Source organism: Aquarana catesbeiana, linkage group LG09 (assembly GCF_042186555.1).
Source record: "Aquarana catesbeiana isolate 2022-GZ linkage group LG09, ASM4218655v1, whole genome shotgun sequence".
Taxonomy (NCBI): domain Eukaryota; kingdom Metazoa; phylum Chordata; class Amphibia; order Anura; family Ranidae; genus Aquarana; species Aquarana catesbeiana.
In genome coordinates, this window is record NC_133332.1 from 37799196 (window position 1) to 37860143 (window position 60948).

A 60948-nucleotide genomic window follows, 5' to 3' on the forward strand; every position below is an offset into this window, starting at 1 on the left:
GTGTGGGGATTGCATTTCAGAGGAGTGGTGGCCTTTTGCAATCAGAGATTCAGAGCAGCAGAGATGAGGGAAGGACATATGCGATTGTAAAGGTGGAGGGTGAGGGGTGTTTGGATAGTGGAGTCTCTCTCCAATTTTGTAGGCTCTAGTGTGTGTGTGTTTGTATCCTCCACTTTCTCGCCTGCTGCACAGCAAACACGCCTTCCATACTTCTAGCACAATGCTGTCTGTGTGTGTCCACATCAGGGCTGGCGCAGGGATTGGCTACATTACAAGGAGGCGGGGCAAACATGATTGGCCTCTCCAGAACCCTGCGCTGTTCACTACGAATCCTGTCTCAACATCTCACTCACAGCATTTGTGTGAGTGAGATATTGAGTAACAGGATTGATAAAGGCAGCCACAGATAGCACCATGGCCTCGTCCCCAGCCACAGACTTCCGGAGGAGGGTGGAGCAGCGGACATGCGGCAATGATTAGAGAGGCTCAGGTCACAGCTTGGATTCTGAAGATGGCAAGAAGAAGATGTCGCCGCCACCGGACCGATGCCCACTCAGCCTATTACTACATGTTATATATATAAAAAAAAGTTAAACTCACCATGATGCAGAATCAGTGGGAACCCTGAGCTTGTCACTTGCCACCAGATGCAGCATGTCACTGTTGCCTGCCACCAGATGAAGCTTGTCATTTGCCACCATCGCTTGCCACCAGATGAAGCTTGTCACTTTCCACCCCTAGGCTGTTTAGGTTAGTAATATCCAGCGGTCACCAGATTCAAAAGCCCTCCTTCGCTTCTTGGCATTTTGGCTGCTATGGGTAATTGCCCAGACCAGCTAAGTAAAAACCTGCAGAAGCCTTACCTGATATGTAACTATGTATTTGGTTTGCAGCCATCACACATACTGTATAGCGTTTGGAAACAGTTTTTGAGGAGAGAAAATACACTTATTTACTATAATTTAAAAACTTTTATTGAAGTAATGCAGCAACAATTCACAACACTCCTGAAGGGAAGACTGCCCAGACAGGTACTGCATACTCAGTTTCCAACAATGTCAATGGAGTGATGCCCATCTGGACTGACAGCACCTGTAAAGAGGGCAAAATACGTCCTAACCATCTCATGCCCAATCCTAAAGATGTCCAGAGGTGTTGCAAATCTTTTACTTTCCCTGCTAGTCAGGAACCTTTCCCTACTGCTAGTACTGTTTCTAACAGATGGGTTACCTTTCCATACACTACCCACTCGCATAAAGTGTGCCAATCTCAGGAGCCAGGGTTTTAAATAGACTCTGCCACACCTAAGATGGCCACCAGAGGGGTGGCCAGCAACCAATTGGATCACTGCCCCAGTGACTCAGAAAGTCATAGAGCAGGGGTCAGCAACCTGTAGATCGTGATCTACCAGTAGATTGTGGACAGTTGACTGGTAGATCACGGTCTGGGCTTGCTGACCCGCCATTCCAGAACATCAGAGTGCAATGTAGAGGGACTACTTGTAAAGTTGGAGCTGTGGGTAGGGAGCAAGAGTCACATAAGCCAATGCCTACTTTGTAGTGCCAGCTCCTGACACATGCTGAGTGATGCCAACTGCACTCCACATCTTATCCCGGCTCGTGGTCTCCAGAGTGGTGCCAGCAGTAGGAAAGAAGAGATCTTCAGGTCAGTGTGAAGCAATACACCGGGCATAATAGTATAGGACCGCTTTTACACTGAAGTGCTGCGGTTTACCCAAAATGCGGGTGCAGTGCAGTGTATCTGCAGCTTTCCTGCGGGTTTCTGTGCTTAGCCATAGATTTCTATTATATCTGCACTATTGCGATATGGTAGTACGGCAGTTAGAGGTATAAATCGGGTGTGAGAGGGCGACATTGTGCCTGGTGATCTTTGACTTCTCCTATATTGTTCAGGTAGATCTCCATCTCTTTAAGGTTGCCCACCCCTGCCATAGAGGAATCATGTCTATGCGCAGCGGTTGAGCGCCACCTGCAGTGCAGACCGCACCTACAGGCTTTACTCCAGATGTTTTAACCTGGCAAATGTTTATGGCTGTAGAAGATGTTGGCTAGGCATCCATGTGTGGAGGGTTGTTAGAAAACCTTGTCTAATTGCTACAACAAAGATCTCTGGTTGTTTCCTCTTCCTGTCATGTTTTGCTACATTTATGTCAGACAACCAGTGCCTGTATGGTGGGGTTGTATAATCCTTTAAATCAGTGGTCATCAACCCTGTCCTCGGGGCCCACTAACGGGCCAGGTTTGCAAGATAACTTAAATACATCACAGGTGATATCATTTGCTGCTCAGTGATTGTGGTATTCTAGTCTGCATCTCCTCAAGGTAATACATAAAACCTGGCCTGTTAGTGGGCCCTGAGGACAGGGTTGTTGATCACTGCTTTAAATGACTGCAGATAATGCACTTCCCCTTGTGATATCAAATTCAGTGTTTTCTTCCTCTAATGGCTAATTACCGTATTTATCGGCATATAACACGCACTTTTTTCCCCTGAAAATCAGGGGAAAATCGTGGGTGCGTGTTATAGGCCGATCCCCCCCCAATTGTGTGTGATCGGGGCGATCGCAGCAATTGCCGCGATCGCTGCCGACATACACAGTCGTGTGTAAATTCAAATACGGCGCCGAGACTGCAGGGACTCGGCGGAGCGGAGCTACACATAGCCGAGAGTCCTCGGGTTTTCTCGGCGCCGCTTACAGTCCCGCCCATAGGGCGGAACTGGGCGAGACTGTAAGCGGCGCCGAGGAAACCCGAGGACTCTCGGCTATGTGTATCAGCGCTCCGCCGAGTCCCTGCAGTCTCGGCGCCATATTTAAATTTACACAGGGCTGTGTATGACGGTAGGGATTGCGGCGATCCCACAAAGCTGCACGGGGGGGGGCAAGGCTGCACGGGGGGGGCAAAGCTGCACTGGGGCAAAACTGCACTGACAAGGCTGCAATGGACACTGGGGCAAGGCTGCACTGACAAGGTTGCACTGACACTGAAAAGGCTGCACTGACACTGACAAGGCTGCAGATGGACACCGATAACGCTGCATTGATGGGCATTTTAATGTAAGTTTTTCTTCCTTAAACTTTACTCCTAAAAGTTTTTTTCCTTAAAATTCCCTCCTTAACTTGGGTGCGTGTTATACGCCGATAAATACGGGTATATAGTTACATAGTCAGGTTGAAGAAAACACAAGTCCATCTTGTTCAACTAATAGAAAAATATAAACCAACAGAAAACCTCTATATGCACAATCCTATTGATTCAGTTGATACAGAGGAAGGCAAACAACTCAATAAAACATGATTCAATTTGCTCTAGCAAAGGAAAAAACATTCCTTCCCGATCCTCCAGGAGGCAGTCAGATATTCCCTGGGTCAACACTTTCTGGTGTTATTATCTATAAATTGAAGTATCCAGGAAGGCTTCCAGCTCTTTTTTGAAACCATCCACTGATCTGGACAGAACCAGCTCTTGGAGGAGTCTATCCCACATTTTCACAGCTCTTATGCCCTGTACACATGATCAGACATTGATCGGACATTCCGACAACAAAGTCCATGGATTTTTTCCAATGGATGTTGGCTCAAACTTGTCTTGCATACACACGGTCACACAAATCTTGTCGGAAATTCTGAACATCAGGAACGCGGTGACGTATGACGAGCCGAGAAAGGTGAAGTTCAATAGCCTGCGCTGCTCTTCTGCTTGACTCCGAGCATGCGTGGAACTTTGTGCGTCGGAATTGTGTACACATGATCGGAATTTACGACAATGGATTTTGTTGTTGGAAAATTTGAGATCCAGATCTCAAATTTTGTGTGACGAAAATTCCGATGGAGAATGTCCGATGGAGCCTACACACGGTCGGAATTTCCGACAACACTCTCCCCTCGAACATTTTCCCTCGGAATATCCGACCGTGTGTACGGGGCATATCTGTGAAGCCTTTCCGTATTTGGAGAATAAATATCTTTTCTTCCAGATGTAAAGAGTGCTCCTTGTCCTCTGTGATGACTTTAAAGTGAATAACTCAACACCAAGTTCACTATATGGACCACTTATGTATTTATTTATACAAGGTGATCATATCCCGTCATGTACCTGGTCCTGAAGCCGAAGTGCTGAGAGGGCTCTTCTTGCGGCTGAGTGCTCGGTGCCCCTGAAGGTGATAACAGGGGACACGAAGCCCAAAGAAGCAGGGTTTGACAGCTGTGCCACAGATGAGTGATGGTGGTGTGAAGATCTCTCTGCAGGTGGATATCACATGAGGTGTGCAGTAGGACCCTGGAGAGCTGAAGGTGGTGTAGACTGCACACAGCAGGAAACAGGTTGCAATGGTAAGTGCAGCAGACTGATGTAACAGGTGAGTACTGTAGATACAATAGGCACACCTCCCAACTTTTTGAGATTGGAACGAGGGACACCTATTAGCAAAAGTGTGTAGGCATAGGACACACCCCCCTGCCACACCCCCTTAAAAGGAGAATTCTATGAAAAAAAGATTAGTTAAACCCACAAGTGTTTATTTTTTTTAACCACTACTATTCCTTTATATTGGCTTTTGAAATGTATAAATGCAGCAATTTAGAAATTGGATGAAAGGTTTAGCACTGGGAAATACTTTTTGAAAGATAAAAAGTGCATATTAAATTCAATAGCCAGTGCGGCTATTCTGCTTGATTCTGAGTATGCGTGGCACTTTATGCGTCAGATTTGTGTACACACGATCGGAATTTCCGACAACGGATTTTGTTGTCGGAAAATTTTATATCCTGCTCTCAAACTTTGTGTGTCGGAAAATCCGATGGAAAATGTGTGATGGAGCCTACACACGGTCGGAATTTCCGACAACAAGGTCCTATCACACATTTTCCGTCGGCGGGGGGGGGGGGGCATTAGCGGTAAAGTGCCACTAGTTTTAGGGGAGCTTTACCGCTGTCATCGCGGTGCTTTTCGGACGTTAGCGGGCGCCTTTAACCCCTTTTAGTGGTCGAATAAAGGGTTAAAAGCTTCGGCAGCAGTGCCCATTGATTTCAATGGCAGGGGTGGTGGAGGAGCGGTGTTTACTCTTTTTTTTTTTACTACTTTTTTCCTACCCTTTAATCGCACCGCTCCAGTGTGAAAGCACTCAGGCTTTCACACTGGGGTGGATTGAGAGGCGCTTTACAGGTGCTATTTTTAGCGCAAAAACTCCTGAAAAGCGCCCCAGTGTGAAAGGGGTCTTAGAAGCTGTGGGGGACAGCTGCAACATGAGACCAATGCTGCTTTCACATAGGTTTGTATGTGTGTTTGTTACTTTGTAATCCCAGACTTTTCTTTTAAGACCAATGCTGACTTGGCGTACATGGCCATTGCTCAGAATGGGGAATTTTGTGCCTGGAAGCTGTAACGATATCACGTATGGGACATGAAAAGCTGTAGCTAGCTGCCATCTTGTGTGGAAGTAGCCATGAGAGTTTGGCTAACATGTAACCTCACAGAGAACTTTGAACTCTCTCCGTCCCCATCTTAGGAATTCAAAGCTTTTTAAGTTCAACAGAAAAGGTTATCTCAACAGAGAAAACAGAACCAGGTTAAGTCAGTAGAAAAACATTTGTTGTAAGGGCAGTGTTCAGGCCTGTCGTAAAACTGTCACCCTCCCCATTCAGAGACCAAACAGGCCTCGGTCGTAAAGTTTTCTGAATACACCTCAGTAGAATAAGTATGAAATTTCAGCATGTTTCATAACTTCTGACTTAGTAATAGCACAGACATAATCTGGACATATTTGGCTTCCTCAGATAAAATGGAACGTTTCAAGTCCAGACACCCCTATGTCAGGTCATATGGGAAACCCCTGGGACCACTTATTCCTCCAAAGCAGGCTATACGTTATAGATATGGCATGTTTAGACTTGTTTTGAAGGAAATCTCAAGTTGAATAATAATATGGATATTTGGAGTCTGTAAACATCATAGACGCAGATATATGAGTATGTATTACAAAATCTACCTGGGACGTGGTCATGAGTGTAGACACCTCCCAGCAACCAACCCCTAAAACAGGATGACCAGATGATTGGCTACTGGTCGCTGTCAACACCCCCTTTGATTTGACAGAAAAGAGGAGATGCCAAGACAATGGGCAGTTCTCCTTTTACCATCCAAGAAGAAACACCTGCCAAGTCGAGAACCGATTACCTAGCTCATCGATCGAACTCTGATCAACCCTCGGACATTAATTGCAAGTATTCTTCCTTCCCAATTCTACCTTATTGCTTTGTGGCTGTATATTGTCTTTATCTTTTGAAACATCTTTTTTCTGTAAATATTTTATTGGCATCATCTTTGACCTTTTCATAATAAACCCTTATGTTGAAAAGTGTTAACCTTGTCTCTAAAGCTCCTAATGCAAGCTATAAACGAACCTGCCTCTTGAAGGGCGCTACTGTGGTAGAGTAAGACTCTGAGCAGACCTGTCTGTGGTGGCAGTGTGTGTGGCAGACGCTTATTCTAAAATTATAATTGGTATTGCAAAATTACGAGTCTCCCCCGGCTCGGTCTTTCAAACGGGGGTGGTGGCAGTTAAAGGGTTAATTGTGTAATTAGCCCAGTGACAATCACTCTCAGGCTGCTCGCACCTAGATTGTGGTCCCGCAAGCTGGAAAATCTTTGTGCTGGGCGCAGCTGAGAGTGGCATTGTTACATAAGTGACAGCGTGGTGTGAGGTTGGCCGGTCCTTTGTCGCGAGTTAGCGAGGAGGGCAGGGATCTGACACCCGCGTTCGTCACAGAAGCCGTTTTGAATATGACGAATAGCACCCCCAGGCTGCTCCAAAGCGGGTGGCTAGTGGTGTCCTAGCAACTCATGACTGGTCCCTTGCCCCATTCAACTTGCCAGCCTGAAAGCAAATAAAGGGGCAGGGAATCAGGTAATATTATTGTCCAAGTATGGCAATAGCCCTGATTGGACAATGATGTCATCAGCATCCCGTCACTGGTATTTTTTTGGGCTGTCAGCTGGGGAACCTTCCAGCCAATGACTAAAAGGGAGTGAGTCATCCGTTGCTGTGATGCTGTTGGCTGCACAATGTCCTAGCTAACATGGTGCTGAACCTGCACTGAGGACAGTGTTCACTGTATAGACCGTAAAGCCCCAGTGCCTCCTCATTCCATGTGACAGATTCATGTACCTGTTCCCCACAGGTACATGAATCTATTGCCCCATCAACCATAGGCATGTGCACAGGGTGTGCCGTATGTGCCTGGGCACACCATACTCACCCCGTGTGCATACCTCCCAAGTGCCCTGGATTAGGCAGGACCATCCTGAGATTTCAATTAAACCCTGGTGTTCTGCCAATCCATGCTGAATTGCAGAGCTGTTCCTGCACTCAGCTCCTAGCTTCTCTGTCTCCCCTGCAGCTGCATATTTCACAGGCAGCTACAGAAGAAAAATGCTTGTTTGCTCTGGGGAGGGTGGGGGTAGTAAAGGGCCCGCACAGGGAGTAGGGAGGCGAGGCTGTGATTAAGACCCCTTTCACACTGGAGCGGTTTTCAGGCGGTATTGCGCTAAAAATACCGCCTGAAAACCGCTCCTAAACAGCCTCCGCTGTTCAGTGTGAAAGCCCTCGGTGCGCAGGCAGGGCGGTGAGAAAAGTCCTGCAAACTGCTTTTTTGGAGCGGGGAAGGAGCGGTGTATTCACCGCTCCTGCCCATTGAAATCAATGGGACAGCGCGGCTATAGCCGCGCTGTACGAGGGATTTTAACCCTTTTTCGGCCGTCAGCAGGGGGTAAAACCGCACCGCTAGCGGCCGAATACCGCTGCAAGAACGACGGTATAGCAGCGCTAAAAATAGCGCTGTTGTACCGCCGATGCCCCCACCGCCCCAGTGTGAAAGGGGCCTAAGGCCCCTTTCACACTGGGGCGTTTTTCAGGTGTTTTTCAGGTGCTTTAATGTAAAAAAAAAGCGCCTGTAAAGCGCCTGAAAGAAGCCTCATCTGCAATCCCAATGTGAAAGCCCGAGCCCTTTCACACTGCCAGCGCCCGATAAACGCTGGTAAAGCGCCGCTTAAGACCCTTTTCACACTGGGGCGTTTTTCAGGTGTTTTTCGGGCGCTAGCAGTTTGAAAGGGTTCAGGCCATCGGCGCACCCAGCCCGGTGGCAAAAACACAAAAGCGCTGCAAAGAAGCTGCTTGCAGGACTTTTTTTTGACGCCCTGCCAGCGCAGCGCCTCAGTGTGAAAGCACTCGGGCTTTCACATTAGGATTGCAGATGAGGCTTCATTCGGGCCATTTACAGGCACTTTTTTAGCGCTAAAGCGCCTGAAAAATGCCCCAGTGTGAAAGGGGTCCCGGTGTGAAAGCACTCGGGCTTTCACATTGGGATTGCAGATAAGGCTTCTTTCAGGCGCTTTACAGGCACTTTTTTAACGCTAAAGCGCCAGAAAAACGCCTGAAAAATGCCCCAGTGTGAAAGGGGTCTAAGAGTGATTGGCTTTGTACAGGGAGGGGACGGGTGGCAAAGGTTGTGTCTCCCCTACAGTTGTGCTTGTTACAGGTATTTACAGAGGAAGCACTGTTTGCTTATGTCAGGGAGGGGGCATGATCGACTTGTAGATTATATATGATTGTTAAATCTTAGGAAATATTCCTGGGCTGCTGCCTCCCCTGGAGATCCCTGGTAAGAGGGATCTAGATTGTGTAAAGTATGTTTGGTGTTGGGGTAGATGGCGCTGCCCTCTAATTAGATAATAATGTGGTTAGAGATGTATTTATGTCCTACTATAGTTTAACTTGTGATACTGTGATTATTAGTTAGAATTCACTCCCTATTGGGTGATTTTAAAATCCGCTCCCTATTGGGTGATTATATCCAGAGTGATAGTGAACCCTCCAAAGTGGTAAAATTGTATTTAATAATTGTATCAGGTAAACATAGAGTGTAGTAGTATAAGTGCCCTACAGTCAGACGCCTGTGAGCAAAAAATACAAAGTAAATAATTGTGACTGATAGCCTCAGACAATGTGTGTGTTTTTTTTTGATTTGCTGTTTTTATTTTTTGTTTTATCTGCACTTTACTGCATTTAAATGATGCGATTTGGATCGCTTTTAAACAATATGAACTTTTAAATAAATAATCGGAATTACACCATGCGAGTTCGTCTTTCTCTGGTCTTATGAGGACACCAGGAGCTGGCACGCTGGGAAAGCAGCAACGAAGTACTGCTACAAGATCTGGACAGTGGAGCCGGAGACCAGCAGTCTAATGCCCCGTACACACGGTCGGATTTTCCGATGGAAAATGTCCGATCGGAGCATGTTGTCGGAAATTCCGACCGTGTGTGGGCTCCATCGGACATTTTCCATCGGATTTTCCGACACACAAAGTTGGAGAGCAGGAGATAAAATTTTCCGACAACAAAATCCGTTGTCGGAAATTCCGATCGTGTGTACACAAATCCGACGGACAAAGTGCCACGCATGCTCAGAATAAATAAAGAGATGAAAGCTATTGGCCACTGCCCCGTTTATAGTCCCAACGTACGTGTTTTACGTCACCGCGTTTAGAACGATCGGATTTTCCGACAACTTTGTGCGACCGTGTGTAGACAAAACAAGTTTGAGCCAACATCCGTCAGAAAAAATCCTAGGATTTTGTTGTCGGAATGTCCGATCAATGTCCGACCGTGTGTACGCCCTATAAGCGGAGGAGCAACTGCCACACCGAGAGGAAACCAACATAATCACTTTCACCCACTACACCTGCAGGGGTACCTGGATCTGGTGAGTGGGGTATCAAAGGGGGAGCACAAAAGCCACCCTGACCTGTACACTTGAGGATAAAATCTACATAGGACATCGAGGATACTCACATATGTCACTTTTTTGGAAGACCTATGCAGCGTATATACGGTCAGACTTTTTGACCGGACTTGTCGGACGGACTTTCAACTGACTTTTTAACAAACGGACTTGCCTACACACGATCACACCAAAGTCTGACGGATTCGTACGTGATGACTTACACCGGACTAAAATAAGGAAGTTGATAGCCAGTAGCCAAAAGTCCGCTGAAGGTCCGATGGAGCCCACACACAATTGGATTGTCCGTCGGACCAGTCCGCCCGTGTGTACGCGGCTTTAGTGAAAACTACATTTTCCCATTTCCATTTATCGTATGAATATTGGATACTGCTGCTGAACTCATATCTACCCAGTATCAATTTCCCTTGTGATTTTATCCCACGTGTTGACTTTTCCTGTATTAAAAAAAAATATTTTTTTTTGGGGACATATATCATTTCCCCCACGTGGGGACTGTCACACAGAACACAATTATTTACTTTGTATTTTTTGCTCACAGGTGTCTGACTGTAGGGCACTTATACTACTACACTATGGGGGTTATTTACTAAAGGCAAATCCACTTTGCACTACAAGTGCATTTGGAAGTTCAGTCGCTGTAGATCTGAGGGGGAAGATCTGAAATTATGAGAAGCTCTGCTGATCTTATCATCCAATCATCTACAAGCAAAAATGCTGTTTTTATTTTCCTTGTATGTCCTCCTCAGATCTACAGGGACTTCACTTCCAAGTGCACTTGTAGTGCAAAGTAGATTTGCCTTTAGTAAATAACCCCCTATGGTGTTTAACTATTGGGTTGCAGTATTGGATACCATTTAATGCACTTTAGGGTTAATAGCACCCATTGCAGGTGAGACCTGGCCTCAAGTACACCTTATGATGTATAATTAACCCTAGGATATAAATCACTCATTTTAAGGTGACATTAGTTTGGATCACTTTTTTAGGTTATTTATCTCAAATTTGCAAACTCACCCACAGAACAGCAGTTAGGATCGCTTTTCAGGGTATTTATCACAACTACTCTAAGGATCATCCTCCTCATAAGAGCTTATATAGGGAGGTATGACCGAGCAGTAATTACTTATTGTACACGCATCCCCTGTTTACTGACCCCTGGGAAGAGCGACCCAAATGTGATTCGCTCTTCATAGGTGGCATAAAGCAACGGGTTCAACCTGATACAATTATTAAATACAATTTTACCACTTTGGAGGGTTCACTATCACTCTGGATATAATCACCCAATAGGGAGCGGATTTTAATATCACCCAATAGGGAGTGAATTCTAACTAATAATCACAGTATCACAAGTTAAACTATAGTAGGACATAAATACATCTCTACCCACATTATTATATAATTGGAGGGCAGCGCCATCTACCCCAACACCAAACATACTTTACATGATTGACTTGTAGCCCCGCCCCCACTGCCTCTACATGGTGCCTGAAAACCACACTGCATCAATGTGAAAGAGCCCTACTTGGGGAGGGAGGACACAAACCATATTTTAAGGGTACAGGTAGACTTTTGTTTTATTTAACCATGTCCCTTTAAACCCCTCCCACCATAAACAAAATTTGGCCACACCCACCATTTGCCACAGCTTTGGTGTGCACACCCTACCGCAGGAATCTTCAAGCTACGGCCCTCCAGCTGTTGCGGAACTACACGTCCCATGAGGCATTGTAAAACTCTGACATTCACAGACATGACTAGGCATGATGGGAATTGTAGTTCCTGAACAACTGGAGGACCGTAGTTTTAAGACCGTTGCCCTAACGCAATAGGCTGAGCACGTCTACCCTGTTTCCCCTCAAATAAGACCTAGAGTGATTTCGGTGATGGCTGCAATATAAGCCCTACCCCTCAAATAAGCCCTATCCTGTTTCCCCGAAAATAAGCCCTACCCTGAAAATAAGACCTACAAGGACTTTAAGTAGGGCTTATTTGGGGGGTAGGGCTTATATTGCAGCCATCACCGACAATCACGCTAGGTCTTATTTTCAGGGAAACAGGGTATGACACCAACATACACTATATTACCAAAAGTATTGAGACGCTTGCCTTTACACACACAAACATTGATGGCATCCATCCCAGTCTTAGTCCGAAGGGGTCCAATATTGAGTTGGCCCAACCTTTGCAGCTATAACAGCTTCAACTCTTCTGGGAAGGCTGTCTACAAGGTTTAGGAGTGTGTCTATGGGAATGTTTGACCATTCTTCCAGAAGCGCATTTGGGAGGTCAGGCACTGATGTTGGACGAGAAGGCCTGGCTCGCAGTCTTCCCTCTAATTCATCCCAAAGGTGTTCTATCGGGTTGAGGTCAGGACTCTGTGCAGGCCAGTCAAGTTCCTCCACCCCAAACTCGCTCATCGATGTCTATATGGACCTTGCTTTGTGCACTGGTGTGCAGTCATGTTGGAACAGGAAGGGGCCATCCCCAAACTGTTTCCACAAAGTTGGGAGAATAAATTTGTCCAAAATGTCTTGGTATGCTGACGCTTTAAGAGTTCCCTTTACTGGAACTAAAGGGCCAAACCCCTGAAAAACAACCCCACATCATAATCCCCCCCCCCTCCATACCATAATCCCCCCCCTTCCATACCATAGTCCCCCCTCCACCAAATGGTTTGGACCAGGGCACAAAGCAAGGTCCATAATCTAGTAATATAGTGAATGTCACATGGAGGAGTGAGGGAATTTTACAACACTCTTTATGAATTCCACTGTCTAAGTTCGATAATTCTATCCTAGTACGGTGTTTCCTATGTATTGTGTCTTTGTACATTTAGTATTTAATGGCAGACAATTTAATTTTTCAAATCATCTTTATTCTATAATTGATATATAGGTTATACATTCTGTATACCATGAAGTTAGTAATAAAGAAATAAAAACATAACATACTTGGAAGGCTGACATGTATCCATTCCTAAATCTCAGAAGTCTTTCTTGTTATTTATCTGATCAGATTTACAATCACCTTAATCAACTCTCCATCTAAGGACCATTCATGTGAATAGATAATATAACAACTGCAGATGGTTACCAGCATGCTGAAAAATTAGTTTTTCAACCAAGACTATCATATTTTCAGCATTTCATGATTTCTTCAATCTTATTTTTAATACAAATGTCATTTAAATGATCTGCTTGGAATGGAAGTTGTGACCATTATGGTGATGGCTGAGTAAGCGTTTACTTTAGAAAACTTCTGCAAGTGGATCGTACACAAGAATTTATCCTCAGTTCACACTGCTGTAACCCCATTGTTGTGCAATTTCCAGTGCGACTGGCTTGTGACTTTCATGCTACATTAGATTCTATGGGACTTAAAGTCGCATTGACCTGTGACCATAGTACCTGCAAAAGCAATGACTTCCCTTCCTGGCTCTGAAATGTTTTGCCGAGAGCTTCAAAGTAAATCAGCGCTTTTTTATCATTTATTAAAATAAAAAGAAGTTGCATGATAATGACACTAACTGTGGTGATAAGGTATTTTATTTAGCATTTTTTAAAAATTATTTTTAATGCAAGAATGCAATCAATAATAAGTAAACCTGGCTTTAGACGGTTCGAATCTCGCTGGTATGGAATGGCCGCCATTCAAATGAATGCGTTTTCACTTGTCATGCAACTCTGTGTCGCAAGTCGCATTCCATATTGCACCGGTGTGAATCGGGGCTTACGGGCACTATGAAGGCATGCGAATAATGCAACAAAAAAGATGATTGGTCTTTATGATAAAAGTTCTCATTGGCAATTTATTATTTTGGGTAAGCAATCTCAGCCAGGTGTTGTCCCGCCACGCACTTGCAACCTTCAAAAATTTATCAGATTTACTTTCGAATGGATAGAACGGCTATGAACCACTGACTTCTCTCTGACACCTCCTCCCAAATAATGCATGGGGCTTGCTTTTGGAAATGCTAGTTGCCTGGCTGTGTCTGGCTTCAGTATACCTGAGCAAGCCTGCTGTGAATAAGTGTAATGTCATAATGTCATATCTATACTTATTCCAGGTGGCTAAAGCAGCAGGACAGCCAAGGAGCTTACAATCTCAATTGAGAGATTAGCGATGGCAGCCCCCAGACATATTTCTATAGGGTCACTTTAAGTCTATACCTGTACATCTTACTCCTCCTGTATTTTCTACTCCCATCCGGGTCAAAGGATATGCAGAAGGTGACAGATGTCCACAACTGAATCATCCCTATCAACAATACTATAACCCTATACTAAAATCTTATACTATTATCCTATATTATATTCATGATATATATTTTAGCAAAGCAGAAATGCAAACGTTTTTAAAGATTTTTGCATAATAATGATTACATTGCATATATTGATTAGATAGATACTTCAATCATAGTAGGTTGAGATGCACATTAGAAATGATGATAATCTCTCCCTATACCCAAGGCTGGATTTATCATTAAAGTGGAACTTTAGTCTGAAAATTAAGTCCTGCTCCGTTGCAGGTAGAGATATGTAAAACATGTCTTTACTATTTTAAATACACACTCACCCTGCTCTGCACATGCTCAGTTACTCTCTATTTTTAGCCACTGTGCTGATCTGTTGGCAGCAGATTTACTGCTGCTCAGGAGCTCTGGGCTTTAGCAAAATGGCAGCCTCCGGGCAAGAAGAAACAGGAACGCGCTGAGGGATATTTATGCCACTCACAAATTTTGGCAGCATAATTAATCATTTGGAATGTAAGTTTCCTGCTAAATAACATTATTTTTAATCATCAAGTTATTCTGGGCAAATTTCCACTTTAAGTGAAATAAGTAAAATAGGTTTGTGCCTATGGGCGGTACAGACAAACAGAAATTGGCGCAGGAAGTGATGAACAATCCCTGCAGTGGAGACACTGGTGGCAACAAAACGCTTTTGTTCGGTAACCCTGGGAAGGGTTAGATCCTCTGTCAGGTTATTTTTGGGGTCTGTATCTTCTTGTACCAGTGACAGCCATTCCTCTAAATTCTTTTCCAGCTGTTACAGAGACAAGAAGCGGAATGGAAATTTCCCCCAGTGAGGTCACAGACAGCAAAAAGAACGTGACATTAGTATTCATCCTTACCTAGTCCATTGCAATCTTTGGTTAGAATTTTGGATTCATTCATGGAGTCAAGAGTTCTCTGTGATTGGAAGGGGGTCTGATCAAGTGACGGGGCTCTCCTCCAGGTGTTCATTCTATATTATTGCAATTTGTTGGCTTTGGACCTCAGACACCATTAAAACCCAATGCACATTGTTAAAAAAGAAACTTTTTAAGGTTGTTTTACTCAGGTTTTTATGGGGCGTTTGTGTTGCTTAGTATTTTCAGTGAAATAATACTCCACAAAACAGCTCTATAAGCAGACTAGATATTGTACAAAACACTCCAGAGAGCACTTTTCCTGCCAGCAGCCAAAAATGCTCTGAAGTGTTAAGTATTGCCTTTCTGAAGCTGCTGCATGAAAGAAAAAAATCTGTTTGACAAACCAGCTCATTTCGGTCCCCTGACCTATTTTAAATCATGTTTTTTACTTGGTGTAATTACTTGAATCATAATAAGCACGGCTAATAATTCGAAGAAAATGATGCAGTCAAAATCATGCAATGGGATGAACATCGTAAGATTCTGTAAGAGAAAAAAAACATTGGATTTAAGTAGGGCTGCAACTAACGATTATTTTCATAATCGATTAGTTGGCCGATTATTGTTTCGATTAATCGATTAATCGGTTAATAACCTTAAAAAAAAAGTGTGGTGTATAATTTAGTTAATATGTAAAGTTTAAAAAAAAAGGCAATTCATTCTTAAATATCTCTATGCAGTGGTAAATATAAACAACCAACTATATGGTTAGGGAGCAAAATATTGAATCCACTCTGAGAATAATAGACAGAAGAGATATACTGTATATTCACTATTAGAGGAGATATACTGTATACACTATTAGAAGAGAAATACTGTTTTTTGGCCAATTTGTTGTTGGGCAGATTAAAAAATACAAATTGCTGCAAAAACGCATTACATGCTTTTCTGCAGCTTCTCCATTGAAGTATATTGAACCTAAAAAGCACCATTTTGCATTAAGAAAAAAAAAAGTCCTTGACCCTTTCCAAATACGCAGCGGCTGAAAAAAAAGCATAGATGTGAACGTGTCCCATAGGAAACCATGTTAAATTAACTGTAGTGTGTTTCTGCAAAAAGCACCAAAAAACACATAGATGTGAACCAGGTCTAAGACGTTTAGTAACATAATGGGGTTAAAAGAAACTAAAATGAGCCCTTTATAGTACAAAAAAAGCAAATAATCGCAACTGTAAGGGGTTCATTTTTTTTACTGTAGAACGATGAAAGTAATATTTACAGTAGCGATTTGCTCTTTTTGTACTATAAAGGGCTCATTTTATTTTTTTAACCCCACTATTTTACTGGCCGATTAATCGATTATGAAAATAGTAATCGATTAATTTCATAATCGATTAGTTGTCGATTAATCGATTAGTTGTTTCAGCCCTAGATTTAAGTAGATATAAACCCTAAAAAAAATGACATTTAGTATGCTAAAACACATAGTATTATAAACAATTGCTGGTTTCTTTTCTATATAAAACACTTATTTAACCTTTTTTTTGCCTAGAAGTGTTGCTAATCCCCTCCAGCGTGTTTCAGCTACTTCCTTTCTCCATGCATTTCAATAAACAAATGACAGGGCTCAAAATTTAAAGTCCTGAGCTACTAGCCAGGCCTCAAGGTTACTCGCCACCAGTTGCCCCACCCAGCCTGCCTATAACTCCACCACCCCAAACACACCCTTATAAAATATCTCATGGGTTGACACTTAATATTTATTTTTATAACTTCATTCTGCATAAAACATTTAACAACAACCTTATCCGTGCCCAACAATGCAGCCTACCTGTGTGCATCAATGCTGCTTCACCTGTGTCCATTAATGCAGCCTGCCCGTACCCACCAATGCAGCCTGCCTGTGCCCACCAATGATGCCCGTGCCCAACAATACAGCCTGCCCATGCCCAACAATGCAGCCTGCCCGTGCCCACCAATGCAGCCTGTGTCCACCAATGCAGCCTGTGTCCACCAATGTAGCCTGTGCCCACCAATGCAGCCTGCCTGTGCCCACCAATGATGCCCGTGCCCACCAATGCAGCCTGCCCGTGTCCCCCATTGCAGCCTGCCCGTGTCCACCAATGCAGCCTACCTGTGCCCACCAATCATACCTGTGTCCACCAATGCAGCTTGTGCCCACCAATGCAGCCTGCCTGTGCAGGGGAAGAGAGGAGAGGAACAGGAGAGCTGCCCGGATGATCAGAAGGTGGGGAACACAGCGATAACAGCTTTCATTTCAATTTTCCAGGATTGGACTGGTGATCTGTCTAACAAAGTTCCTGGCCAGGGGGCGGGGCTGTATGTGACATCGGTCACATCCTTATCATCCTTGCGGCTCTCTGCTCTATTCCCCTCCGCGATCGCTGGGAGAAGGATTCCCATTCAACCGAGCTCTCAAATTCCACTTGCAAAATGCGAGCAGGCGAGTGGAATTTTTGAGGGCTTGCAAATGACATCCTTTCGTGACACTTGGAGGTCCTGGCAATTTTTTTTATTTATAGATGCCTATTTACAGGAAGTATCGAACCTGGCTGATTTTCACTGGGACTTGCTATGAAGCCCTGGGTGAGAGAATTACCGTATATATCGGCGTATAACACGCGCCGGCGTATAACACGCACCCCAAGTTTAGGAGAGAATTTTAAGGAAAAAAACTTTTAGGAGGGAAGTTTAAGGAAAAGAAACTTACATTAAAATGCCCATCAATGCAGCCTCATCAGTGTTCATCTGCAGCCTTGTTAGTGTCATTGCAGCCTTTTCAGGCAGCCTTGTCAGTGCAGCTTTGCCCCAGTGCAGCCTTGTCAGTGCAGTTCGGAGGGACTCGGCGCCGGTGGAACTGAACGAACGCCGCCGAGATACACATACCCGAGTGTATTCGGCTCTTTCCGGCGCCGCTCACAGTCCCGCCCTATAATGGACATAAGACAGGTCCAATGGCGGGACTGGGCGTGACTGTGAGCGGCGCCGCAAAGAGCCGAATACACTCGGGTATGTGTATCTCGGCTCTGTGATTTCGGCGGCACTCGTTCAGCACCGCCGAGTCCCTCCGAAACTCCGCAGCGCCATATTTAAAACTACTCGCTATGTGAATGTCGGCGACGATCGCCGACATTCACATAGCGATATCGGGGATCGGCGTATAACACGCACCCACGACTTTCCCCTGATTTTAAGGGGAAAAAAGTGCGTGTTATACGCCGATAAATACGGTAGCTTTTTTGGTTCTTAATGTCCTCTCTCCTCCTGCTTTGAGCATATGCCCTTTTCGCTTTATGCTGTATGAGTTCCTTTTCTCATTTTTTTGTCCTTACCTTTCCATTCCCCTCCCTTCTTCTGTTTTCCCCCTTTATATACCTCTCCATTCAGCTTGGAAACTTTTGAGAGAGAACATTTACAGGGAAAGGATTCCCACTGAGAAGAGACACAGGCGGACCATGCTGCTTAATATATAATCACAGTCCTGTACTATCTTTCTCCGGTTCAGGGGGCTGTATGTGCTCCGTTTGTTGAGCGGGGTCCATGGGGCTCCAGTGAGCAGTTTGCTGTCAGCACTGTGTAAGGGTCAGGTCCTCTGGGCCACCGTCCGCTTGTCTCAGCCGAGATAGTCGCTGCTGGCTTCAGGCAATCAACTGCGCATGCACAAGCGCGATGAGATACGTCATCCACGACGCATAGAGCGTCTCTGTCGTGATGCCAAATCCGACATGTTTCACAAGGAACTGTTTTTTTCAAGGATAGGAGGGGCATGAATTGTGTTTCTATTTATAGTTACAGTTAGTACCTCCCACATTCAATTTGGGGTTGCTATATAAAGAATCACCACTAGATGTCATCTCCCATATAGAACATCACACTCTGTCTTTCTCTTCCACTATTCAGAGGCACTCAATTATGGGCATACATTTGCAGACACGGATCGATATGTTTTCAGCAAAATTAAAATAGAACAGGTTGGCATAATAAATGTCTCAGATAATAAAGATACAGACCTATATAACAATAGAAAAAGGCAGAAATTACGGGAAATAGAAAATAAAATATAAAGTAAACAAAACAGAAGAAAAGAGCTAAATAAAGGTTATGAGATTATTAATTGCTATGCAGCATTTTCAGCAAACAGTCACATATATCACTATGGATTGATTAGGGCTGAAAGACTGTGATGTCTCTCTATATCTTTTATTACTATACTTTACTGTATATACAGCAGCTGTATTCAATAAGACAAGAGATAGTCACATAATGCGACATGCATCCAATGCGACTCAAAACACTGCAGACAGACTATTTCATTACTGATAGGGCCTAGACTTGCATTATGTAGATTTACTTTAAAGTAGTCAACAAGTATGAAAGTTATGCGATTAATAATCTCAATGTAACATCAATTTAGCTAAACCTGAAAAAACGCATGTTTCATTATAAATTAGTTTAAGCCCAGAGGCACAGCGGTGGGAGCCCCCTGGGCCCCCTCATACGCTTACCTCCACCTGGGCCTGTGGGAATGGGATGTGGTCTATAAGATGCCAATGTACCTCAGCTGGGTACTGACCTGGCTGAGGTACATTGATGATATCATCATGATATGGCTGGATGACCATGAAGAACTTGACGAGTTTCTATCGATTCTTAATAAGAATGACAGAAACATCGTCCTGACCCATGTGATAGATGCTAATACAATCTCCTTCCTTGACCTGCAGATTACACGTGTGGATACACGATTGGTGACTTGTACCTACAGAAAGCCCACAGCGGCAAACACGCTTCTGCAGGCATCAAGTCACCATCCAGATCACCTAATCAGAGGCATCCCAGTGGGTCAGTTTCTGCGACTCCGCAAAAACTGCTCAAAAGACGAGGATTTTCGTGAGGAGGCAACTGAAATGGTTACCAGGTTTAAAGATAGGGGTTACCAGAAAAAAACTTTGAAGCAAGCATGCAAAAAGGCCTGGTTGACAGACAGAAGGGATCTTCTGGCTGACAAAACAGTCTCCATAAATGGAAACAAAAAAACCAACATCTATGCAAACTCCATTAAGAATTATTACCAATTATGGGGCACAGTGGGAACAGGTATCAGGCATACTTCAAAAGCAATGGAGGCTACTGACAAAATCACTGATGCTGAAAGAAATTGTTGGACCTCGCCCTCAAATGATTGACAGGAGAGCAAGGAATCGAAAATATGTACCTGTACATTCAGAATACACCAGAAAAAGAAAGACAGATTGGTTATCAGACTTGCCCCCCCACAAGGGAATGTATGCCTGCGGACATTGCCAGGTGTGCAAATTTGTTGAGAGGACTGCAATGTTCACCGATGCGACTCGGAGTGTCTCATTCCAAATTAAGAATTTTATTAATTGCGCAACCTCCAGGGTTATTTATATGCTGGAGTGTCCATGCTACAAATATTACATCGAAAAACCAAAAGACAGCTCCGGGTTCACATCGGGGAACATTTAAGAAGCATAAAAAATGCAGTAAAAGAAGATAACAAAGAGAAAAGAGAGGACTTGTCCCCACTTGTGTTACACTTCGCAGATCACCATAATGGCAATACCGCTGGCATCCATATCAAAGGGATCTATACCCTAAATTTACCTACAAGCAGGGGCGATTTTGACACAATCCTGCTTCAAAAGGAGGATCTTCCGGTAAAAACACTCATGCCTCAAGGCCTAAACACAGAATGTAGTCTCCAGCCATTTTTGGATTGATTAGGGCCTAACTATATATATTTTTTGTATTTGATATACATCAGAGGTATGTGATTTCTTTGTATACTTCAGGCAGCTGTTATTCGATTACTCAAGATCTATATATGCATCCCTTTTGGGCTTAAAGCAGAGGGCCTGAAAAAAAAAATTACATCAAACTGTTCCTAAAAATATGAAAAAAAAAAAAAAAAAAAAAATTTAACTTACCAGAAATTGCTGTTGCTATGCAGATCGTCCGAATCTGCCACTTCCTACACCATGGTGATCTTCAGTCCTCTCCTCCTCACGTTGTCTTCTGGGGAATGGGGCGCTCTGTGTTCTGGGACACACAAAGATCCCAGAACACAGCGCGCCCCATTCACAAAGCGCATGCGCAGTAGGAAACGGGCAGTGAAGCCGCAAGGCTCCACTGCCTGTTTCCCTTAGTTTGAATGGCAGCGCCGGGACCCGAGAGCCGAGGGAAGGGTTGGCCTTGGGCGGCCGACATGGCAGGCACCCTGGACAGGTAAGTGTGCTTATTAAAAGTCAGCAGCTACAGTGTTTGTAGCTGCTGACTTTTAAATTGTGTTTTTTTCAGCTGGCCCACCACAACTAAATTATAATAAAACATGCGTTTTGGGCTTAAACTAAATTATAATGAAACATGCGTTTTTTTTCAGGTTTAGCTAAATTTATGCTATCTTAAAATTAATAATCACATAACTTTCATACTTGTTGACTACTTTAAAGTAAATCTACATAATGCAAGTTTAGGCCCTATCTGGAATGAACAGCCTATCCACGTTGTTTTGAGCCACATTGGATGCATGTCAAATTATGTGAATATCTTTTGTTTTACTGAATACAGCTGCTGTGTATAAAGTAAAGTACAGTAATAAAAAATATTGCGAGACATATACAGTCTTTCAGCCCTAATCAATTCATAGTGATATATGCGACTGTTTGCTGAAAATGCTGCATAGCAATTAATAGTTGCATAATTAGGGCCTAACTATATCTATATATTTTTCATCTGTATTTGATATACATTTGTGGTATGTGATCTCTTTGTACACTTCAGGCAGCTGTTATTCGACTACTCAAGATCCATATATGCATCCCCTCTGGGCTTAAACTAATTTATAATGAATCATGCGTTTTTTCAGGTTTAGCTAAATTGATGTTACCTTTAAATTAATAAATCGCATAACTTTCATACTTGTTGACTAGTAAATCTACATCATGCAAGTCTAGGCCCTATAAGTAAGGAAATAGTCTATCTGCATTGTTTTGAGGTTCAGCAAGGAGCCCCTGATCGGACTTTAAAGACACAGCAAACCAAAGGGATCGTGAACGTCTCTGTGTCCTCCAGGGGATTTATACCAAATCTTATTTGAAGCTCCACCAGTGTATTCATACACTTCCACATGAATTGTTGAGCGGACACTCTATATGGGCTTTATTTAGCCCTGTGATGGTGAATGGAGCTGTGTGATGTGGACACCTACCCCTGTGGCCTATTGGCAATTTTTGTTTTTTTCCTTTGCTGGGAACCCATAGCTTGGATTTATATGATAACAGCTTATGATCATTTATTCCTTTGACAAAATTCCTTCACCTATAGCGGAAATATGAATTATAGACTTCTATCATCAATTATTCGTTTATGAAAGCCTCCTTGTAAGATAGTGAGACCTTTCTCCTTTTCTCTGTATTAATTGCAACCTGAATGTGTCCTGAAGAAGTTTGTTAGAACGAAACGCGTAGACGCATCGGAGCTCACATCATGTATATTCTTATATAGATTATTTTTATATATTTTTTGTCAATGTTTTTGCTACTTATGCATTTGTATTCAATAAAGTTTATTATATTGTTACTTTAAATACGATCCCTTTGGTTTGCTGTGCCTTTAAAGTCCGATCAGGGGCTCCTTGCTGAACCCCACTTTTTTCTTTAGACAATCTAACCATATGGATGTGGCTATAGGAGTGTGTCCCTCTATTTTTTGCACTGTTTTGAGTCGCATTGGATGCATGTCGCATTATGTGAATATCTCTTATTGTCTTATTGAATACAGCTGCTGTATATAAAGTAAAGTTTAGTAATAAAAGATATAGAGAGACATCACAGTCTTTTAGCCCTAATCAATCCATAGTGATATATGTGACTGTTTGCTGAAAATGCTGCATAGCAATTAATAGTCACATAACCTATATTTAGCTCTGTTCTTCTGTCTTGTTTTCTTTATATTTTATTTTCTATTTCCCGTCATTTCTGCCTTTTTCTATCGTTATATAGGTCTGATTCTATGTCTTTATTATCTGAGACATTTATTAAGTCAACCTGTTCTATTTTTAATTTGAATTTTGCTGAAAACGTATCGATCCGTGTCTGCAAATGTATGCCCATAATTGAGTGCCTCTGAATAGTGGAAGAGAAAGATAAAGTGTGATGTACTATATGGGAGATGACATCTAGTGGTGATTCTTTATATAGCAACCCCGAATTGAAAGTGGGAGATACTAACTGCAGTATAAATAGAAACACAATTCATGCCCCTCCTATCCTTGAAACAAACAGAGTTCCTGGAGAAACATGTCGGATTTGGCATCACGACAGACGCTCTATGCGTAGTGGATGACGTATCTCATCGCGCCTGTGCATGCGCAGTTGATCGCCTGAAGCCAGCGGCGACTATCTCGGCTGAGACAAGCGGACGGTGGCCCAGAGGACCTGACACTTACAAAGTGCTGACAGCAAACGGCTCACTGGAGCCCCACGGACCCCGTGGTTTATAAAATGTATTGTGTTTATGAATTTTGCACTTCATATTTTTGTGAATTGTTATATACAGTAATTCACATTTTACACTTCATGTTTTACACCTAGGCACTGAGGAGGTGCTATTGTTGTATATAATATAGCGCTGCACATTGTTGGTTTGTGATTTTGAAGTATCTAGGTATAGTGTCTTTTGATCTATCTTGTATCTAGGTATAGTGTCAGCTGCTCATTGGGTGGTTTAATTTTAGGTCATCGGCAAATTTTCTTTGTTTTTTTGATTTTAATGTAAACCACTGGCTGTTTATTATTGTGTTAAATTATGCAAAAAGAAGTCTGTAAAAAAGTTTTAAGCCAAGGTTCAGTAAGATCTATCAGCACAAGTACGTTTGACTTTGCAAGAATATTAAAATCTTCATGCGGCATTGAGGGTAATGATTTAGACTGCTGGACTGGTTGTGTAATTTTCTAAAGCTGGCCGTATATTATGCAAATTCTTTCCTTCAACCTGTGGGAAATTGCTAAATTCCTCCCGCAACGCTATTGCGTTCTGCTGGTGGAGATCCTTCTCTACCGTCAGGATACAATGATCACTGCTGGTGACTATAGCCGGTTGTCTAGTGAAGAAGGGTCCACTTGTTTGGCGGTGGTATGAAAAGGTTTTCCCTGGGTGCCTGGTAACCTGAGCCACTGTGTCTCATGTGCCTTGGGTGTTTCGCAGGATCCCCCAGATTGGGATATTCCTCTATCCATCTCATTTGTTTGGATGGAGGAATATGTTTGTTTTTTTCATTCAGCCTGCTGGCTGATTAAAGAAAAAAGAACAAACCATTTATGTCCAGCTTTGCATTGACCAGTAACACTAAAAACTTAATGGAAGAATGAAGCTCCTCATCTATATTCCCCACACTCTACTCTAATGTAGCAAGTGCTCTTTAATGGGCTGTTTGTTATATGGGTTGGCCATAGCTTCCCAGACAGAGTTGGCTAATTGACCAGTTAGAGTCACAGTCTGATTGGGCTGACCTGCAATACCAGCAATTGTGGTCTATTTGCAGACCAACACCCAGCTACTATGACTTCAGTATGGAACAGCAGAGAGACCAAAGGCAGCACAGTGCTTAGTTGTTAGCACTTGTACCTTGCAACCCTGGAGTCCTTAGCTTGAGTCCAAATCTACATAAAAAGGTTGAATGTTCTTCCTGGGCTTGCATGAATTTCCTCCGGTTACACCGGTTTCCTCCCACACTCCAAAGACATGCTGGTAGGTTAATTGGTTCCTGTCTAAAATTGTCCCTAGTATGATATTCTACTGAGTGTGTCCAAGATAGCTGCCTCACCATCTACCCCAAAAGCAGATAAATGCGTTTTAAGTCCCCAGGGAGAAAAGCTCTATAGAAAAATAAATTAATAATATTTCATTTCTTATTGACAATGCCAGTTCAAAAAAAAAAGCTTTAACGATACTGTAATATATACCGTATTTATCAGCGTATAAAACGCACTTTTTCCCCCTGAAAATAGGGGGAAAATCGCGGGTGTGTGTTATACGCCGATAAATACTGTAATTGTATAACACATTTCATGCCTTCATTACCTGATATGTGTGGCATTCAGAATCAGAAAGTCTCATGCCCCGTACACACGATCGGAAAATTCCTCCAGCAAAAGTCGGATGTGAGCTTTTGGTCAGAAATTCCGATCGTGTGTATGCTCCATCGTACTTTTGCTGGCGGAATTCCCACCAGCAAAAGACTGAGAGCAGGTTCTCTATTTTCCCATCGGAAAAAGTTCCTATCGGAAATTCCATTCGTCTGTATGCAATTTCGACGCGCAAAAAACGGCGCATGCTCGGAAACAATTCGACGCATGCCCGGAAGCATCAAACTTCATTTTCTCGGCTCGTCGTAGTGTTGTACATCACCGCGTTCTTGACGGTCGTAATTTCAGCGAACTTTTGCATGACCGTGTGTATGCAAGGCAAGCTTGAGCGGAATTTTTTTTCTCACTCAGTTTTTTCTGTTGGAATTTCCGATCGTGTGTACGGGGCATCAGGTTCCTTTTGCCATTTTACTTAAAAATAAATTAAAATGTAAAATGTTACAATTGCATGGCATACTGAAAAACAGTAGTAAAGGCGCCAAAAGAAAAACGATTTAACCAATATTACAATCTAAATATTTATTTAGAATAAAATGGGCACCAAGAGTAAGCCCAAAAATCATTCTTACTGTAAAAACACTTTATATTCAAAACGCTGCTGCTCTGTAATAGCCGTCGCCATATCAACTGTGGTCTTCCGTGTCTGTATTCTAATATACTTCCGCCCGCATTCAATTTACCTCTCTCCGTAATCCCGCGCATGCGCACTAGTAGCCGTATCCAAGCCCCTTCTTCGTTTCCAGTTACTACAAAAACGAACGTCGCGCGAATCAGAGACTATCCTGTTGCTGACTTACTTGGAAGCATTGTGGGATGTCGGGGCTCACGTCGACAATAGGAAATAACGCAGCCCCGGCATAGACACTGCATTTTTCCGGCAGGGTCCCTGCTTGCCCGAAAATGTGGAACATTTGGACATATGGCGCATGCGCGGGCTACGTCATTAGCCACAAATATACCTACAGCTCGCAAGGCAAGCAGGTAAGGAGACATTCTTCTAAAGCAAATAATTATAAAACCTGCTATTGTCCACAGGAAGAAAAGTCATCATATTGGGTATTCAACCACTTTAATAGACATTTTAAGATACAAATCATCCACCTGTGTCCAGACTATGGGCAATATACTATTTTTACATTTTCTTAACAAGCAGTAAAAGCTTCAGCCTGAAGATTGCTCAAAATTCACAAAACATTATATATTTTGTGAAAGCAGACATACTAGAGATTAAAATAGTGGTGGTTCCTGTTGTTATGTCAAATGATATTAAAATGATGGTTTATAAAACTAGAAAACTCAAAATTTCTGTAAAAATACAAGTTAATTTTAGGGCACACAAACACAATACATTACTAAATTTTGGTTAAAATATAAAAGATGAAGTTGTGCTGACTAAATAGATACCCAATATGTCAAGCCTTAAAATTGCGTGTGCCCATAAAATTGTGACAAACTTCGGTACCCTATATTTTCCATAGGCAGCAATTTAAAAGCCCCCACAGGTCATCAGTTTAGAGATAACTGTGAATAAACGGGCCTACAATTATTGCTTTCATTGCAGAGTGCATGGTGATGTCACAATTGACATTTTCTTGCATAGGCGCCCCGACACCTGCATTTACATTTGTACGTATGTGTATGTGGGGGTGGGCTCAAAACATTTTTTGGGGGGGTTTAAATACTTAGGTGTAACTTTAATTGTTTACACTTTTTAATTATTTTTCTTTTCATCACATGGGGACAAAAAGTCCCCAATGTGATGATCTTTTTTCAGGTTCTCTTTAAAAAGACATCAGATGTCCAAAAAGACCCCTGATGACTCACCTATCCTCTAATGAAGCTAATATAACACAGATCGCACTACAGTAGCTTCTTCTCCTTCCATAATGGCTGGGGAAAGTGACAACAAGACCTGGAAGAATAGATTTTCTCTGATCTCCCACCCCTTTACACGGCAGTACCAGCCATGCACATATGGGGGGTGTGTGCATGTGATCAGGCGGCTGCATAGGGGAATGGGTACCTGGTTTTGACAGATTCCTTCCACTTTCTAGGTTATCCGAGTGGTGGGGGTTTTGCGTGCGCAGTAGGCATCCAGCTGTCTCAGGTTCCTTTTTCCATTTTCCTTAAAAATACATTAAAATGTAAAATTGCAAGGCATACTAAAATAAAACGTAATAGACACCTTTAGCCCAAAGATTACTTAAAACCCCCAAAACATTATTTATTTTCTGAAAGCAGACATATTAGAGAATAAAATAGTGGTAGTTCCTGTTTTTATGTCACATGGTATTAGCGCATTGGTCTATGAAACTAAACATATCAGTAAAAATACACTGAAGTTAATTTTAGGGCACACAAACAGAATATATTACCCAATTTGTGGTAACAAATAAAGTATAAAGTTGTGCGACTAAACAGATACCCAATATGTCAAGCCTTTAAATTGCGTGTTCCCATGAACTACTACTGTAGCCTATATTTTCCATAGGCAACAATTTAAAAGCCCCTACAGGTCATCAATTTTAGAGATAAGTGAATAAATGGGCCTAGAATTATTGCTGTCATTGCAGCATGAATGGTGATATGTCACAATTGATGTTTTCTTGCATAGGCACCCCTATATGTGCATTTACATTTGTACGTATGTGTGGGTGGGCTCAAAAAAAAATGTAGGTGTAACTTTAATTTTTTATACTTTTTTAAATTTCTTTACTTTTCATCACACAGGGGACAAAAAATCTCCAATATGATTTTTTTTTTCACGTTCTCTTTAAAGAGACATCAGATGTCCAAAATACTCCAGATGTCTCACCTGTCCTCTAATGAAGCTAATGGAACACAGATCACACTCCAGTAGCTTATTCTCCTTCCATAATGGCTGGGGAAAGTGGAACCCGGAATAATGGACTTTCACTGATCTCATAGTTACATAGTTACATAGTAGGTGAGGTTGAAAAAAGACACAAGTCCATCAAGTCCAACCCATGTGTGTAATTATATGTCAGTATTACATTGTATATCCCTGTATGTTGTGGTCGTTCAGGTGCTTATCTAATAGTTTTTTGAAACCATCGATGTTCCCAGCTGAAACCACCGCCTGTGGAAGGGAATTCCACATCCTTGCCGCTCTTACAGTAAAGAACCCTCTACGTAGTTTGAGGTTAAATCTAATTTATTCTAATGTTAATGAGTGGCCACGTGTCTTATTAACCACTTCAGCCCCAGAAGAATTTACCCCCTTCCTGACCAGTGCGTTTTTTGCGATTCGGCACTGCGTCGCTTTAACTGACAATTGCGTGGTCATGCGATGTGGCTCCCAAACAAAATTGACATCCTTTTTTTCCCCACAAATAGAGCTTTCTTTTGGTGGTATTTGATCACCTCTGCGGTTTTTATTTTTTGCGCTATAAACAAAAAAAAAATGCGACAATTTTGAAAAAAAACGCATTATTTTTTCCTTTTTGCTATAATAAATATCCCCAAAAAATATTTAAAAAAACATTTTTTTTCATCAGTTTAGTTCGATACATATTCTTCTACATATTTTTGGTAAAAAAAAAATTGCAATAAGCATTTATTGATTGGTTTGCGCAAAATCTATAGAGTTTACAAAATAGGGGATAGTTTTATGGCATTTTTAATATTAATTTTTTTTTTTACTAGTAATGGCGGCGATCAGCGATTTTTATCATGACTGCTACATTATGGCGGACACATCGGACATTTTTGACACATTTTTGGGACCATTGTCATTTATACAGCAATCAGTGCTATACAAATGCACTGATTCCTATGTAAATGACACTGGCAGTGAAGGGGTTAACCACTAGGGGGCTAGGGAAGGGTTAAGTGTGTCCTAGGGAAGTGTTACTAACTGTGGGGGGGGGGCGTGGCTACATGTGACACGTCACTGATCTCTTCTCCCAATCACAGGGAGCAGAGATCAGTGACACTGTTACTAGGCAGAACGGGGAGATGCTTGTTTACATTAGCATCTCCCCGTTCGTCCTCTCCGTGAAGTGAACGCGGGTACCCCCACGCCGATCGAGTCCACGGGACCCGCGACCCGACTCACGGAGCTCCTAGCCGGCAGCGCACACGCAATGGCACGGCGGCAAATACAAAGGGATGTACGGGTACGCCCATTTGCCCAGCCGTGCCATTCTGCCAACGTACATCGGCGTCCGCCGGTCGGGAACCGGTTAAACTCCCTTCCGCTGAAAAGTTTTATCCCTATTGTGGGGTCACCAGTACGGTATTTGTAAATTGAAATTATATTCCCTCTCAAGCGTCTCTTCTCCAGAGAGAATAAGTTCAGTGCTCGCAACCTTTCCTCATAACTAATATCCTCCAGACCCTTTATTAGCTTTGTTGCCCTTCTTTGTACTCACTCCATTTCCAGTACATCCTTCCTGAGGACTGGTGCCCAGAACTGGACAGCATACTCCAGGTGATACCGGACCAGAGTCTTGTAGAGTGAGAGAATTATCACTTTATCCCTTAAGTTAATCCCCTTTTTAATGCATGCCAATATTCGGTTTGCTTTGTTAGCAGCAGCTTGGCATTGCATGCCATTGCTGAGCCTGTCGTCTACTAGGACCCCCAGGTCCTTTTCCATCCTAGATTCCCCCAGAGGTTCTCCCCCCAGTGTATAGATTGTATTCACATTTTTGCCACCCAAATGCATTATTTCACATTTTTCTACATTAAACCTCATTTGCCATGTAGTTGCCCACCCCATTAATATGCTCAGATCTTCTTGCAAGGTTTCCACATCCTGCGGAGAAGTTATTGCCCTGCTTAGCTTATTATCATCCGCAAATACAGAGATTGAACTGTTTACCCCATCCTCCAGGTTGTTTATGAACAAATAAATAGGATTGGTCCCAGCACAGAACCCTGGGGGACCCCACTACCCACCCCTGACCATTCCGAGTACTCCCCATTTATCACCACCCTCTGAACACGCCCTTGTAGCCAGTTTTCAATCCATGTACTCACCCTATGGTCCATGCCAACGGACCTTACTTTGTACAGTAAACATTTATGGGGAACTGTGTCAAATGCTTTTGCAAAATCCAGATACACCACGTCTACGGGCCTTCCTTTATCTAGATGGCAGCTCACCTCCTCATAGAGGGTTAATGGATTGGTTTGGCAAGAACGATGCTTCATGAATCCATGCTGATTACTGCTAATGATACCGTTTTCATTACTAAAATCTTGTATGTAGTCCTTTATCATCCCCTCCAGGAGCTTGCATACTATTGATGTTAGGCTAACTGGTCTAATTCCCAGGGATGTATTTTGGCCCTTTTTTAAATATTGGTGCTACATTGGCTTTTCTCCAATCAGCTGATACCATTCCAGTTACTAGACTGTCAGTAAAAATTAGGAACAATGACTTGACTGAGTTCCTTAAGGATCCTCGGGTGCAAGCCATCTGGTCCTGGTGTCTTAATAATGTTAAGTTTTCCAAGTCTATCTCTAATTCTGTCCTGTTAGCCATGAAGGTGCTTCCTGTGATGTGTCATGAGGATAAACACTGCAGTTTTGGTTACGGAAGCCCCACGATTCCCTCGTGAAGACTGAGAAGAATAAATTCAATACCTTCGCCATCTCCCCATCTTTTGTAACCAGATCTCCTTCCTCATTCTTTATGGGGTCAATATGGTCTGTCCTCTACTGTTTATATACTTAAAGAATTTCTTGGGTTTTTGTTTTGCTCTCCTCCACTATGTGTCTTTTGTGTTCTAGCCGCCCTAATTGCACCCTTACATTTCTTGTTGCATTCTTTGTAAAGTCTGAATGCTGATGATGATCCCTCAACCTTGTGTTTTTTGAAGGCCTTCTCCTTTGCTTTTATATGCATTTTTAAATTAGAGTTAAGCCATCCAGGACTTTTGTTCACTCTTTTAAATGTATTACCCAATGGGGTGCACTGGCTCATGCCCTTATTTATTATGCTCTTAAAGCAAACCCATCTCTCCTTCGTGTTCTTTATTCCTAAAATTCTATCATAATTTATATCTTCTAGCAAGGTTCGTAGTTTAGGGAAGTTGGCTCTTTTGAAATTCAGTGTCTTTGTATTACCCTTATGTTTCCTATATGTGTGATTTTTACTGAAGCTGATTGACCTGTGATCGCTGTTTCCTAAATTGCCCCTTATTTCCACATGCGTGATCAGGTCTGTATTGTTGGTAATCAGTAGGTCTAGTAACGGTGTGTCTACCATTTTACACATTAAATTGTCCTGCAAGACATTTAGGAACCGGCGAGCCTTAAATGAATGTGTGGTTCCTTCCGCCCAATCTATGTCTGGATAAATAAAATGATAACACATCCCATCCTTGCTGTTAATCCAAATTGTGATAGGAGGTCCGTCTCCCCCTCCTCCCTCAGGGTAGGGGGAGTATTGCATACTCCCAGTCTTATTTTCCCCTTAGTTTCATCTCTTTGGAGCTCTACCCATAAGGATTCCACCTCCTCCCTAGCTCCCTTAGTGATGTCATCTCTCACATTCACTTGTACATTATTCTTAATATACAGGCATACCCCTCCCCCTTTTTTACCCTCTCTATCCCTGCGATAAAGGGAATACCCTTGAATGGTTACCAGCCAATCATGAGAGCTGTTGAACCAAGTCTCTGAAATTCCCACAAAATCTAAATCCTCCTCGTACAACAGTATCTCTAGTTCTCCCATCTTGTCCACCAGGCTCCTGGCATTGGTGAACATGCCACGTAGTTAAGACCGGTCGCATACTGTCCTCTTATTTGGTGTTCTGAGATTGCAAATAGGACTTGTTACTACACTTACCATGGGTTCGTCTTATATAGCTGATCTTATATATAACATATAACTTGCAGGTACCTACTTGGGACATATATAATAATGTAATAATATATAATATGACATATTACATATGTCCCAATTAGGTATCTGCAATTTATATGTTGTCTCACACAGAGATGCAATAGATATGATGACTGTCATATCTAATCTTTCTACACCTAGTGATCCCATTGTGGTATGAGTTCCCTGGATGTTCCAGCGCCTGCCCAGGAAGTTATTGTGCTAGTGCTACCCTCTACTAAGGTGGGTCCCACATGATAAACACATGACTATAGGAAATGTTTGATTATATATATATATATATATATATATATATATATATATATATATATATATATATATAATCAATGTAAATAAATGTATGAATATTATGTAAATGCTATGGTCTTTTTCTAGATGTGTGCTGTATGGTTTTCATAGCCCTGTTGAAGCAAATCTTTGCGAAAGTCATTGGCGCATGAAGACCCAATGTACCAGTATTCATTCTCTGGTGTATAAACACAAGCAGTGAATTCAATCAGCACAATCATTGTTTTTAATTATTGAGATGCATATATACTATGTGATATTTTAATGTTTACTACCGAATAAACCGTAATATTTTAAAGTACTGATTGTTGTGCTCCTTCTGTGGCCTGCATAGTCCGATACGCTTGTGTTCTTCTTCCATTATATTGACTTCTATCAAGTGGGAGTGGCCACACATGGATTAAAATTCAGCCAGTCCCTGTTGAGTCAGTCAAATTTTGATCCATCCATGGCCAGCTTTACAAGAACAATTAGCACTACTACTGTATAAACAACAGTAGGGTCAGACTAAAAAAGTGTGTGGCAATAAAATTTGGACAGGCAGATTGCATAACTGTATTAACAGATGCATACACAAGAGCATTAGTTGACTACACAATAGCAGGAGAAACAGAACAAGAAGTAGTAATAGTAGAGAAAGAAGCATGGCCAGCTAACAAAAGGAGAAACAGCTAGGCTATTATTAACTTTAGATAATGACTAAGTAGTTGTACTAAGCATACATAACGAAACAGACCCCCAGCCTGATAAACACCACTTGGCTGGAGGGGTTGCATATGCACCTCCAGATTCTGGGCACAATCTGGTTCATCCATGCCTGCTAGAGAACCTCTGTGCCCAGAACATGCTGACAATGTTTGGGATTGCCAGTCAGAAGCCTCATCCGCTCCAAATGAACCTTGCCTGTCAAGACATCTCCATGACAGCTACAGGTGGGACATCCACCCCAGGCCTTCCTTCTTCTGGCCCATGGTGCTGATGGGAATAAAACTGTACTCCTCTATATCTTTCTGTTAGTGTGCTCTATACCATGGAAACAGCAAACATCGGATCCTGTTGGGAACACTGGGAGTATCTTTTGGAGAAATCTGTGGACACTGAGCAGATCTTCTTGGTTCTGGCTGCTTTCTGCATCCTCAGAAGGCTCAGGTTGTGCAGACAGACTGGCATTAGCATAGCTCCCAACTGTCCCTCTTTCCTCCTCAATTGTCCTTCATTTTGGTCTGATCTATATACTTGTAAATAAAATGCACATTTTTATCCTTCAAAATGTGTTTTACAATGCTAAACCTTTCATCCAATTTCTAAATTGCTTTGTAAATGTTAAAAGCTAGTATAAAGAAAGAGTAGTGGTAAAAAGCACTTGTGGGTTTAACCACTTGCCGACCGCCTAACGTAGATATACGTCGGCAGAATGGCACGGGCAGGCAGAATCACGTATATCACGCCAGTACCGCTAACACCCACGCACGCAGCATACACCTCCCTTAGTGGTATAGTATCTGTACGGATCAATATCTGATCCAATCAGATCTATACTAGCGTCCCCAGCAGTTTAGGGTTCCCGAAAACGCAGTGTTAGCGGGATCAGCCCAGATACCCGCTAGCACCTGCGTTTTGCCCCTCTGCCCGGCCCACCCAAGTGCAGTATCGATCGATCACTGACACTTACAAAACACTAAACGCATAACTGCAGCGTTCGCAGAGTCAGGCCTGATTCCTGCGATCGCTAACAGTTTTTCTGGTAGCGTTTTGGTGAACTGGCAAGCACCAGCCCCAGGCAGCGTCAGGTTAGCGCCAGTACCGCTAACACCCACGCACGCAGCATACGCCTCCCTTAGTGGTATAGTATCTGATCGGATCAATATCTGATCCGATCAGATCTATACTAGCGTCCCCAGCAGTTTAGGGTTCCCACAAACGCAGTGTTAGCGGGATCAGCCCAGATACCTGCTAGCACCTGCGTTTTGCCCCTCCACCCGGCCCAGCCCAGCCCACCCAAGTGCAGTATCGATCGATCACTGACACTTACAAAACACTAAACGCATAACTGCAGTGTTCGCAGAGTCAGGCCTGATCCTTGCGATCGCTAACAGTTTTTTTGGTAGCGTTTTGGTGAACTGGCAAGCACCAGCGGCCTAGTACACCCCGGTCATAGTCAAACCAGCACTGCAGTAACACTTGGTGACGTGGCGAGTCCCATAAGTGCAGTTCAAGCTGGTGAGGTGGCAAGCACAAGTAGTGTCCCGCTGCCACCAAAAAGACAAACACAGGCCCGTCGTGCCCATAGTGCCCTTCCTGCTGCATTCGCCAATCCTAATTGGGGACCCACCGCTTCTGCAGCGCCCGTACTTCCCCCATTCACATCCCCAACCAAATGCAGTCGGCTGCATGAGAGGCATTTTCTTTATGTCCTCCCGAGTACCCCTACCCAACGAACCCCCCAAAAAAGATGTTGTGTCTGCAGCAAGCGCAGATATAGGCGTGACACCCACTATTATTGTCCCTCCTGTCCTGACAATCCTGGTCTTTGCATTGGTGAATGTTTTGAACACTACCATTCACTAGTTGAGTATTAGCGTAGGGTACAGCATTGCACAGACTAGGCACACTTTCACAGGGTCTCCCAAGATGCCATCGCATTTTGAGAGACCCGAACCTGGAACCGGTTACAGTTATAAAAGTTAGTTACAAAAAAAAGTGTAAAAAAAAAAAAAAAAAAAAAAAAACACATACAAAAATATAAAATAAAAAAAAAAATAGTTGTCGTTTTATTGTTCTTTCTCTCTCTATTCTCTCTCTCTATTGTTCTGTTCTTTTTTACTGTATTCTATTCTGCAATGTTTTATTGTTGTTATGTTTTATCATGTTTGCTTTTCAGGTATGCAATTTTTTATACCTTACCGTTTACTGTGCTTTATTGTTAACCATTTTTTTGTCTTCAGGTACGCCATTCACGACTTTGAGTGGTTATACCAGAATGATGCCTGCAGGTTTAGGTATCATCTTGGTATCATTCTTTTCAGCCAGCGGTCGGCTTTCATGTAAAAGCAATCCTAGCGGCTAATTAGCCTCTAGACTGCTTTTACAAGCAGTGGGAGGGAATGCCCCTCCCCCCCCAACGTCTTCCGTGTTTTTCTCTGGCTCTCCTGTCTCAACAGGGAACCTGAAAATGCAGCCGGTGATTCAGCCAGCTGACCATAGAGCTGATCAGAGACCAGAGTGGCTCCAAACATCTCTATGGCCTAAGAAACCGGAAGCTACGAGCATTTTATGACTTAGATTTCGCCGGATGTAAACAGCGCCATTGGGAAATTGGGAAAGCATTTTATCACACCGATCTTGGTGTGGTCAGATGCTTTGAGGGCAGAGGAGAAATCTAGGGTCTAATAGACCCCAATTTTTGCAAAAAAGAGTACCTGTCACTACCTATTGCTATGATAGGGGATATTTACATTCCCTGAGATAACAATAAAAATGATTAAAAAAAAAAAAAAATGAAAGGAACAGTTTAAAAATAAGATAAAAAAATAATAATAATAAAGGAAAAAAAAAAAAAAAAAAAAAGCACCCCTGTCCCCCCTGCTCTCGCGCTAAGGCGAACGCAAGCGTCGGTCTGGCGTCAAATGTAAACAGCAATTGCACCATGCATGTGAGGTATCGCCGCGAAGGTCAGATCGAGGGCAGTATTTTTAGCAGTAGACCTCCTCTGTAAATCTAAAGTGGTAACCTGTAAAGGCTTTTAAAGGCTTTTAAAAATGTATTTAGTTTGTCGCCACTGCACGTTTGTGCGCAATTTTAAAGCATGTCATGTTTGGTATCCATGTACTCGGCCTAAGATCATCTTTTTTATTCCATCAAACATTTGGGCAATATAGTGTGTTTTAGTGCATTAAAATGTAAAAAAGTGTGTTTTTTCCCCAAAAAATGCGTTTGAAAAATCGCTGCGCAAATACTGTGTGAAAAAAAAAAATGAAACACCCACCATTTTAATCTGTAGGGCATTTGCTTTAAAAAAAATATATAATGTTTGGGGGTTCAAAGTAATTTTCTTGCAAAAAAAAATTATTTTTTTATGTAAACAATAAGTGTCAGAAAGGGCTTTGTCTTCAAGTGGTTAGAAGTGTGGGTGATGTGTGACATAAGCTTCTAGATGTTGTGCATAAAATGCCAGGACAGTTCAAAACCCCCCCAAATGACCCCATTTTGGAAAGTAGACACCCCAAGCTATTTGCTGAGAGTCATGTTGAGTCCATGGAATAATTTATATTGTGACACAAGTTGCGGGAAAGAGACAATTTTTTATTTTTTTTATTTTTTTTTGCACAAAGTTGTCACTAAATGATATATTGCTCAAACATGCCATGGGAATATGTGAAATTACACCCCAAAATACATTCTGCTGCTTCTCCTGAGTACGGGGATACCACATGTGTGAGACTTTTTGGGAGCCTAGCCGCGTACGGGACCCCGAAAACCAAGCACCGCCTTCAGGCTTTCTAAGGCCGTAAATTTTTGATTTCACTCTTCACTGCCTATCACAGTTTCGGAGGCCATGGAATGCCCAGGTGGCAAAAAAAACCCCCAAATGACCCCATTTTGGAAAGTAGACACCCCAAGCTATTTGATGAGAGGTATAGTGAGTATTTTGCAGACCTCACTTTTTGTCACAAAGTTTTGAAAATTGAAAAAAGAAAAAAAAAAATGTTTTTTCTCGTCTTTCTTTATTTTCAAAAACAAATGAGAGCTGCAAAATACTCACCATGCCTCTCAGCAAATAGCTTGGGGTGTCTACTTTCCAAAATGGGGTCATTTGGGGGGGTTTTATGTCATCTGGGCATTTTATGGCCTTCAAAACTGTGATAGGTAGTGAGGAGTAAAATCAAAAATGTACGCCCTTAGAAATCCTGAAGGCAGTGATTGGTTTTCGGGGCCCCGTACGCGGCTAGGCTCCCAAAAAGTCCCACACATGTGGTATCCCCATACTCAGGAGAAGCAGCTAAATGTATTTTGGGGTGCAATTCCACATAGGCCCATGGCCTGTGTGAGCAATATATCATTTAGTGACAACTTTTTGTAATTTTTTTTTTTTTTTTGTCATTGTTCAATCACTTGGGACAAAAAAAATGAATATTCAATGGGCTCAACATGCCTCTCAGCAAATTCCTTGGGGTGTCTACTTTCCAAAATGGGGTCATTTGTGGGGGTTTTGTACTGCCCTGCCATTTTAGCACCTCAAGAAACGACATAGGCAGTCATAAATTAAAGGCTGTGTAAATTCCAGAAAATGTACCCTAGTTTGTAGACGCTATAACTTTTGCGCAAACCAATAAATATACACTTATTGACATTTTTTTTTACCAAAGACATGTGGCCGAATACATTTTGGCCTAAATGTATGACTAAAATTGAGTTTATTGGATTTTTTTTAGAACAAAAAGTAGAAAATATCATTTTTTTTCAAAATTTTCGGTCTTTTTCCGTGTATAGCGCAAAAAATAAAAACGGCAGAGGTGATCAAATACTATCAAAAGAAAGCTCTATTTGTGGGAAGAAAAGGACGCAAATTTCGTTTGGGTACAGCATTGCATGACCGCGCAATTAGCAGTTAAAGCGACGCAGTGCCGAATTGTAAAAAGTGCTCTGGTCAGGAAGGGGGTAAAACCTTCCGGGGCTGAAGTGGTTAACTAATATATATATATATATATATATATATATATATATATACTGTATATATATATATATATACTGTATATATATATATATTTATTTTAACTTCTCTAATGCTAATAGGTGTCCCTTATTCTCAACTCAAAAAGTTGGAAGGTTTGGGCATTAGCAAAAACCTGAGCTTCTTCTGAAGGCAGCTGTAGGCAACGCTGCAGTGGCGGCCGGTGGAAACATTTTTTTGGGGGGGAGCGGCAAACAGTATGCTATCCCCTCGGTCGGTCGGTAGCACTTATCCCATCACCGGCAGCTTCCCCTGAACAGCCTCCCATTCTCCTGCTCTCCACAGGTCATCATGGTGGGGGTGGCTTCCATTTCCTCCCTCCTCCTCGGTAGCCAATCGGGGGTCTTCTCTTTTTGGCCAATCTGACGGGTCTCACACCCGCTTCTAATTGGCCGGATTGAAGATCAGTGTTTCAACTGCGAATATTCATACGCTGTTGTAACACACCTGGGTGGGATCGGAGCGCACTCTCTGTGACTGGAGCCCACCCTATCTTAAAGCCTATTAGAGCCTCTGGCCGCTGTAATGCATGCGCCCGGTGTCCTGATAGGGGGTGGTCGCGGCGGCCGTGGATAGATTTATACTATGCATGAATCTATCCATTATGCAATTAGGGGGTGGTGAGGATAGAGGGGGTGGGGCCCGGGCGCCCCTAATGGATGGGTCGCCACTACAACGTTGCAGTCACTCATCACTTCCTTGATGCCTGGAACATGCAAATACCTAAGTAATGAGTCTTTGCATGACAGCAGCACTCAAATGGAGCAGGCAGCGGCTATGCAAGCTTGTATGGCAAAGCTTGCTCCTTAGAATTTGTTAATGACAGCTCTGACACAGCTCCTTGCTCCACCAACACCACAACCATCAACTGTCTATGCCACGCAGCAGCTCTAATAAACAACCTTCAGGTAACAGATGGCCACATTACATCTTATGAAGGGAAGATCTGTAACAGAAGCAAGTATTTGGAAACAAAAAGTGGGAAAAGGAGACAAAAGTAACAACATCAAACGTCCTAAGAAAAGCCATTGCAATCACATAGGGCACCTTAAAGCGGCTGCCCTCTTTTTGTATATCTATAGAATAAAGGCAAATCCAGAGCGTGCGCATTGGCCAGGAAGATATATTGAAAAGTGTCTGGGGGATCTACTCAGCAGTATATAACTGGACCAGGAACAAGTGAGTATAGGAGGGGGAGCATTGTAATGTGGAAGTTACACTTTAACCACTTAAGCCCCGGACCATTTGGCTGGCCAAAGACCAGAGCACTTTTTGCGATTCGGCACTGCGTCACTTTAACTAACAATTGCGCGGTCGTGTGACCAAACAAAATTGATGTCCTTTTTTTCCCACAACTAGAGCTTTCTTTTGGTGGTATTTTATCACCTCTGCGGTTTTTATTTTTTGCGCTATAAACAAAAAAAGACCATTTTGAAAAAGATGCATTTTTTACTTTTTGCTATAATAAACATCCCCAAAAAATGTATTAAAAAAACCTTTTTTTCCTCAGTTTAGGCCAATACATATTCTTCTACATATTTTTGGTAAAAAAAAAAAATCGCAATAAGCTTATGGTTTGCGCAAAAGTTATAGCGTCTCCAAAATAGGGGATAGTTTTATAGGATTTTTATTAATATTTTTTTTTTACTAGTAATGGCGGCGATCAGTGACTGCGACATTATGGCGGACACGTCGGACAAATTTGACACATTTTTGGGACCATTGGCATTAATAGAGCGATCAGTGCTATTAAAAATGCATCGATTACTGTAAAAATGTCACTGGCAGTGAAGGAGTTAACACTAGGGGGCAGTCAAGGGGTTAATGTGTGTCCAAGTTTGTGTTCTAACTGAAGGGGGATGGGGACTGTGCAGGGAAGCTAACAGATCGCCTGTTCATACTCTGTATGAACAGACGATCTGTCAGTTCTCCCCTCAGAGAACCAGAAACTGTGTGTTTACACACACAGTTCCGGGCTCTCCATGTGCCCCGAGTGATCGCGGGAGCCCGGCGGTGATGGAGACTGCCGGGCACTCACACCGGCTTGGGGGGCAAGTGGGGGGGGCGCACGCGCCCCCCTAGTGGCCACAGGGCGAAGCGACATTACATAACGTCGATTCGCCCAGCCGTGCCATTCTGCCACTACAAATGCGGCGGCTGGTCGGTATGTGGTTAAAGTGATTGTAAAGTCAAAAGGCTTATTATCTTAATGCTTTATTATAAAAAGCCTTCTGTGTGCAGCAGCCCCCCTAATACTTACCTGAGATCCCTCTAGATCCAGCGATGTCGCAGGATTGTCTCGGCTGCCCAGGAATCCCCTCATCATTGGCTGAGACAGCAGCGGAGCGCCATTGGCTCCCGCTACTGTCAGTCAGCCAATGAGGAGAGAAAGGGGGCAGGGCCAGGTTGCGGCTCTGTGTCTCAATGAGTGCCCTGATAGCAAGCTGCTTACTATGGGGGGCACTCAACAGGAGGGAGGGGCCAGGAGAGCCAAAGAGGGACCCGAGAAGAATCCACTGCAACAGAGCAGGTACGTATACCATGTTTGTTATTTTTATTAAAAAAAACGAGACTTTACAATCACTTTAAGGTTTGTCTTTCATGCAAATACAAAACCTTTGTACCAATCTGAAAATAAATGTTCAGCATGTTTAAGTCTAAAGTATAAGCCCTCATGCACACAGGCTGTTAAAATAACGTTATGAAAATGCCAGTATCTTTGCAGTGATTTTTTTAAACTTTTTTCAGCTTTTTTCAGCATTTTTGTAATAGCGTTTTTGAGTGTTTTTGAGCGTTTTTCCGCGTTAGCGTTTTTTTTTTTTTTCAAATTTTTTAATTTTTTTTTTCAATGGATCAAAAACGTTAAAAAACGTTGGTGAATGACGTTTTTGAGCGTTTTTCAGCGTTAGAGCATTTTTACAGCTGAAAAACGTCTCTCAGAACCCACTGGTCCTGGGTTTTTTTTACAGCTTAAAAACGCCTATGCCACTTGCAGCTCAAAAACACCTAGGTGGGCATGAAGCCATAGACTAACATAGACAGGCCTTTTTAAGCTGCAAAAAAAGCTCAAAAAAGCAGCTGTAAAAACGTCCGTGTGAATGAGGACTAAAGAAGGTCAAACGTGCAGTGTATGTTCCCAAAGTCAATAATTATTATGAAGTCAGTCAGAGAATACTGGTTTGTGAATTTCTCTGAAATGTGACTTGCACTATAATTACCTAGCAGGTATTATTTACACACAAGATTTTTACAAATTTGACCAAGCTTCTGAATGCCTGAAGAATGCTTTGAAACAAAAAATATATATCATGCAGCAACTCACCTTGACGTTTCAGGACAAATGCAAGAACTGACACCGGCAGGAGTGGAGCCAAGGTACAGAGAATTATCTTGATGTGTAAGATTTTAGCATGGTCTGGTTCTGCAGATACAAAAGTGAGCAGGAATATGAGCAATACTGAGAGTGCCATGGAGAAAAAATAAATACATACCGGTAAGTAGAAAATAAAAACTGGGATAAGCATTACTTAGAATACACAGAAGTTAAACCAGCAAAACCTAAGCACAATCACTGCTTTGTTAGCAACTGTGACAATCTGCAATGAAATTATAAAAATATGAGCAAATTGTGTGCAATTAAATTGTACCTCAAAAAAATACTGTATATACGCATATAGTTACAGTATATGTCCCAATACCACTGCCCACGCTTTATATGTTCCCACATGTGCCAACCAAAGTTATATATAAAACAGTGCTGCGCAGTATCATGTAACAAACAATACATTTTTATTTATTTATTTATATTTTCATCTTTATTTATCAAAGTTTTCATAAACAAAAAAACAAGGGTTATGCCGCGTACACACAGTCGGACTTTTCAGCTGCAAAAGTCCGACAGCCCGTCCGACAGACTTTTGACAGACTTTCAACGGACTTTTGGCGGACTTTTGGTGGACTTTCAACAGACTTTCTAACGACCGGACTTGCCTACACACGATCACACCAAAGTCCGACGGATTTGTACGTGATGACGTACACCGGACTTAAATAAGGAAGTTGATGGCCAGTAGCCAATAGCTGCCCTAGCGTCGGTTTTTGTCCGTTGGACTAGCATACAGATGAGCGTATTTCTGGGTCCGGCGTAGTTACGACGTAAAGATTTGAAGCATGTTCCAAATCTAAAGTCCGTCAGATTTGCGACTGGAAAAGTCCGCTGAAGGTCTGGTGAAGCCCACACACGATCGGATTGTGCGCTGGATTTGGTCCGTCGGCGTCCGTCGGACAAGTCCGGTCGAAAAGTCCGACCGTGTGTACGCGGCATAAGGAAAACAAAAGAAATAGGAAAAAAAAACTCTTTTCTACTCCCGTATTCACAACAGGAGTAATAATAGAAACTTTGTTTTAATAAAACACTCCCTCTTCCTTACCCTTCCCTCTCCTATCATTAACCACCCCCCCACCCCTAACCACCCTTTCCCCCTACTCCTAGACCCTTTTAAACTCACTATATTCTTAAGTCCGTTTGAACAATTTCCATTTTTCCCATATATTGTTGTTGAAACTCTCTCTCCCACCTTCTTCAGAGAATCTGAGTCCTTCCATACTACAAACTTCATCTATTCTGTCAAACCATTCACTTATTTTTGGGCTTTCCACTACCTTCCAGTTTTTCTGAATATGCCCTCATTCACACGAGGCGGACTCCATTTCCATGGAGCCCGCCTCGGTCCGCCGGCTCAGCGGGAGATCAGTCCGTTGATCTCCGCTGAGCCGGCAGGTGACAGGTCCCTCTCTGCTCACTGAGCGGGGAGGGGCTTGCCAGGCGCTGCTGCTGCCTATGGAGGGATCGGATGAAAACGGACAGCATGTCTGTTTTCATCAGATCTCACCCGGTCCGATCCACCAGCGATGGACCTGGACGTAGGGCCATCCGTCTGCTTTTTGCGGATCGGACCGGGTTGGATGTCAGCGGATATGTCTCCGCTGACATCCGTCGCTCCATAGGCTAACATGGAGCGCCCGTTCAGGTCCGCCGTCAAAACTGACAGGCAGACCTGAACGGTCCGATCATGTGAAAGGGGCCTAAGACTCTTGGCTGCATCTATTAGATGTATCAGTATCGAATTCCTGTATTCTTTCACTGGAATATCGACTCCGTGGAATAAACAAATCCAAGGATCTTCAGGTAACTCGACACTGGTAATCTCCCCGATGATCCTCAGTATTTCCCTCCAATATGTTTTGATCTTAGGGCAACTCCACCAGATATGGGCCATAGATCCTATCTGTTTACACCAGGAATCTTCAAACTCTGGCCCTCCAGCTGTTGCGGAACTACATGTCCCATGAGGCATTGTAAAACTCTGACATTCACAGACATGACTAGGCATGATGGGAATTGTAGTTCCTGAACAACTGGAGGGCCATAGTTTGAAGACCCCTGATTTACACCCTCTCCAGCATTCCATTGTTTGCCCCTTCTGCAATTTTCCTACCATGTCTGGGGTCCTATACCACCTTGTTAAGCATTTATAATTAATTTCTATTATTCTATTATTGACAAACAATACATTTTTACAAACAATGTGTCTATATTTTTGGAAAACACTCTAAAATAAAAAAACGTCCATAAATAATATTGATACAAAATTCTTCAATTATAAATGTCTTGCCTCTTTTCACGTTTAATTGTCTATACTTATCTACCTTTTTTTCAAATAACTTTTTATTAAAAGTTTTACAGAAAACAACATACAAAACAAAAAAGAAAAAAAAAATAGTACAATAATTATTTAATGCGTCCTCACTGAATCCTGCTATCATGCAATGCCAGAATAATTACAGAGCTAAAACTGGCAACAAGAGAAAACAGGCTGGGTTCACACCTATGCGAATTGGATGAGGGTTTCTCCGGATCCAATTCTCATGGTAGGAGATTGTAACCGGCTCTCTATGGAGCCGGTTCACATATCTCCGCTGCAGCTCTGGTGCGAATTTGCACAGGAGCCCTGTGCATCTTTTGGTCCATTTAAAGCGGGATTCTGGCCAGCTAAATTTTTTTTTTTAAGTCAGCAGCTACAAACACTGTAGCTGCTGACTTTAAATAAGTAAACTTACCTGTCCTGGGTGCCCATGATGTCGGCCGCCCGAGGCTGTCCCGTCCATCGGCTCCTGGCACCGCCATCCTAGGTAAGAGAAACAGGCAGTGGGGCTTTGCGGCTTCACTGCCAGTTTCCTACTGCGCACGCGCGAGCGGCGCGGCGATCTGTTTAAGGCCCTGTGGTGTTCTGGGAACACACACAGTTCCCAGAAGACAATGGGGCCGCTCACCAAGGAGAAGAACACGCCGTGGAATAGGAAGAGGCAGATTAGGAAGACTGCCTAGCAACAAGGGTTTAGGTAAGTATAAAAAAAAAAAAAAAATTTCCAAATGTTTTTTTAAATTTTTTTTAGGATTTTTGGTGGCATTTTTTTCTCAGGGTGGCCTTCCACTTTAACCACTTCCCTACCCGCCTATAGTCATATGACATCCACAGATGGGATCTCCCATCCTGGGTGGACGTCATATGACGGCCTCGGGTCCCCGGCCACCTAGGGGGCGCGTGCGCGCCCGCCGCGTTGCTCGGGACCCGGTGCGTGTGCCCGGCGGCCACGATGGCCGCCGGGCACCCGCGATTGCCCGTTAACCGGGCCGGACCATTTTTACCAAAAATATGTAGAAGAATACATATCGGCTGAAACTGAGGAAAAATTTTTTTTTTTTTTTTTTTTAAATTGTGATATTTATTATAGCAAAAAGTAAAAACCGCAGAGGTGATCAAATACCACCAAAAGAAAGCTCTATTTGTGGGGGAAAAAAGGACGTCAATTATGTTTGGGTACAATGTCGCACGAACGCGCAATTGTCGTTTAAAGTGCGACAGCGCTGAAAACGAAAAATTGGTCTGGGAAGGAAGGGGGTGAAAATGCCCAGTATTGAAACGGTTAAGGTCCGAATTCAGCCAAAAATTTGGGCTGAAATCGGACCTAAAACGGCAAATGGGGACCAGGGTTGCCAACCGTCAGTAAATTTACTGACAGTTTGTAAAAATCAGTGATTTTTTTACAACTGTCTGTAAATATCAGGGGCTGATAATTTGTCATGCTGTGTTGACTTTTTAAGTGTAAACCTGGCAAATTGCTTTTTAGGGTTATTGTCAGGGTTTCCATATTGTGTTTATACTGTTTAAATATCAGTTGTTTTAGTTTTTAATAGGAGTTCTGTCATTTTTCCAGGTTGCCAGTAAAAAATATGCTCCATCAGTAAATTTTAAAGGTTTTTTCAGAATAAAATGCTGCGGGATGTTGGCAACCCTGACTGGGATGCATCGGACCCCTGCTGTGAGCCACCTATCACAATTTGGATAAGCAGCAAGGATGGGAAGTGTTATCATAATGGGGGATTTTAATTATCCAGACATAGACTGGGCGGAGGGAACCGCGCATTCGCCTAAGGCTCGCCAGTTCCTAAATGTCTTGCAGGACAATTTTATGGGTCAGATGGTAGACGCACCAACTGGAAATAGAAATAGAAATAGAAATAAAGAGTTACTAGATCTACTGATTACCAACAATACAGACCTGATCATGGATGTGGAAATACGGGGCAATTTAGGAAATAGTGATCACAGGTCAATTGGCTTCAGTATAAATCACACAAATAGTAAACATAAGGGAAATACAAAGACACTGAATTTCAAAAGAGCCAACTTCCCTAAACTACGAACCTTGCTAGAAGATATAAATTGGGATAAAATCTTAGGAACAAAGAACACGGAGGAGAGATAGGTTCGCTTTAAGAGAATATTAAATAAGGGCATTAGCCAGTGCATCCTATTGGGTAATAAATTTAAAAGAGTGAACTAAAATCCTGGATGACTTAACGCCAATGTAAAAATGCATATAAAAGCAAAAGAGAAGGCCTTCAAAAAATACAAGGTTGAGGGATCATCATCAGCATTCAAACTGTATAAAGAATGCAACAAGAAATGCAAGGGTCCAATTAGAGCGGCTAAGATAGAACACGAAAGACAGAGGACAGAGGAGAGCGAAAAAAATCCCAAGAAATTCTTTAAGTATGTAAACAGTAAAAAAGGAAGGACAGACCATATTGGCCCCATAAAGAATGAGGAAGGACATCTGGTTACAAAGGATGGGGAGATGGCAAAGGTATTGAATATATTCTTCTCCTCAGTCTTCATGAGGGAATCGGGGGGTCAGTAACCAAAACTGCAGTGTTTATCCTCATGACACATCACAGGAAGCACCCTCATGGCTAACAGAGAACAGAATTAGACTTGGGAAACTTAACATTAATAAATCACTGGGACCAGATGGCTTGCACCCAAGGGTGCTTAGGGAACTCAGTCAAGTAATTGCCAGACCATAGTTCCTAATTTTTACTGACAGTCTACTGACTAGAATGGTACCAGCTGATTGGAGAAAAGCCAATGTAGCACCAATATTTAAAAAGGGGCCCAAAATACATCCCTGGGAATTACAGACCAGTTAGCCTAACATCAATAGTATGCAAGCTCTTGGAGGGACTATATAAGGGACTATATATAAGATTTTAGTAATGAGAATGTATCATTAGCAGTAATCAGCATGGATTCATGAAGAATCGTTCTTGCCAAACCAATCTATTAATTAACCTTCTGTGAGGAGGTGATTTGCCGGATAAAGGAAGGCCCATAGATGTGATGTATCTGGATTTTGCAAAAGCATTTGACACAGTTCCCCATAAACGTTTACTGTACAAAATAAGGTCCGTTGGCATGGACTATAGCGTGGGTACATGTATTGACAACTAGCTACAAGGGTGAGTTCAGAGGGTGGTGATAAATGGGGAGTACTCGGAATGGTCAGGGGTGGGTAGTGGGGTTCCCCAGGGTTCTGTGCTGGGACCAATCCTGTTTAATTTGTTCATAAACGACCTGGAGGATGGGATAAACAGTTCAATCTCTGTATTTGCAGACGATACTAAGCTAAGCAGGGCAATAACTTCTCCGCAGGATGTGGAAACCTTGCAAGATCTAAACAAATTAATGGGGTGGGCAACTACATGGCAAATGAGGTTTAATGTAGAAAAATGTAAAATAATGCATTTGGGTGGCAAAAATATGAACACTAGGGGGAGAACCTCTGGGGGAATCTAGGATGGAAAAGGACCTGGGGGTCCTAGCAGATGATAGGCTCAGCAATGGCATGGTAAAGTGATAATTCTCCCACTCTACAAGACTCTGGTCTGGCCGCACCTGGAGTATGCTGTCCAGTTCTGGGCACCAGTCCTCAGGAAGGATGTACTGGAAATGGAGTGGGTACAAAGAAGGGGAACAAAGCTAATAAAGGGTCTGGAAGACATTAATTATGAATAAAGGTTGCGAGCACTGAACTTATTCTCTCTGGAGAAGAGACGCTTGAGAGGGGATATGATTTCAATTTACAAATACCATACTGGTGACCCCACAATAGGGATAAAACTTTTTTGCGGAAGGGAGTTCAACATGACACGTGATCGCTCATTAAAATTAGAAGAAAAGAGGTTTAACCTTAAACAACGTAGAGGGTTCTTTATTGTAAGAGCGGCAAGGATGTGGAATTGCCTTCCACAGGCAGTGGTCTCAGAGGGGGGCATCGATAGTTTCAAAAAACTATTAGATAAGCACCTGAACGACCGCAACATACAGGGATATGCAATTTAATACTGACATATAATCACACACATAGGTTGGACTTGATGGACTTGTATCTTTTTTCAACCTCACCTACAATGTAACATGCAGCAATAGTGTCAACCCAGCCTTAGACATCTAGAGATTATTGTGTTAGACAAAAAAAATTAGGTGCCAGGCCAAATGCTCTTGCTTAAACTATGCATTGTTAAAGTGAGGGAAATTCTTTGTACTTTAACACACATAACATGAAAAAAACTGTAAGCCATCCTATTACTTAAAATCTCGAAAATACATGTCAGATCATCAGATGAGGCTACTGGTCATTAGTCAGTGCATTCACCCAGTCTGCATTTAGCATTGTAGCAGACATAGAGATATTAACGCTATTGGGGCAATGCCAGGAGCCTGTAGCCATGGGTCCTATGTTTTATTAAACTTTAGAAGAGTACCCCGACATTTCAAAATATAGTTCTCTTTAAATAAGGTAGAGTTGACTTGCGTGCGCCAAGCTTCAAATGTGGGAGGCAAAGGGGAAACTCATTTCAGTAGAACACATTTACAGGCTATAAACAATTGTCTAAAGATAGCGGTACGAACGTTGGGTGTGTAAAGCTCTTCATCTTAAAACCCTAATATGCAGGTCAATGGATCATGAAGAAGAGCGACTTGAAATATCTGATTAATGACAGTAGTTATTTTATTCCAATAACATACTATCTTGGGGCATCTCCAAAGCATGTGTAAATGATCAACTGGGGAGTTACCACATCTAGGGCACTCTGGGCTTTCTCGACGAGACCATTTATGGAGCTTATGTGGCGTGCGGTGAGCATTGTGCATAATAAACAGTTGCAATAAAAGTTGGGTTGGAGATAAAGACACTAAGTATACATGGGTTGCCAAATTTCTCCATCTATGGCCATGATATCAGTAGACCACCCTCTTCTTCCAGGAAGTTGCAAGTTACTTTGGGAGCGAGTCAGAAGCAATCCATAGAGTGGGAAAATAAGGCCTTTTTTATCAGTAATTTTAGCTAAATGATATATAAGTGGAGTATCAATCTAATAGACGTATTCCTGGCCTGAACTGAAATGGCGTGACATAGCTGAAGATATTGAAAAAAACATGTAGATGGGATATAAAATTCATTTTGTAAATCTTTAAGAGATTTTAAAGTGATTGTAAAGTCTCTCTTTTTTTTTAATAACAAACATGTCATCCTTACCTCCTCTGTGCAGTTGGTTTTGCACAGAACAGCCTGGATCCTCCTCTTCTTGGGTCCCTATTTGCTGCTCCTGGCCCCTCCCTCCTATCGAGGTGCCCCCTCAGCCAACAGCTCTCTATGGGGGCACCCGAGCTGAGTCATGGAGTCTGAGTTCCATGTATCCATTCAGACACAAAGCCCTGCACCGGCCCCACCCCTCTCCCCTGATTGGCTGCCTGACCTTGATTGACAGCCATGGGAGGCAGTGGCGCTGCTGCTGTGTCTCAGCCAATCAGGAGGAGTGTCCTGGATGGCTTAGACATTCATGGACATCGCTGGAGAGAGATGGGGCTCAGGTAAGTATTAGGAGGTGTTGGGGAGGCTGCAACACACAGAAGGTTATTTTTTGATCTTCATGAATAGAATGCATGAAGATCAAAAACCTTCTGCCTTTACAACTCCTTTAAGTGGTCATTCAGACCTAGTTGATAGAGAAAAAGTACCCCACGAGAATGCGAATCAGCAAAACCTTGCAGTTTACCTAACTCTTCTAAGCGGTCTTTCTCCCAGATGGGGTGATAACGAGAGATACCAACATAGCCCATGATTCTCTTCATTTCGTCCCAAACCTTGGCCATAAGGATCAAGGTAGAACAAAGAAAACCCTCCAAGGGTGCGGAACTATTGTAGGCAATACAGACAAGTGACCACAAAGGCACAATTAATAAAAGTATACATTTTATTAGAAAACAGAGTAAAAACATCAAAGTGGGGAAGCAAGGAAAATGTAGCTTGAATGTATAGTATCTCACAAAAATGAGTACACCCCTCACATTTTTGTAAATATTTTATTCTTTCTTTTCATGTGACAACACTGAAGAAATGTCACTTTACATTGTAGCAAAGTAATGAGTGTACAGCTTGTATAACAGTGTAAACTTGCTGTCCCCTCAAAATAACTCAACACAGCCATTAATGTCTAAATCGCTGGCAACAAAAGTGAGTACACCCCTAAATGAAAATGTCCAAATTGGACCCAATTAGCCATTTTCCCTACCCAGTGTCAACATGGCACCTCATGGCAAAGAACTCTCTGAGAATCTGAAAAAAAGAATTGTTGCTCTATATAAAGATGGCCTAGGCTATAAGAAGATTGCCAAGACCCTGAAACTGAGCGGCAGCATGTACATGCGGGATTTATCAACCACAAAATTCTGGAAACAGAATCCAGATCCGATCCGCCTTGTGTCTCCCAGGGCCCCAGCTGAGCTCTGTAATCCATTCCAGAGCTTTTAGCTTGCCTTCTCCCCAGACCCAGACCACACCCCTCCCCTGCTCTCATTGGCTGAAGGAGAGAAGTCTGATTTTCCGGTTCAGGGGATTAGCAGCCCGGGACAGGAGCTTCTGTAACTCAGGTAAGAAACACACTGCTGTGCAAAGAGAGTTCTCTCATGTGGGAACAGATTAAAACAGGCACACTGACACTGCATCTGGCCTGCCAGCATAGAAACACAGACTCACAGACAGTCAGAAAGTTTTATAATGTAAACGATCCTAACACCTCCTGAGGGGTCCCCTCCCCCCCACCAACCTGAAATGGGGGCTGATGTTGAGAGGTACTCTGATGTGAAATGGGGAGACCCTGGTGCGAAATATGGACTCTGTCCATTGCTCTACTGACTGACAATATCCACTAAGGTGGGCTAAGTTTAGATTTTTGCAGCATCATTTGTTTTATTCTCTTGAAGTTTTCCCTACTATTAAGTTTGGCCTTGCTGGTTAATTTCTTAAATAAAGGACGCTGAACCCACGGAGATCTTTGATCTCTTTCATATTATTCAGATAGGTCTCCACTCCTCAGAGGTTGTCTGCTCTGTATTACACCGTATCATTGGGGAAAAGTGCTTACTGCGTCACCTTGTATAGGTAATTCAGTAAACTCCGGGTCCCTCCAAGGCCCATCCTGGGCACACGAGATTCCAGTTTCACCTACACAGAGTGACGAGGCAAGCATGCTGTAAAAGCAGCAGATGGTAATGAGGGGGGGCCCAGGTCAGCTTTTGCATCGGGCCACCTGGGGGGGTCAGCCTGTTAGTGCTCAGACTGCATCAAATTGGTCTGCATGTCTGTCATCCCAGAAGGAAGCCTTTAAAGATGATGCACAAGAAAGCCCGCAAACAGTTTGCTGAAGACAAGCAGACTAAGGACATGGATTACTGGAACCATGTCCTGTGGTCTGATGAGACCAAGATAAATGTATTTGGTTCAGATGGTGTCAAGCGTGTGTGGAGGCAACCAGGTGGGGAGTACAAAGACAAGTGTGTCTTGCCTACAGTCAAGCATGGTGGTGGGAGTGTCATGGTCTGGGGCTGCATGAGTGCTAACATTGGATTATGTATATTTACGATTAATTCATTATTTCAATATTTTGTTGTTATGTGAATTTATTTTGTAAAAGTGTGAATATCACTCCTTCTTCCATGTCTATAAATTCATAGTGCTTATAGGAGTGGGATATAAGTTGGAGCGATCTTTTGCATACTAAATTTAATTCACTGTGGGTTATTATGGGGTTAATTGCACAGTTGGATGAGGTGGTTTAGCCGAGCTGATTGGTTGATAAGGAAGGAGGAGGATATTTTAACTTGGTTACCGAGCCATGTCACCACCCCCTGTGATGAAGTCGGAAGTGACGAAATGCGTCAGCACGTGGCTACACGGTGAGTGTGTGTTGAAGCTGGGATGGTTTTCTGATGTCTAAGCGAATGAAGCAGTGGAGAGATCGCAGCACAGAGCCGCTCAGCATGTCTTGTACCAAGACATGCTATATTTGATGTATGTGCAATATTTATTTTAAATGGATCAATATCTTAAATGATTTTACACTATTGGAGGCTCCATTTCTCCCTCTATTTTCTACATATGGAGTGAGGCGTCTACAGCAGCTGTTCCATATAATCTTTGACCTTGTTTTCCGAACACCAGAGTGAATGGCAACATTATCTGGTGAGCTTGATTCTTAAGGGGTATTGATCTCCCATGTGTGTGTGTGTGTGTGTGTATATATATATATATATATATATATATATATATATATATATTTTATTATTGTATATTTATATACATACACATTTTTCATGATTTAAGAGTGCTACTGTGGATTATATTATATAAACACAGTTATATATTTATGTTTTTCACCTTTTGTTATGTAATAAGCAAAGTAGCCTGTGGATTAGAATACAAAAGGCTTACTCATTCGATAAATCGGTCACCCAGGCCAAAGCAATGTAGTACTTCCCACAGGTAGGGCCCTTCCACGCTATCAAACAATTTGGCAGTGATCAGCAAGAGAATGACTCTATTATCTATATTATCTGAAGGGAGCTGCTGATTATGAAATAATCTACAAGTATTAGCTGCTGTTGATCTAGTGGCAATGAATCCCGACTGATCAGGGTGCACCAATTGCTGCATGACCTTACCCAGGTAATTGGTCAACACTTGGCAAAAATGTTAATATCTGAATTTAAAAGAGATATGGGGTGGTAGGATTCTGGATACAAGCACTCTTTTCCTTGGGTATCACTATTATTCCTGCCATGTTCTTGGAATCAGGGAGATACTGAGACTTAACGACCGAGTTAAAAATCTTGAGAACTTCTGGAAAAAGGACATCCCCATAACTCTTGTAAATTTTAGAAGGAAGGCTATCTGGGCTCGGGGCTTTGTTATTGTGGGACGCTGTCACCACCTTACTATGTTCCTCGAGGGTTAGGGGGGGATTTAGCAACTGTCTATCAGCTGGTACCAGGCAAGGAAGCTTGAGGGGGTTTAAGAATTCAGTAAGTTGATGCACTTCGTACTGAACATTGCTACCATAAAGGTTGGAGTAAAAGGAGTGGAAGGCTTCTAAAATTGCATCCTTGTCTTGAGTGGGCAGCCCTGAAGTAGCAGTGTTGAAAGAGATATAGTTGGATGGAGATTGAGAACTAGCAATTACTGCCAACATATGCCCAGTGTTTTCACCATCGGCAAAATATTGGCACCTGGTAGAAAATTGCTTATTCTCCACCTTTTCAAGCAATTTTTGGTTGTAATCCATTTGAGCGTCCTTCCAAGAACAGAGAGATTGGGGGGGGGTGGAAGAGTGGACAGGTAGTTTTCCACTGTTCTACGCACCTCATCCACTAAAAAAAACTCTCCCATTCCCTACTAGATTTCTTGAACGCGCCAATCTTTTTAATCAATAATCCTCATGAATATGTTTTCATAGAATCCCAAACTGTAAGTGGCGAGGCCAACCCCTTATTACAAAAAAAAACTCTGAGAGATACCCTTTAATTATGTCACCACGTGGGAGCACTTGTAGAAAAAAGGGACTAATTTTCCAAGTTTTACGTTTAGGATCAGGATACATTAAAATTTAAGGGCCAAAGGAGAATGGTCGGAAAGGCCTCTGGTCTGATACAGGTGTGTAATATCTGAAGTATATGGCAACATAAGGTCCATGCCCAAGGCCAAATCAATCCTAGATAATGATTAATTTGAACTAGAGCAGCATGAATAGTGGCGAGTAGAAGGGTTTTGCTGTCTCCACAAATCCCGTAGTCCAATCTCTGAAATTTGGCGAAAAAAAACAAAAGTGTTACAATCTGGGTTCCCGCTGGGCATCGGTCCACACTAGGGTTATATACGGCATTGAAATCTCCTACTGCCAGGAAGGGAACCCCAGGATTATCTGCTAATAATGCAGCCATCATCCAGGTTATCTCACTGTTGTAGGGCTTTCAAACTGGAGAGACAGATGAGGCTCTTTATAGGCACTATGCAGGTGCTATTTTTAGCGCTGTAGCGCCTGTAAAGCGCCTCAGTGTGAAAGTAGCCCTAGGCCCCTTTCACACTGGGGCAGTGGGTGCGTTGGCGGTAAAGCGCTGCTATTTTTAGTGGCACTTTACCTTCAATTTCGCAGCACTATTCGGCCTCTAGTGGGGAGCTTTTACCCCCGCTAGCAGCGGAGAAAGGGTTAAAACCACCACAAAACGCTGTTGCAGCAGCACTATGCTGGAGGTATAGCCGCGCTGCCCCATTGATTTCAATGGGCAGGAGCAGTGAAGGAGCGGTGTAAACACCGCTCCTTCACCACTCCAAAGATGCTGCTAGCAGGACTTTTTTAGCATCCTGCCAGCACACCGCTCCAGCCCTCGGGCTTTCACAATGGAGAGACAGGAGCAACTCTTCACAGGAGCTATTTTTAGCACTGTAGCGCCTGTAAAGCGCTCCAGTGTGAAAGGGACCTTACAGATAGTCCAGAAACATGTGCCGCTGAGGATTAATGACGTCTGTTTCCCCTCAGGATGGAGAGCGAGACCTGGACAGGTGTTTTTCATTTCTATGCAGCCAGAGAGAAGCACTTTTAGGGGTATCAAAGAAGTGGATTTCTCCCTTCTCCACCACCCTTAGCTTAGCTGGATAAAGCATGGCATAGGAGACTTGTAGTGCCCGCAACCTACGTTTCACATCATCATCATATTGGGCCCTCAGCTTCTGAACTTCCACAGAGAAGTCCTGGTAAAAAAAAAATCTTTGATCCATTGATCTCAATTGGACCCTTAGTGAGGGCTAAGGCGAGGATGTTATCCCGGTCTTTATAGTGAAGTAACTATTAGAATGAAAGGCCTGGTGTATTGGCCAGGAGGAAGTGGGTGAGCAGGGATACGATGCACCCTTTCTACCGTGAAAAGCGGTGTAAAGTTCTGTTTATTAAAAGTATCCAGAAGTCATTGCTCAATATATGCGGTCGGATTCCTCCCCTCAATTTTTTCGGGAAAACCTAAGATCCTGACGTTATTGCGCCTTAAATGATTTTCCATATCGTCAATATGGTTAGCATGACGTTGAACCACAACATTATTGGCAGCAATATCACGTTTGACTGGATGCATTTCATCTTCCAGGGAGCTTACTCTGCCCTCCACCGCAGAAGTGTGCTCCTGCACATCATGACGAATAAGCCTCATGTCTTCCCTAAAGTGCTAAAACTGGGCAGTGAGTAATGTTAGGGATGAGTTGCAGCTTTGAATAGCTTTAAAAACATCACTTAGAGTAGGTTCTGGAGGGGTATCTTGTAAAGCTGCAGGTGTCTGATCAGCCCAGTGTCCCTCTAGTGCAGCAGGTAATGTTGTTACACCTTCCCCCTGGCCATTAGTTTGCCTGTCAGCATGGGACTCACCAGCACTTCATAGCAGAGACTGTGCTGGAGTGATCATGTTGTCTCCCACTCGGCTCCCGCACAAACCACTTCAGTCTGGCTGCAGCGTCCCTGCTCCTATCCCCAGGAGCATCGGGGGGGGGGCTTGGATCCGTGGCCTCTTTGTTCCGCTTGGCCATGGCTCTGGCCATCTGACGCCACTGCAGGGTGGACCAGGAGGCAGAGTGGGCAATGTGAAATGCAGGACACCGTGTCCGGCCATGCTCTTATACTTATCTACATTACTGAAAAAGTCAATTTACAGAGATCAATACCTCAAGCTCAGATTTCTCCCTTCCTTTTTCCCCTTCCCCCTCTGTACAGCTGGCTAACACATAGTGCCCTGGAAATCCTAGTTACCAAAGAGAAAAGTTTTTTGCAGGCTTACAAAAACTGGAGAGAAGAAAACAGGAACATAACCTGCAGCTTCTACCCAAATAAACTATCCCAGGCTTTGGCCACTGCTAAATATTTGTTGTAGTCTTTTTGGACTAGGCTTTGTACAGTAAGTCAGCTAAGTCGCAAGACAAGTATTCTTTAATAAACTAAATACACTCACCCCATTTCTTAGTGATAACATTCTCTAAACTGCTGTGGTCCACATGACAGGAGTAAGTGTCTCCTTCCTTGGTTGGCACTTCCACACTGACTCCGATCTGATAGGTGCCATCAGGATGAGGGAGAATTGGAGTCATTTCATCTGAAGGAACATCATCCTCCCCATTCCTCACCCACTTCACATCCACAGGTCGAGGGTGAAACCCGTACACCAGGCAATGAAGTCTTAGGTTTCCATTTATTCTCTGACCTTTAACAATTACCTCTGGGACAACTGAAAGTAAAATAAAAAGGAGGGATATTTATAAAGCCCTAAATGTAGCTTTATTATAAGCTTACTTGTAGGTACAAGGAATATCTCCCAAAACATACACAATGCATACTAGCACATTATGATATTACCTTGCAGGAGGATTTTTTTTTATTTTTTTGCTAAAAGTTACTACCGTTTTAACAATAATTAGTACAACTGTAAATAGCTGTCCCATTTAGACTGGATTCACACTTTTGCTCTTGCTGTGTGTCTTTAAGGTGTGCTTTTGCCATGCACTATGATGTACTGACATATGCTGACATTCCTATGAAAAACTCTTATAGCACATGTTGTCAGATGCAAAAGAAAAACAATAGCAGTCTCCTGCATTAATTCACGCGTTAAAACACATAGAAGCAAACTGTGTGAAATTCCATTCTCCTTTTAGTAACAGCAAATCAAACTTACACCCCTCAAAACTTTGGGATCCAATGGGGATTCACTTTTACATTAGAGAGTTTTGGGAAATTACAGATTTTATTCTCACCTCTTTTCTCCAGCTCTTCTCTCCCATAGCCAATGTACTTCTTGAGAGCACTCTTGCAATGTTCAGTAAGGTAGGATTTCACACCCTTACCAATGTCGCTGTCACTGTTCCATCTCTGAGCACTGATCTCTGCCTTCTGCATGCCGGGAGTCCAAAGCAAAGTGTCTTGATTAAATATCAAGAAGTCTTTCCCATCAAAGCTATACCGATAGTATCCAGTGAAGTTGTTATCATGCAATGCACAGCCATAGCTGAGCTGGAGAGTGTGGGAGCCTGTAGAGAATATAAAATATAAGGCTAGGCATCATAAAATTGTAGAGTGCAAATTTACTATTTTTTAATTAAATGAAGAAAACAACAATAACCATCCCGGAAAGTGTACAGGCAATACTATAAAATCAGGGTACTCCTAAAACATAACAATTGTACAATGTTGATTACACATATATAATTGGCATGCAAGCCAGTTTGTAAATGTTTGGCGTGAGAAATGACCTTCAAAGTATAAAGACCCATGATTTTATATTATTAATGAGTAACAACAAAATGTCTCTTCTTTTCGCAGAACAGTGCACAGAGGTCTATAGAATGTATAGTTGGGTTTGGCACCCAATATTCAATGCAGGGATGGTAGTGTTCATCACCAAAACTTTTGGTGCTGTTGGTAGTTAAGGTTTAGTGGTGATAAGAAAATAGTTAATGGACCCAAGAACTAAAGTGTGATTTATTGCAGCTCACCAGATGTGGTGACTGCAATAACTTTAATTTTTCAAGTACAGAAAAACATTTTAAGCAAGTACAGAAAACACTTGGTGATCTTGCAGAAGTATTCTTATATCCCATTCATATCTTTTGTAAATGATTTTTTCCTTTTTCCCCATGTAATGGAGATGAATAGAAAAAAATCTATTTGTACTCCAAATCAGGAAAGTAGCATGGGTGACAGCTACCAACACAGATAAAGTATAGTGAGTGAACGTAACCATGCCAAAAAAGCAAGTCACGGGATTACTAGTTAAAAATAAAGGGAAAAAGTCTGATAAAAAACAAAAAAAAAAGAAAAAAATATGCAACCACCACATTTAAAGCTGCAATATATTACATTTTGTTGTTGTTTTGGGTTTAGATACCCTTAAAGGCTGAATTTAAAAATGACTCTCTTACCAAAACTATTCCTCTTTCTAAACTAAACCCTATTTTCCCAAAAATTTACAAAACACTTAAATAGGCAGGTGGTGTAAGGTATCAAAGCTTTGCCTACAAGAGTGACCCAAGGTTTAGTCATAAAAGAAGGGTATTATAAGCTGCTGCAAGTTGTTACTTACTTCTTGTGTAGTTGAACCGACTGGCCAGGATCATTAGGTTGTCTCTAAAAACTTTCTCCCATCCTCTGCGCATAGATGTCTGCTTCTCCCAGTAATCATTGTCTTCATGCTTCTCCATCCATACTGACTTTGGAATGTTCATGCGACTTTCACTGCTGTACATGTCGATCTCCTGATCATCCACATACCCGACTGTCTCAAAGAGATACAGGCCTTCCTCAGGGTAGTACAAGCCAGTGTGATGGTAACTGAGCATATGGTCATCTAAGGAACGTACAGAATATTGTCAATGTTCAGTCTTTAAAAAAACAGGTTCAGCCCCTACCCCACTGCACATCCCCACAGCTGTCCTCTTTGCCCTCTTCTCCTACCAGCAGTGTGTGAATCCTAAATTCTGCAGAGAATAGTGCCACATACTGTAATGACATGGCATTGCTCTCTGCAACATTTTCCTGGGCTCATAGGAAGTGGGTTGAATGATGCTGGGCGTCACTCAACCCAAAAGATGACTGGTGCTGGATCCCTGGGCAGATGAGACTGTGGGGGACAGCACTCCATTTTTTCTTTTATTGCCAAAACTGGAATTGCTTTTTTGAAGTATTGCACAAAAAACAGATTGAAAGAGAAGCTGTCACTAACAAAAAGTTCCACAGTCAAAGTATCTCACTGTTATTAAACAACCATAAAGAAAAAAACTCTCCTTATGTGATACTACAGATAAAAAACAAAAACATTGCACACATATATATTACACACACAGTCATGCCCATAAGTTTACATACCCTGGCAGAATTTACGATTTCTTGGCCATTTTTCAGAGAATATGAATGATAACACAAAAGCATTTTTCACTCATGATTAGTGTTTGGCTGAAGCCATTTATTATCAATCAACTGTGTTTACTCTTTTTAAATCATAATGCAAAAACAGAAACTACCCAAATGATCCTGATCAGTTTACATACCCTGGTGATTTTGGCCTGATAACATGCCCACAAGTTGACACAAAGGGGTTGGAATGGCTATTAAAAGGTAACCATCCCCTTCTGTGATCTGTTTGCTTCTAATTAGTGTGTGTATATAAAAGGTCAATGCGTTTCTGGACTCCTGACAGACCCTTGCATCTTTCATGCAGTGCTGCACTGACGTTTCTGGATTCTGAATCATGGGGAAAGCAAAAGAATTGTCAAAGGATCTGTGGGAAAAGGTAGTTGAACTGTATAAAACAGGAAAGGGATATAAAAAGATATCCAAGGAATTGAGAATGCCAATCAGCAGTGTTCAAACTCTGATCAAGAAGTGGAAAATTAGGGGTTTTGTTGAAACCAAACCACGGTCAGGTAGACCAACTAAAATTTCAGACACAACTGCCAGGAAAATTGTTCAGGATACAAATGTCACAAAGTATCCCGCTTACAATATGCTAAACAGTACAGAGACAAGCCTCAAACCTTCTGGCACAAAGTCAGTTGGAGTGATGAGACCAAAATTTAACTTTTTGGCCACAACCATTGTAACGAGCCCCTTGCTCGCTCAGTTCCACTCTCCCGACACTCCTCCCTGGCTATAGAATCAGATTGCAGATTGCAACATCTGATTGTTCGGTCATCCAATGCTCCGGGATTAGAACTACAGCTATGTGCCGTTCTAATCCAGTTGTGTAGCTCAGAACAAACACCAGGCAGGCTGTATGTAAGTTCTACCAGGAATCTCTCTTTATTGACAGGAATACAGTCTCTTTTATACAATAAAAGAGGAGGTGCAGACCTCCTGCTCATATTACTCTAACAATAGAGCTGTAACCTAATTAACCTAATTAACATGAGCTAATTAACTAATCCCTTTAGACAGCCTAGATGACTCAGACATGACCTTTAGGCCAGACTGGCCGTCTTGTAGTTCAGAAAATCCAATCAACATTATCACAATAGCAGAGTTAATTAAACACACACAACAATGGGGATCTAATGACTCTTAGATCCCATACTAGAGACTTATTTACAATACACATTTTAGCAGACAACAGACAGGTAGCTGGAATTGATGACATTAGCATTTAACAGTAGGAGTCCCAATGGTATGAATCAGTCACTATTCTAATATGACAAATCCAGGGTCCCCAGAGTCTGTGTGTCCTGGGGGACCAGGACCCGAATAAACAGTAATACCACCTCAAAGGTCCCCAGGCATACAGCTCACAAAGAGCACCGTTCCCCCAAATGCCAGGGCCCACGATCGATCGGCAAGAGGCTAGCATTCAGTCCCCTCCAAAAGTCTCTCTCCCGGCTAGGTCTGTCACAACCATAAACACTACATTTGGAAAGGAGTCAACAAGGCCTATGATGAAAGGTACACTATTCCTACTGTGAAACACAGAGGTGGATCGCTGATATTTTGGGGATGTGTGAGCTACAAAAGGCACAGGAAATTTGGTCAAACTTGATGGCAAGATGAATGCAGTAAGTTATCAAAAAATACTGGAGGAACATTTGCATTCATCAGCGAGGAAGCTGCACATGGGATGCACTTGGAAATTCTAACATGACAATGATCCAAAACACAAGGCCAAGTCGACCTGTCATTGGCTACAGCAGAATAAAGTGAAGGTTCTGGAGTGGCCATCTCAGTCTCCTGACCTCAATATCATTGAGCCACTCTGGGGAGATCTCAAATGTGCAGTTCATGCAAGCCCAAGAATTTCCAGGAACTGGAGGCTTTTTGCCAAGAGGAATGGGCAGCTTTACCATCTGAAAATATAAAGCACCTCATCCACAAATACCACAAAAGACTTCAAGCTGTCATTGATGTTAAAGGGTGGCAATACACGGTATTAAGAACTGGGGTATGTAAACTTTTGATCAGGGTCATTTGGGTAGTTTCTGTTGCCTTTATGATTTGAAAAGAGTAAACACAGGTCCAACCTGACAGAACTGGAGAGGATCTGCAAGGAGGAATGGCAGAGGATCAACAAATCCAGGTGTGAAAAACTTGTTGCATCTTTCCCAAAAAGACTCATGGCTATATTAGATCAAAAAGGGTGCTTCTA

General features: G+C 42.5%; 1 protein-coding gene across 1 annotated transcript; it reads right to left on the reverse strand.

The window, feature by feature from the left end:
• Positions 1 to 12679: 12679 nt before the first annotated feature.
• On the reverse strand, positions 12680 to 58188 carry LOC141107519 (major histocompatibility complex class I-related gene protein-like). The gene is made up of 6 exons (XM_073598306.1): positions 57904 to 58188; positions 56579 to 56851; positions 55780 to 56052; positions 41370 to 41468; positions 27173 to 27274; positions 12680 to 15502 (listed from the first exon to the last, which is right to left on the reverse strand). The coding sequence occupies exons 1-6, from the start codon at positions 58157 to 58159 to the stop codon at positions 15474 to 15476; spliced, it is 1032 nt and encodes a 343-aa protein (XP_073454407.1). The 5' UTR covers positions 58160 to 58188; the 3' UTR covers positions 12680 to 15473.
• Between the last annotated feature and the right edge of the window lie 2760 nt (positions 58189 to 60948).

Excerpts from the sequence above, each read along its gene's own strand:
- LOC141107519 (XM_073598306.1), bottom strand. The coding sequence starts at position 58,159 with ATGCTCAGTTACCATCACACTGGCTTGTACTACCCTGAGGAAGGCCTG. Across the intron at positions 56,852-57,903 it reads TCGGTTCAACTACACAAGAA|GCTCCCACACTCTCCAGCTC; the intron begins GTAAGTAACAAC and ends TATTCTCTACAG. Across the intron at positions 27,275-41,369 it reads ATTTGTCCTGAAACGTCAAG|GAAAATGGAAAAAGGAACCT; the intron begins GTGAGTTGCTGC and ends TGTATTTTTAAG.